The sequence below is a fragment of the Chiloscyllium plagiosum genome, unplaced genomic scaffold (assembly GCF_037043375.1).
Source record: "Chiloscyllium plagiosum isolate Xiang-an unplaced genomic scaffold, Cpla_swu_hap1 HiC_scaffold_33, whole genome shotgun sequence".
Taxonomy (NCBI): Eukaryota; Metazoa; Chordata; class Chondrichthyes; order Orectolobiformes; family Hemiscylliidae; genus Chiloscyllium; species Chiloscyllium plagiosum.
In genome coordinates, this window is record NW_028270171.1 from 51,465,665 (window position 1) to 51,537,753 (window position 72,089).

Consider the following 72,089-nt stretch of genomic DNA (forward strand, 5'->3'; position numbering starts at 1 on the left):
TTGGGATATGAGGACATTACAGGGATAGGAACTGTTACAGTAGTTACAAATTATTGAAGACACTGGTGCACAATAAATGCCATAGATACAGTGTTGCAGAGTAGTGAGTCTTAGTACAACAGAACGTACATGAGGAGTGGTGATTGAGCCTGGGGTGCGTGTAAACTGTGCTTCCCCTCCAGCACTGTACCTGTGTCATGTCTTGTTAGCCATATTCGGAGCCCTCTAATTGCTCTCTGCTCTGTGCACTGTGAGTGATCTTACCTCACTACAGGATTTATTGAAGGCTGTAGATCTCCCTGCCCTTTGTCTCTCTGGCTGACCGACCATCTTCAATGTGGTTATGGACGAGACACCCAGCAGCTGGGAAGTTAATCGAGTCTGAACCTTTCTGAGTCCCTACAGGAGACAGAGGAATAGGCAGAATGGGAAATTAGACGGATGCAGTGAGGATTAAAAATGGCACTGATACCACTCTGTCAAAAACAGGCACGAAATTTCAGTGAACACAAGACTTTCAAAATGTATTTGACAGCCTAAATACTTTGTTAAGCATTGCCAAAGTATCAGGCACACTTAATTACACGAAGGCTTTCAAGGTGTCTATAGATTCCAGTGATGTGCGTGTCTCTCTTCTTCTGCCCCTCTAATTTCGAAATGTAAACATGATTCATTTTTATTCTGCGTTTATGGGGTTTAATTATCAGGACTGTTGTGTATTTTCGGAAATGCATAACTAAGTCTATTTTGGATACCTCAGTTCTGTGGGTATTCTATATTCTGTTCACTGTGTTTCATCCCTTTATATTGTGGATAATTTTCTCTCTGGTTTTAAAACTGGAAGTCAACCGAGCTAAAGTATTCCGAGTAAATTTTACTATATATTCACCAAAACAAATAACGACGTTACGCTCTGAATGTTTTGAGTGGCGTGGCCTCGGCAAAACGGGGGTTGTTTTTCTCAGAGCAGAAATAATGAGGAGCATGGAATGACAGATTGAAGGACACATTTGCTCTTGATCGATCACCAGGGTTTGTAGATTTCAGATAAGATGCAGAAAGCTTTGAATCGACTGGTAGGAAAACTTTATCATCAGCAGGTGGTAGACTCTGGAACTCACTCTCAAAAAGATCAGTTGGACAGTTAAGACTTCATTCTTCTCTGATTCCACAGGCCAAAGAGTTTCGAAAAATGCTCAAAGCCGAGCATCCCCGCGAGCAACAGTTATTCGATCGGTGGCTTTATGAAATGGAAAGGTGCCCATGAGTAACACGCGTGACTATTCGGCTTCCCTCCTGTGATGACGCTGGAACATTGACTCTCATGTTCTCAGGGACATTTAATGAAGGCATTCTCGTTCCCGCAGATGAGGAGCTCATACCTTATTTCGGCTTTAGATAAATCAGTTTTTATGCGTAATTAAAATGCGCACTGACTTCGAGCCAGGTAGGATTCGAAGCTATAGTCTCCTGATCTGTAGTCAAGCGTGTTATCCATTGCGCCACTCCCCGAATGCACGAGTGTGGTTTTAAGAGCCATGATGTTAACACGAACATGGTTAATAGCTGTCATGTTCACCAGTTGAACAAGCGATAAAGATAATCACTGTTATTGCTTCAGTCCAATATTCATCACCTTGCAAAGCAGCAAATTTTCCAAAAAAATACCACATATGTCCTCATGAAGCTTTCAGTCACACTCTGTCTGCTCAGTCATTCAATGGAATCACTGCTGATCTGATAAATTTCGAATCCACTTCTTCAGGATAACTGACGTGAACGTGAACCTAATCACCACGTTGTATATACCAGTTAACTTTCAGAGGCTTCGAGTACAGTAACGACCTTTGCGAGTATGCAGGAAAGTGAATACTGTGAACCGAGCAAAAAAAATCCCTTCATGGAAATTAATTCAGTTCAAAGTCAACCATATAGGGACGGGCAGATGACGTAAACATTCCTCTGCATCTCTGTGCACAGATGCTTCTCCAAGAATTGACTCTTTGCAGAATTCTTCTTTGTAATTTAGACTGTCCCAGTTGCAGATATTCTCTCAATCCACAAACAAGTGCCCTGCTGAAAACTACTTCACTTCAGATTAAAATAGGTGACTATCTTTTCGCCCAGCTGATGTCCCAATGTTCCCTGCTCCATGTCAATTCAAGTTCCTGCAGGTGAAATTGGAGTTCCCAGCCTGATGTCCCACTGCTTCTTGATGCGTGGGAATTGAAGTCGCTGTCGTTAAAGCGGGAGCTTTTAGCCTCGATATTTTACGCGCCTCTGTATCATCGGAGAATGGCATTCCGCTCACCGATTGCATTTTCGCAGTCACATGCTCGTGCTGAACGCCAACCCCATATCAAATTAGTTTTCGGTGCAGTGCGACTCAATTTCTCTGATTCCACGCCCTTGAACTGGGACTATATGACATGCCATTATATGATTACGTCAATGAGTGACGAAATTGGTAAAGTAACCGATGTTAAAATACAGTGGTATTGAGAAACACATTTCAGCAATACCCTGCAGTTTCCCATGACCCTTTGAGGTTTTGTAGCTATCTCGCAAACGTAATATCCTACAACCTCAGTGTTGCAAACTCTACAGTCTCTCGTGACATAGAATCTAAAGCTTCAACCGAATCTGAGTTCCCACATCTCAGTCACTGTTTGACAAGTATTCCTTTGTGCGTGTGGTTCTGTTCCTGCCATAACCTCTGTCACGATCCTTGTTGCTTTTTTTCTCGTGCTTTTCCATGTGGCGCCAGGATCATGAAATAGTTCTTCCTTGGCATTGTCAACACAGCAAGTTCTGCTCGAATCACTGTCACAGCAATCGGCATTTTTCACGTTTTACTCCATGTAATATGTGCTTAGCAAACGCTGAGAAAATTAATCTTTGTTTTACATAAATTACTCTACGTGGTGATAAGTTTGCTTCTTCAAACACCCACTGTCTCACATCTTTGCGTTTCCCATATCATAACCACCCTTTATCGGAGAAATCTCTCCCTCCCACATGAACTAATTCGCCTAAACGTCCACCCTCCCATTTCACTGAGGTATTGCACAATATAATACTCACATTTACACTATTCATTCTGTACTGCTGCGGTCACTGTTTTGGGTGAAAGTGCTTAATCCCATGGTCGGCATTTTCAAGCAGTTCAATCCATTTAGATGCAGCTGTTCTGTAATTAATTCTCCTGGGGCAGCTTTTACTGACACGGACAAGAGATTACTGGAGCATCGGGCTCAGGATAAGTGCACAGCGCAGGATTGAGCCAAAGATATTTTATTGGAAAAGACAAGTTTCTGTGGCTTTCTCCAGTCATTTATTTCATTTGTTCATTCGGTTCCCCCGAAAGATTGCGTGTAGTTCTGCAATTCACATTACAGTAGTCATGTGATCGCACTGGAAACCGTGCAGACATTTACCAATTTGAAAAGTTTAGGTTATGAAGACAGATTCTTTTGACTGGGGTTGTTTTCTTAAGGCAGAGGACACTGTGAGGATACATGTTTCATGTGCACTCAGGAATGAGCGACATGAACAATGCAGACTAAAAATAAATGTTTCCTCTTGACCGATCAACAGGGGCGTAGACTGAAGTTAAGAGGTGGAAAGGTTTGAGGAGATATGCAGAAAAATCTCATCAGCAATCGGATGGTTGAATCTGGATTCACTGTCTGAAGGGATGTGCAGAGGCGAACCCACATAACCTTCACAAAAACACGGATATGAACTTGAGATCTTAATGCATGCAAGGCCAAGTGATGAAAATGAATGAAGACAGTCAAGCGATTGCATCTGACGAAAGCATGTACAACGACCTTGTGGGCTGTCATTCTACACATACGTGGTATTCGTGTAGCTGTCCATGGTGGGCTAGCAGTTACATTTTTTTCGCTTTCTTCGCTGTGACCCGGCTTTGATTCTCAGTCCGGGAGTTGGGGTTTATTTTGATCCTGACAAGGACATCAGCAAAAGCAGACCACCAGCAAGGGGAGTGCTTTTATTACCTCGGATCAATTAATGACGTCGAGAAATGAGAGACGATGTCGCAGCCTCTTAAAGAATTGGGACGGTCACTCGGCAGTCTCTGCTCATTCAGACAGTTCACTCTCCATTCTCCTCTGCTTCTGATTCCTAAAGCTGAGATTTGACTCTGCGTCTTGTTTCCTTTACAATCGCAGGTGCCACAGTGAATTTCGGAAAGTTGACAGGTGTAAAGGGCAACGTGAGTGAAGAATTCACCTTCCCCTCCAGTGATGAATCTGGGATATTGACTCTGATGTTCGCAAGGATATTTAAGGAAGGGACTCTTGTCGCTGCAGTTCAAGGTGCAAAACTCATTTCGGCTTCAGAACAGTCAGTTTTAAGTGCAATAAAGTCAGCGCTGCCCGCAAGCCAGGTTGGAATCGAAACTCCACATAGCAGATCTGTAGTTAGGCATGTTATCCATTGTACCACTGGCCCATTGTATGTGCTACATTGTGCGGGAGATTAGCTTGTATGTGAATTTGAAGCCTGCCATTCTTGCTCTTGAACCAAGTCGAAACCTTCACTACAATCTCTGGACCCGAACCAAGCGCATTATCCATTGTGACACTGCGCTTGCGCGTGCTTGAGGTTGGTATTCTGTAGAGTTGTAATCTAAACACGGACATGACCAATCGTACTATTGATCACAAGTTGAATAACCAGGAAAGATAACCACAGTTACAGCTTCATTTCAATGATCCATTGTTTGTGCAGCGGGAGGTTTTGTAACGAAAAGACATTCATCCTCATGAAGCTTCCATTCACTTTGTGTCTACTCAGCCACTCAATGGGATCTCCGCTCATCTGATGAATTTCAAATTCACTTCACTGATTTTGCTCCATCACTTTTGATAAACTAATGCCTAATCACAACATCGTATTCAAGCTAATTTTCGAAGCCTGAATGTGTTTTAACGACCTGTGCGAGTTTACAAGAAATTGAATAAAATGAAACTTGCAAACAAATTCCCTTTCTGCCCAGAGCAGAGTTAGCCATATGAGATAGCTCAGAGAGCGAAAACATTACCTCCGTTTCTCTCAGTGCAGATGTCAATAGAAGCTGCTCCAGATACAGTTGGACCTTCCAGCTTGATATCCCAATACTCCCTGCTCGTGTCAATGGAAAGCTGCTGCAGTTGAGGTTGGAGCTCCCAGCCTGATGCGACGTAGACCACGTCAATAGAAACTGCTCCAGGCAATTGTGGAACTCCCAGTCCCCGGCATCTCAATTCACTCTGTACTTTCAGTGAAATACTTCACAGTCAATGATTTCATTACTGAACTCATATCCGATGGCTCAGCCTCATCCGCATTTCCAGTTTGATCTTCGCTGCTGCACCACACAGTTTTTCGTATTCCAGGCCTGAAATCTGGCACTATATGATATTCCACAGCAGTTGTCACTTCCTTGTATGACGAAATTGGTAAAGTAACCGATGGTAAACTACATTTATTTTGCAGAAATACATTCCAGCAATTCCCTGCGCTATTCCCTGACGCTATCATATTCTGGAGGAAAACATCAATCTTCGCCTTCAACAAACTAAGTGATTAAATATCCATTGCCTCTGGAGATACCGAAGTTAACCATTCAGCCAACCATGAGTTTGCATGTCTCAGTCACTGTTTGTCAAGTATTCCTACTGGTCCTAATATATCCTCTGCCACTATCTTTACTGCTTTTTGCATCATGCTATTCCATGCGGTGCCGGTATCGTGCAGTAGTTAGCTCTTTGCGTTGTGGCAGCAGAAAGATCATCTGCAATTTGACATCCAGTATTGTCACTTGTTACCGTTTTATGCAGAGTAAGTCATGCTTAACAAAAGCAGGAGCGAATCAATCTTTTTGGACATGAAAATATTCGTCGAGGTGATGATTTTGCTCCTTCAAACCCTCGCCATTTCTGCTGTCTATGTATCTTGATTCAAACCCACCAATTCTCGGAGATTTCTCCCCATCACACGATCAGTAACTCTACTTTCGGTTCATCCTCCAATTTCACTGAGGCATTTGGCAATCAAGCACTCGCATTGACATTGTTCAGTCTGTGCAGCTGCAGTTAATTTTGTTGGGCGAACGTGACCCAATCCCACAATTAGGACCTTAAAACTAGTCGATCAATTGCCACACTGCTGTTGTGAGATCTGTGCTCATGTAGCAATTTTTGCTGACATGTTCCGGAGATCACTGGAACATCAGGCTCAGGAAAATGACACAATGTATATTCAGCAAATGGTGTATTTTTTTTGGAAACGATCAGTTTCTCTGTTCTAATTTCAATGGGGAAGAGGATATTGTGAGGAAACATGACTGAAATGTGCAAAACAATGAGAGATAAAGGCATGTTCGGCTGAAAGAAATGGTTCCTGTCGGTCAAACGCCAAGTGGTGTAGACTAAATGTAAGAGGCAGAAAGTTTTCAGGAGATAAGCAGTAAAAACTTTATCCACCAGTGGTGGTGGATAAATCTGCAACTCATTGTGCTGAAATCAACACAACCTTCAGAGGTATTGAATCTGTATTTGTGATGCTAAGGCATACAAGGCAAAGGGATGGAAAATGGAATGAGGATAGTCAAGCGGTTGTTTCTGCCAAGAACGCGTTCAACACATTTGAGGGCTGTCACTCTACGTATGTCCGACCGCTGTATATGTCCCTGGTCATGTCGTGGTTCTGAATTGACACTTTTACCACTGCGGCATGGGGTAAATTCCCAGTAAGGGCTGTTTTGTTCAGCATCAACAGCGAGGGTTTCTGTGATAGGATTCCTTTCAATGCTTCGAATGAATCTATGTCTCCACGAACATCAGAGTCAATGTCCCAGCCTCTTAAACAAGGAGAAGGTGCCTCGGCACTCCATGAACCAACATTAGACAGATAATTATTTAGTTTCCTTGCCATTTTGAGGAACCACAGCGATTGGATCGTTGGCTCTGTGAAATTGAAAAGTGCCGATTCACAGTGTGTAGGACTATTTGGTCTTCCTGACTTGTGATGACGCTGCGACATTGACTGTGATGTTCTCCGGGACGTGTACTGAAAGAGATTGTCGTGTCTGCATATCAGGAGCTCAAACTTCATCTCGGCTTCAGAACAATGAGGAAAATTAGGTTGTAAGTGTAATATGTACGTGCGTTAACCTCGAGCGAGAGAGGAGTGAAACCTGCAATGTTCTGTTCTGGAGTCAGGCACGTTAGACTTTGCGCCACTTGCCCCATATGTTCTTCATACTTTCATGCTTCAGAGTTGTGATGTGAACATGGACAGGAGAAATAGCAGTCATATTCAAAAATTTAACCAGGAAAGAACATCACCACCACTGCTTCAGTCCAATCCTCCCCACTTTGTGTTTCAGCGCGATTCATAATAAAAACATATCTGTCATGATGAAGCTTCAATTCAGCATCTTGTATGTTCAGCCATTGAATGGGATCATCGTTAATCCTATAAATTTCAACATTAGTTTCCTGCTTTTCCTCCATAAATCAAGGTAAACTCGAGCATAATGTCAACATCAAATAGAGTCATAGAGTCAGAGAGATGCACGGCATGGAAACAGACCCTTTGGTCCTACTTGTTCATGCTGACCAGATATCCCAACACAATCCAGTCCCACCTGCCATCACCCCGTCCATATCCCTCCAAACCCTTTCTATTCGTATATCCATCCAAATGCCTCTTAAATGTTGCAATTGGACCAGCCTCCACCACGTCCTCTGGCAGGACATTGCATACACTTATCACTCTCTGTGTGAAAACGTTGCCCAGTCGGTCTCATGTATATCTTTCCCCTTTCACCCTAAAACTATGCCCTGTAATTTTGGACTCACAGACCACAGGGAAAAGACTTTTTCTATTTACCATATCTTTGACCCTCATAATTTTGAAAACTTCGAAACAGTCACGCCTCAGCCTCCGACGCTCCAGGGAAAACAGCCCCCGTCTGTTCTGGTTCTCCCTATATCACAACTTCTCCAACCCTGGCAAAATCCTCATTTTTTTTTTCTGAACCCTTTCAAATTTCGTAACTTCTTTCCGATACGAAGGAGACCAGATATGCACGCAATATTCCAACAGTGGCCTAACCAATGTCTTGTACAGCCGCAACATGACCTCCCAACTCATGTCCTCAATACTCTGACCAATAAAGGAAAGCATACCAAACGCATTCTTCCCTATCCTATCTACCTGCGACTCCACTTTTAAGTTAAATTACAAATATCAGAATTCTATGAACCTGCACTCCAAGGTCTCTTTGTTCAGCAACACTCCCTCGGACATTACCATTAAGTGTGGGATTCCTGTTATGATTTGCTTTTCCCAAAATGCAGCACCTCACATTTATCTAATTTAAACTCCATCTGCCACTTCTCAGCCAATTAGTCGAACTGGTCAAGATCTTGTTCTAATCTGTGGTAACTCTCTTCGCTGTCCACTACACCTCCAATTCAATGACGAAAGGTAGAGGACCCTGCACAGATCCTTGTAGCACCCAACTGGTCTCGGGATTCCAGTCTGAAAAACAACCGTCCAGCACCACCCTCTGTCATCTCCCTTTGATCTAGTAATATACCCTTAATTTTTGGAAGTTTAGTTTGCTTTAATGACTTGCGTGGGTTTTCAGGAAATTTAATAACATGACACGAACTGATAATCGCTTGCTGCAATTTAACCAAATACGCAGTCAGTCTTATGATAAAAGGCAGAAAAAGAAAATATTACCTGCATTTTTTTCTGCACAGATTCTCCTCCGCGAGCTGAATCTTTGCCACATTTTTCCTTATTTTTGCGCGATTTCCCTGAGACAGATATTCACTCAATCTACAAACATGTGTCCTGCTAAATACTACTTTAATTCAGATTAAAATAACTGAGTATCCATTCTCCCAACTTGATGTCTCATTGCTCCGTGCTCCTTATCAATACAATCTGCTCCAGGTGAGGTTGGAACGTCCAGCCTGCTGCCACAATGTCCACTGCTTTATGCCAACAGAAACTGCTCTATATAAGTTGGAGGTCCCAAACTGACATCACACAGCTCCTTGCTCCATGTCAACAGAATGTACTACAGGTGAGTGCGGAGTCGCAGCCCCGGCATTTCATGCACCTTTATACCGTCACAGCGGGCTCATCCTCATGCCCATTTCCAGTTTGATCTTCGCTGCTGCACCACTCAGTCTCGCTTAGTTCAGCCCTGGGAACATGAGATTATATGATATTCCGCAACACTGGTTACTTATGTGGAATATCACAATTCTCCGTTTCATAAATCAGAATTCAAACCCACGCACTTTCAGAGATTTCCCTCTCTTCCATGGTCACTAACCTTCCTTTACATCGCTCCTGCCATTTCACTGAGGCATTTCATAATCTAACGCACACATCGGCACCATTCTGCCTGTGCTGCTGCTGTCACTCTTGTAGGGTAAACGTGTCCCATCCCATCATCGGGAACTTGAAACCAGTCGATCCATTTCAATCCCGGTGGTTATGAAATCAATCATCATATCGAAGTCTTTACTGGCATGGACCAGAGATTACCTGTTAACAATTCGTCTTGATTTCCTGCCACGAAGCCAGTATGGCACCTCACTTGCTACGTTTCCATTAATGCCACAGACGTTTATTTTTTAACCAGATTGACATTGTAAAATAAACACACACTTTGTCAACCATACTAGTCTAATTCTTGTGCTAGGTGGCTTTCAGTCTAATGTTAAGCTGACTGGTTTGTGATCTCTACTACCAAGATGCTCTTCCAACGCCATTCCTCCTTATTGTGCTGCTCTTGTTTGTCTTGCCATGACTGATCAAAACAGTGCTCTTGAAATCACTTCAAAAATCATTTCGCATTACAATGACACACTACAGTGTAGTTGTGAAAATAAACCCATTATTCCTACCCTTTTATTTGATCATTATTGAGAGATTAACTGCCTTTAGCTCCACTGTACAACGAGGTTCTTCGGGGCTCTGTGGCACTCTTCCAGCAGTGTCACTGCATTTTTTGTTCCTTCGCTGAATTTTTACACTCGCGTTTGATATTCATTTTAAAGCATCTTTCCTCAGAACCACAATTTGTCATTCGGCCAAAATCGCCAGACTTTTCATTTAAAGTCTCCTCCAGTGATATCAAAAGGGGAGAAAGTGATAGTTTTAGCAGCAGATGAAGTGAGATTCGGCCGAGTTATCATTTGTCAGCGTGTGGGGCATATGTGATCGAGGTAATGATAAGATTCAACAGCGCAACCCAGCAGCTTTCATGCTAACATTTATTTGGTGTTAGCTGCACAAAATGCCAGCGTCATTCCACTTCATTTCACAATCTGTCTTTTTTGTTTTTGGCTTGTCTATTTTTCCTATCGTTCTCCCTGGATGACAGTAACTTTGACGTTCAAAATGCCTGCCTTTCTTATACCCCAAAACCGGATTATCTCATTGGTTCGATGTTTGTAGAATAATCAATTCGAAATCGATTGGCTTTTATTTTACTGAGACGTAATTGAAATTCGTTGGTTAAATTTGAATTATTGTCAAAATAGCAACCACTTCAGGTACCTATTACACAGTCAAATGTTATATATTTGCAATATTCCAGTAAACTCTGACACTGCTCTCAGACGTTCTCAGTGCAGAACAACATTCTACATCTCTTAAAGGTACAGTATACACTTTCAACTTCATAACAATCTGGAATTCCACATCAGGCTGTCACTGGCCCACCACACACAAAACTAGAAATAAAGACGTCAAATAAAGGTCAGTTATAAGTGAATGAGTGAGCAGTTAAATGTAGAGAAAGTGAGGACTGCAGATGCTGGAGATCAGAGCTGAAAATGTGTTGCTGGAAAAGCGCAGCATGTCAGGCAGCATCCAAGGAGCAGGAGAATCGACGTTTCGGGCATGAGCCATTCCTGAAAAAAGGTCTATTTGACTCAAAGTTTAGTCCAGTTAACTTTTGAAGTACGACCACTTTCCTGTTCTTTTTGTGCCCCTTCTTTCATATGTTGGGACATTTAATCTCTTAATGAAGGACTCATGATTGGATGTTTACTCACGGGCTGTATTTTTCCAGTACCACATTCTTCGACACTGATTGCAAGCATTTGCAATCCTCACTTTCTCCTTTTCCACAATCCTGACATTTGCAAAGTTTCTCACTGTGCTGATTCGCTTTGCGTCTTGCCAGGCCAGATGATCTTCTGAAGCCTCGCCCACACACACGTGCTCTGTTTATCCTAACTTTGAACGAAGTTTGTACCTTTCTGTTCAGAATTCCATATTATTCAGGTTAGGATAAATGATGTGACTCCGTCAGACTCTGCTGTGATCTTTGATCCAAATTTGCTGATTGCAAATCAATCCTTCTAATACCGTGTAAAATTGATTTGAAGCATATACTTGTGACAGAACCCATTCAAACATGCTCGGTGAAGTGCCTAAACAACTCTTTATGTGGCTCAGTGTCAAGTGTTGCCTTTTCACATTCCTGTGAATCATCTTGTACAGTTTGATAGATGGAAGACGGGAAGGAATTACAATGTAATGTTGCTGATTTGGATATCCATTGCAATTCCTTCATCATTTCCAGGTGTTTAATCTGTGACTCCTCACCTGCCAATGATCAGGGACCACGTGCACTACTGGACTGCAGCAATTCAAGAAGATAATTCATCGACTTCTACATAGGCAATTGGAGATTGACAATATCTGCCAGTCTTGCTCAAGAAAGCGCTGGAAAGTGGGGTGAACTAATCTGCTCAGGGAACTAGCATGGGCACGATCCGCCAAATTACATTCTGTTGTAATCATTCGGTAATTGTGACTCAAATTAAAGAAACAAATACTCACACTTTAGTCCATGGATCTGTTTCTGTATCCACCACTCAGTCAGAAAGCAGCTAATCGTTGGAGCATCTATACTTTCAGACTCAGTGTTGCGAGAAACACTTGCAAGAAAATAATAGCAAAATACTGCAGCAGCTGAAATATTTTTGAAAAAACAGGATATGCTGGATTAAATTAGTTGGTCGGTTTGTATGTGCAGTGAAAGAAGGAAGATAAAGGTTTTAGCGTGTGCAGACAGACATTAGGAAATAAAAATGAAGCAGATTTTCTGGATCCTTATGATCTGAGAAGCAGAAGGAAAATGGAGTTGAGTTGTGACAATCACAGACTCCAGGGATGGTAATTGGTGGAAAACTCATGAAGACACAGTCGACAAGACTTATGGTAAAATAACAAACAGGGGTGTCTAAAATTCATCACTGTCAATCAGTTGAGAAATTCAGAAGACACAAATATACCTTGCTGAAAATGTGTTGCTGAAAAAGCGCAACAGGTAAGGCAGCATCCAAGGAGCAGGAGAATCGACGTTTCGGAAACTGCCAGACCTGCTGCGCGTTTCCAGCAACACATTTTCAGCTCTGATCTCCAGCATCTGCAGTCCTCACTTTCTTAACAAATATACCTTGGTTTGGGTTTGGTGTGTGTAAATGCTCTCCTCTGAACTCACTCTAAACCCATCGTAAACCCATCTCTACCAGTCCAGGAGCGAAACCCACAATCATTGTATCCTCGTCAAAGTCTTGTTCCATGTACTCTGCTATCCTGTAAAGTTGGCAGACGTTATCCCAAGTCCAAATGGCACTCCGTCAGCGCCTAATAACACCGGGTCCAATCCTCGCGCCACCTAAACATGCTTAAGAGAGGATAAAGCAAACATGACTGATAAGAGAAGTCAGGGAGAGCACAGAAACAAAAGCAAAAAAAAAAATCGATGTAGATTAGTGAAACCGAGAGCATTGGGAAGACTTTAATAACGAGCACAGAACAACTGAAATGGCAGGATGAGTTATTAAGATTTAGCACGTAAGTGAGTGAACTTGAAATATAAAGAATGTTGCAAGAGTTTGTTCACATATTTAAAAGTTTACAGAGCGAACAGTAAAGTAAAAACAATGACTGCAGATGCTGGAAACCAGATTCTGGAGTAGTGTGGTGCTGGAAAAGGACAGCAGTTCAGGCAGCATCCAAGAAGCAGGAAAATGCGACGTTTCGGGCAAAAGCCCTTCATCAGGAATACAGGCAGAGCGCCTGAAGGGTGGAGAGATAACAGAGAGAAGGGTGCAAATTGGAGCACTGGAGAAGACGTAATGGGGAACAACGAAATGTTGCAGGTGAGCACGTACATTGCATCAGTTTTCACAGTGGAAGACAACAACAAAATGCGTGAATTAAGAGGCACGTAGGGAAGAAGTGAATGAAATGCCAACACTAATGAGAAGATGCCGGGGAAGCTACAAGGTCTGAAGGAATTAAGTCACTGAGACCAGATGTACTGCATACCCGATTTCTGAAGGAGATTGCTGAGGAGATTGTCGAGAGAATGGTGGTGATCAATCAGGAGTCACTGGCGTCAGAGTGGGTCCCAGATGACTGGAAATTTTTAAATGCAACACCCCTGCTGAAAGAAAGGGGAGAGGCAGACACAGACTACTGTCGGCCATGCGAACGATAGTGTTGCACAGTACTTGGAAGTGGATGGTAAACTAGAGCAAAGTCTGCATGTCTTCATCAATTGGACGTCATGTCTGACAGCAATGCTCGATCTCTTTCAGGAAGTACAAAGCAAGTAAGACAAAGCAGAGCCAGTGACGTGATCTAATTCAATACTCATAAGTCCTGTGATAAGGTGCCATACAGCATACTGCTAAATAAGATAAGAGCGTGCTGTTAGTGACAAGGAGGGGATTGGCTGATAGGCTGAGTGAGAACAGAGGGGTCCTTTACAGGACGGTAGCCATTGACTTCGAAGACGTGCACAGCGATCGGTGTTGAGAGCAAAACTGTTCACGTTATGCATTAAACATCTGGACAAAGGAGCAGGGTGCATTGTCTCTGCATTTGCAGTTGACACAAACGAAGTTGGAGAGACAGGTCGTGTCAAGAAAGCTGGGAGACTTCGTAATGACCTGGGCAGATGCAGAGAGTAGTCAAAGAATTGTCAAATGGAATACAATATGGCATGTGTCAGGTTATGCAGTATGAGAGGAAGAAGGCAGGCTTCGACTAATTTCTGTTCATGAAAGCCTTTAGAAATCCGAAGCGCAAAGTGATTTGGGAGCCCTAGATCAGGCAGGTTCAGTTGGAATTAAAGAAGAAAATTCAATTTTATAATTTAGATCAAGGCGCCTCGAATGCAAGAACAGAGATGTCCAGTTGGGGATTTATATAGTTGTGGCAGACCGCATTTGGAATATTGCAAGAAGTTAGGCCCAAAATCGAAGGGTAGAGTCAGAGCTTAACAGTTTAACAGACCATTCACTCCATATATACCATGCGGAACACATTGCCAAATTAAAATAGATCCGCCTGCCGGCATTTGGTCCATATACCTCCAATATATTCCTAATCAGTTACTTATCCAAATGACTTTTAAATAATTTAACTGTACCTGCATCCATCACTTCCTCTAGAGGTTTATTGCACACAGTCACCAAAGTGCGGAAAACAAAAGTTGCCCATCATGTCCTTTATAAATCTTCCTTCTCGTACTTTAAAAATATGCCCCTTGATTCGAACTCCCTCACCTTTGATAGTAATCTTATTTATGCTCCTCGTGATTTTACAAATCTCTATAAGGACATACGCCGAAATCCTCTGCTCCAGTGAAAAAAAAACGCAGCCTATTTTAATAACAGAAGACTTCCATTCATGACATCATCCTGGTAAATACTTTCTGAACCCTCTCCAATTTAATAAAATCCTTCTCATAACGAGGAAACCACAACTGTACACAATACTCCAGAAGATGTGTTGACATTGGAAAGGGTCCGAAGAAGATTTAAAAGAATGATCCTGGGGGGCGGAAATGCTTGTCATGAAATGTTGAAAACTCGGGGGCTGTACTGGATGCAGTTTAGAAGTTTGAGGAGGATCTGATTGAAACTTATACAATAAGGAGAAGTGTAAGTAAAGTGGCTGTGAAGAAGTTTTTCAACTAACACGAGAGACCAGGAGCCGACTGTACAGTCTCGGAGAGAAAGGATTACCATTTGAAGTGAGATGCGGAGGATTTTCTTCAGCAAGAGGGTAGTCATTCTTTGGAACTCTTTGCCAAGTCATTGCGAATATTCAAGATAGACATAGATAGGCCCCTGATTGATGAGGGGATCAACATTTACAGGAGATGGTTTAAAGCAGAAGAATGAGGTTGAGAAACATATCAACCATGACCAAATAATGGAGAGGTCTCGATGGGTTGAATGGCCTAATTATGCTCCTTTATCTGGTGGCCTTCTCGCTATTGCGTGTGACTTCAATCTGCCCATAGACTGAGCAAGTCAGATCAGTAACAATACTATAGAGGAGACGTACCTGGTGTATTTATGAGATGGTTTTCTGAGTCGCTATATTAAGCGCACAAATGGAGGACAGAACACCCTCGATTACGTACTGTTTACTGGCCATTGGTGGATTAATGTATTTGGCTGATCGACGAGATTACGATGGTGAATGACAGCATCAGCATGTGCACAGTTCTCGTACTGGCCTCATGAAGTACCCACATTCTCAATCCTGCGCCTTGCCTGAGGCACAACGACTCTCAAGTTAAAGCACCATCAGTCAACTCGTGCGATCTCTCTTTCTCTCTCTAATGAGACAGCAGGCCTGGGAATATGTCAACCTTGATTTCAAAGATTTATTTGCATATATGACAAGGAATAATTGACAATCTATCTCTATGCTGTCCCAAATGGAAGAGTGAAGTCAGTGAGAGAACTCTTCATTAAGGTGGAGAGTGATAGAGCTGACTGAGATTATGAGCCGAAATCTAAATAGAAGAAATGACACTGATATGAAGCGTGAGCAGGGTAAAACGAATTGGGGAACAGAAATTAAAGTGAGGACAAGCAATTAAAAAGCATTTGCAGGAACTGCAACTGCTTCTAATTCCTGTCTGACAATAAGAAAACGGGAAACATGGCCATGCCATGGCGAACAAGGGATATTAGAGCATTGCAGTGCACTCAAGGAGGAGGCTTACAAATCGGCTGAAAATATCAGCAGACATGAAGACTGGGAGCCGTTCAGATATCAGCACAAGATGAAGAAGAATTAATGCAGAGGGAAAATTTCGTTTAACAGTAAGCTTGAGAGAAGCATATAATGAATTGTTAAAAATTCCTGAAGGTATTTGAAGGGAGAAAAAAACGATTATTGAAAACAAATCCCTTCCAATGAGAAACAGAGGATGTTATAATGTGGGATAAATATATGGCATACCAAATAAATATGTATGTTGATTATGTCAACACAAATGATGACACAAGTAATATTCCTAAAATGCTGGGAAGAAAAGGAGAGCGAGGAATTGGAGAAAATCAGTATTATCAGGGAGTTGGTGTTGTGGAAATTGATAAGATTAAAAGACAATAAATTCCACCAACTGCGAATCAAACACCAGTGTAATTAAAGCCACCCTAAATGCAGTGAATGCTTTCTGTAACTTGAGTGCGGAGTCTAACTAGAGTACATTAATTGTCATTTTTCAATATTCTATCGAATCTGAAACGATATCTATGGATTGGAGGTCAGTTAATGTGACCCCAATATTTATAAGAGGAAGTAGCGAGAAAACATGGAATGACAGAAAAGTTAGCCAAACACTAGAAAACAGTAACTGGATTGGACAGAACCAGCATAAATTTACGAAAGTAAACTAGGAAAGGAGATCTCGTCTTCTTGTACACAAATCCCTGAACATAAGCATGCAGGCGCAGCAGCAGGTGAGGAAGGCAAACGGTGTGTTAGCCTTTGTACTGAGAGGATTTGAACAAAGGAGCATTCAAGACTTGCTGAAATTGTGCAGGGTCTTGTTGACACCACGAGAGTGTTGTGTGCACTTATCTGAGAAAGAATATTCTCCATGCAGAGAATGCACAACAAAGGTTTACCAGACTGATTCATGGGGTGGCAGGACTGATGTGTGAGGATTCGTTAGGATGAAAATCACTCAAGTTTAGAATGATGAAGTAGGATGTCACAGAAAAGAATAAAATTCTAAATGGTACGAATAAGTTAAATGCAGGAAGGATGCTTTCAATGACCAGGGCGTCCAAACCATAGAGGGTGGGGAGGTGGCGTCACTTCTAATAATATAGGGTAGTCCATTTAAGACTGAGATGAGGGTTTTATTTTTTTTAATCAAATACTGGTTACTCAGTGAAATTTGCTGCCACAGAAAGTAATTAAAGACAGAACGTGGAATGTTGACAAGATGAAGATATCTGTAATTTTGAGTGCAAGAGGGATCAAAAAGTGTCGGCCTAAAGAGTTTGCAGGTTACTCCGCGGAATGATCAGCCAAGATCAGACTGAATTAGGGAGAAGGATCAAACATCACAACAAGCCAGTCCTGTTCTAATTTTTCATCCCTCCATTCTGTTAAAGGTGGGATATAAAAACCAATTGTTTTTAACTGACACAAATATCAGTAACACATTATCTAGATTTTAAAAATAATCCTGTAAATACTTAACAAACAGCAATCGGGGCGTAATTTTAGCATACAAACTTCAGCAGTTCGAGGAGGTGCAAAGTAATTGTTGAGGTTCGTACACTGGCTGTTCTGTATCTCAATTTCATTCCAGTTCCCAAATTACTGAATGTTCTGACAAAAGCGACATAGTATGTATGAAATAAGTAAACGTCTTTAAAATGTTGCTGATACTGGGTGGAAGGAGTAGTAGGAAAGGGTGGGGAAGGGGATCCGTGAGAAAAACAATGGGTCGGGTTTTTGTTGAGCGATTGGCAACGAATGACTCCACATTCCAAAACTCCCGCGACCCACTATCCTGCTCAGGAGTCCGGTCCCTCCACTTCCTGTTCCATTCTTTCCGTCTCTGACAAATTTACAGTAAGGTAAGGGACAGAGGTGTTCATGGGGTACACTTTCCCATCAATCCCAGTCACGAATACACATCCAAGCATCTCCCAACAACACCACATCCTCATGGACCACAGCAATGATTTCAAACAGTATCATTTATTTTCAGCTCTATTTACACTAAAGATAGATAAACCAGCAGTGGCCTGATAAATTAAAATAAATAAAACTGAAACAGGAATAGCGATCGCTGACTGGGGCCTGTTTCTGGGAAGAAGACTCAGGCTCTCTGTGGCTTAATTCTCGACCCCAGATACACCAAACATGAAACCTCTAACTGGGCTATAGAACCTGGCGCTTTGCTCCCCTTTAGACCTCACTCACCGACTGTCGATTGGAGACGACAAAATTTCGTTCCAATGATCGCTCGCCACAAGCATGCTCACAGTTCATGTTAACCCTATGCATGCTGCAGGACCCATCCCAACTGATGACATATAATGTCCAACAGCGATAAGGCGGACCTATAGGACCAAGCTGGAGGCACTGGTCCTCCAACCAATCAGAGAAACCCATGGGCGCGCTGCGGGCTCTCATAAATCAGAGAATATTGTTGGGTTAAACTAATCTATCCAGAATGTCCACACCCGAACGCTCAAAATTTGCTTGAAAAATTCTTCCAGTTCAAAACACAATTGTTAATGATAACCCTGTTCCCTTTCCCCCAGGCGAAAGTGAGGACTGCACATGCAGGAGATCAGAGTCAGCGTTAGAGTAGTTCTCAAAAAGCACAGCAGGTCACGCAGCATCCGAGGAGCATGAAAATCGAAGTTTCAGGCAGGCACCCTTCATCAGTAACCTTTCACGCAGCAAATTTATGATCAATATTGCTACTATCCCTTATATTCCTTCATGCCCGGTTTTCATGCACAGCGGTCTCACAGAACTTTGGTCTTTTATTTCGCCAATCCACATTTATCTGATCGTTTTGGATTAGCATCATCAAGACTTCTTCTTAACTCAACAAAAAAATAGGCAGCCAGATCCCCACAATTTTCTATGAACAGTTCTATTTTAGCTTTCCTGAATAAAACACATATTTCTTCACGTGACCCCTCACTTTGTCTGATATGACCGTTTGCAACATGTTGCATACAACTTTAAACGGTTATCCTGTCAGTACTGAATTAATTGACAAAACGTTTATCATGGTAAACTGAAAGCGTGCATACCTTTTAAAGATGAGAAAATGTGTCTGAATGAGTAGTGACTTGGAAATTCGTTATCGTGAATTTTGGGGGGGGGGTAGGTATAGGACAGATGTTAGGGGTAGGTTCTTTACTCAGCGAGTCGTGAGTTCATGGAATGCCCTGCCAGCAGCAGTGGTGGACTCTCCCACATTATGGGCATTTAAGCGGGCATTGGATAGGGATATGGAGGATAGTCGGCTAGTGTAGGTTAGATGGGCTTGGATCGGCGCAACATCGAGGGATGAAGGGCCTGTACTGCGCTGTATTCTTCTATGTTCTATAATACAAAGTAAAGACAATCAGTTTGTGATGGTGTTGATATCTACCACACTTTCAGAAGCTGCCAGGCCAGCTGAATACTTCCAGCGTTTTCTTATTTGTAATATATATCAGATTGCCAGTATTTGGCTTCTGCACTTGTTGTTGGGACGAACGGGATGAAACGTTCTGGGTCGAAAGCAGGAGCAGTCACCTCCTTCAGTCATGCAACCCCCAGCTTTCCTCTGGTTTTTTGTTTTGTGAACACACTATCTGGCTTTAAAATTGGAATTTAATGATAATCTAACTGTTTACATGTCACTCTTTCTGCTCAAATATGAAATTTAAAAAAAAAACATCAATTTATATCAATTTCATAATTTATGTGTGCATGTCCCGGTCAGGATTCTACTTCTAAGGAGAAGGCAGAATTTCATATTGGTAACAGTAAATGCTAACGATTTGCAGGTCATGGCTGTGAGAGCACGGAATCCAAATTACTCGCCTTACAGGGATAGTTTCTGTTTCTTTCACCCTGGACACTGTCTGATGCGGCATTACATTCTCCCATCCTTCTGCACATGATGCCTTCAGTTCTGTCTTGGTTTTGTTACGACTGGTTTCTAATACACAGGCTATCCAATCATCTATTATGTTGCAGTTTCTAAAGAGTGAGAATCCTTCTCTCAGAGCACACTGCCTCCGGAGCTCAAAGCTTAGATAGGGGAGGAACATGGACAGGGGAATGGCTGAATGCTTTCTTTCTTTGCTGTAACCTGACTCTGGTGTTGAAATCTGAAATGAGACAAAATAAGCCAATTGAGTGAAATCCTACTTTCTGGCTGATCTCTCCTGAGGCCTCAGTCACTTCACCAGATCGTGTCTGTGTGTTTGCCTCTCTAAATGAAATGGGGTTCAGATCACCGAGGGGGTGTGAACACAGGTTGTCCATCTTAAACCTCAGTCGCATACATTGTAAAACGTGACTGGATAATAGCATTGCGACGAGTGCTTGAAACATTTGAAAATACACGGGGCAGGCCAAGTGCTGAAAACTTGGATGATGCGTCTCTTTCCATTCTGCAAACAGTCGATGACTTGCTCAAACTTATGTCCTGATAAATAAAACGCCATATGCTTTGGAATTAAGAAGCAGTCCAACAGCTTGGGAGGCTGCGCTGGGGGTGTAATGGTAAAGAGTCAGTGTTTTCTTCACCGCGGCCAGAGTTGGGTGCCTGGTCAGTGAGAGTGACAACAGCGAGAGTGGAACAGCTCTGATGGGAATGCTTTCAACATCTCAGATCAGCTCGTGCCAAGAGAACATCAGAGGTCATGTCCCTGCTCCTTCAAGAAGGGGAAGGTACCTTGACAGTCTCTGCTCAGTCGGTCAGTTCACCCTTCATTCTCCTCCCACAGAGTTTCTAAAGATTCACAGATTTGAAGCGGGTCTCTGTTTAATTCTTTCCTTTGCACTCCCACGGGATGTAGGTATTGGTTTGGTTTGAAATTGATCATGTGCACAAGAACAGTGTGCGAGACGATTCTATCTTCCCCTGCACTGACAGCGCTGTGAGGTTGACTCTGAAGTTCTCGGTTGCATTCATCGATCGGAGACATTAATCGGTATATTAAGAAGTGCCACAAATAATTCCAAACAGAATGAAATTCTTTCAAATGTTCTGGCTACAAAGGACTCAGAAACTGCTAATTTTTGAGAGGTAATTTGGAAAACCAAGGTTAAGAAGATAAACAACTTGCGTTGCAAGATGCTTCTAATGAAGTCATCAATTCGTTTGAACGATTTGGTGGAATTGGGTTGATCATTTTTGTACTTTCTATTACCCCACCGAACTACTCTTTAAAAACGAAACTGATAAACAAAGAATTGTGGTGTAATCGACGATACTTACAAGTGGACAATAGATTGAACGTGGGCATGCTCTCATTTCAATAGTTCATACATCCCAGCATTTCCAAGATTCTTCTTCCTGCAGATAAGGAATTCAAAGTACATCTCGGCTTTGGGACAATGAGTTTGTAAGTGTAATAAAAATCGGCAGCGTTTTTGAGACAGTGAAGAGTCGAACGAACAACCCCCTGAATTGCAAACAAACAAATCATTAAGCCACTGATTCAAGTGCGCTTGCTGCAGATCTGTGATGATATCATGGACAGGAGAAACAATTGTAACCGTTCACAGGGTGAATAACTAGTAAAAATAATCAACTTCACCACTTCACTCCAATAGACCCCACATTGTCAAGTGGACAATTTCGCAAAGAAAACACACTTGTTCTCATGAAGCTTTCATTCCCCCTGTGTCTGCGCAGCCATTCAATGGGATTACCGCTAATCTGGTAAAATTTATCTCTACTTTCGTGCTTTTCCTCGATAGCTCGAGGTAAACTTGAGCTGAATAAAAAAGTCGTGTATTCTTATTAATTTGGGATTTTCGCGGCCGTTCCACTCAGTTTCTCTGAATGGTAACTGAGAACATGTGATCGTTGTCAGCAGTGGTTACTTCCACATGTGAGGTAACTGGTGAAGTAAATGATGTTAAACTACATGACTATTGAAACATGCATTTCAACAATATCCCAGACTATCCTCTCACCCGATCATATTCTGTGGAAAACAGTTCATCTCAGTCGTCAACATACTCAATGATGGAAACTACACAGCATCTAGAAATATCGAAGTTAAAGCTTCAGCCCATTCTGAGTTCCGACATCTCCATCGGAACTTCGCCAAGTGGTCTTCTTCTGTTTGTGTTGCTTTTCTGACTTATCCTCTGCCACGGTAGGTATTTTTAAGTGCATTGGTTTGCGTGATGCCGCGTTAGTATTCAGTGGTCAATACTTTGCTTTATGGCTGAATCAGTACGTTTCGAATTCGAGTCATGGTGCGTAATATATTCCCCATTTTACGCTGGGTGACATGTACTCAATCCACACAGCATGGAATCAGTTGTTTTCACATGCAAACATTCTCCAAGGTGATGGTTTTCTTCCTTCAAAACCTGCTCTCTCACATTTCAGCGTGTTTTATATATAAGGATTCGAAACCACCCATTGTCGAATATTTTTGTTTTTTCTCACGCACTTTCTGACCCTCCTATTGATCTCCTCTCCAAGTTGCCTCAGGCACTGCGCAATCTAACACTTAATTTCACATTGACACCATTCAATCTGTGACTCTGCAGTCATTGTGGCTGAGTGCACGTGCTCCAATCTCAGCATTGGCAACTTCAAACTAAACGATCGTGTTCGATGACGCGGTTGCGTGATCAAAGCTCACGGAGCAACTTTAACTGACATGAACCAGAGATTCTTGGAGCACCAGTATCAGGAATCGAGAAGAGTTTGGTGAATTGGCCATGCTAAATTTCGCGTCGTGTTCAGGAATGTGTAAGTTAGGCGCTTGAGTTAGGGGTAAATACAAAATAAAATGTCAGGAGAATAGGTCTAAGTTGAGTTATTCTTAGTAGGGTCAGTGTGGACTTGTTGAACTGAGCGGCCTATTTCTACACTGGAGGAGTTCCATGGTTCGATGAAAAGAACACAGGATAGTACTGAGCAAAATAGAGTTTGTTGGAAAAGTGTTGTGACTTTTGATCATTTATTTAATTTGCTCATACGGCTCCAAATGGACTATTGTGCGCAGTCTGCAAGTCACTTTACAAAGGAGATGTGAACGCACTGGAAACGGTTTAGAAGAGATTTTTCAGGATATTGTCTGGGCTGAGGAGTTTCAGTAATAAAGAGAGTTTGGTCTGATATTTTTCTGAAAGCGGAGGGAATTGAAAGGAGACACGATTGAGATGTAAAAGTAACGGGGGATATGGAAAGGGTAAACTAAAAGAAACGTTTCTGCTTGCTGAAGAGATCAATCATCATGGAGGCAGAAATTGAAGAGGCAGAAAGGTTTGAGTATGTGTTTTGGAAAAAAATACCTTCTCAGCAATCGGTTGTACGGAATATTGAACTCACAGTAAGGGTCAGAAACACTCATCAGATTAGATTCCTTACAGTGTGGAAACAGGCCCTTCGGCCCAACAAGTCCACACCGAAGCGCAACCCACCCATACCCCCTTTTACCTAACACTACGGACAATTTACCATGGCCAATTCACCTGACCTGTGCATCGTTGGACTGTGGGAGGAAACCGGAGCACCCGGAGGAAACCCACGCAGACACGGGGAGAATATGCAAACTCCACACAGTCAGTCGCCTTAGTCGGGAATTGAACCGAGGTCTCTGGCGCTGTGAGGCAGCAGTGCTAACCACTGTGCCACCGTGCCGCCCATCACTTGACGAACTATTCAGATGTGATTTTTTTGATGCCACCACATAGCTGCAGGGTCAGTGGTTTTAAATGAATTAGGATAGTGAAATTGTTGTTATTGTCCAGTCCCGGCATAGAGGCTGAGGGGCTTCTTTTTTTTCCACAGTTGCCCTGGGTATTACGTCTGCCTGTCATTGCGTCAATAAGAGGCTCAGTTACACATTGATAAAAGTGCTTGCCTTTTCAGGCAACTCTGTGGTTAACACTGCTGTCTCTCTGCGCCAGGAAACGAGTTTTTATTTCAACCTGCAGTGATTGATAATGTGGAGTTTGCACGTTCTCCCGCACAGGTTTCCTTTGGCTGATTTAGGTTACTTCAAAGTGTCCAGTGATGAGCATGTGAGGGAGACGTTAAATAATTGCTCACCTTCTCAAAGTGCTTAATAAGGTTTGTGAAGCACAAACTACTCTTCACAAAATCGAATTGACTATCCCGAATCAACGTTTTCCTTATTAGATGATCATAAATCCTATCTCTCGTAACTTTTTCCAAAAACTTTAGCTACATCGAAACTAAGGCTCATTGTTTCACAATTATCAAAGTTTTCTCTGCTCCTCTTCTTGGAGAAGCGTTCAATATTTGCTAAGTTTGAGTCTTCTCGCACTAATCACACAGACACAGACGGCACAAAGTTCAGAGTTAAAAGTTCAGCAATCTCCACCCACGATTCCCAGAGAATCCTTGGATACATCCCATCAAGCCCAAAGGACAGATCTATTTTCACACTTTCAAGAATTCCCAACACAAATTCCTTCCGAGCGTCAATTTCGTGTACTCTAATAGATTGTATCTGAGTATTCTTCTCGACAGAATTGTCTTTTTTCATTTCTGACACAGATGAAAAATATTCATTCAGCGCCTTTCCTTTCCTCGGACACCACGGACAACGTCCCACGACGGTTCTTGACAGTTTTAATCGTATCCTAGTCATTTATTTCTTCCTGAACTACCAATAAAAGCTTCAGGGTTTTCCTTCATCCTGCCAGCCATAGACATCGCATGTCCCCTTTTCGCTCGACGTAGCTCTTTTTCGGCCCTTCCTGGCTAGTTTTTAATTCTCAAGCACCCGCCCTGAGCATGAACATCTCATCTTTACATCAGCCTCCTTCTCCCTCTTGACAACAGATTCAAGTTCTTCAGTAGACACGGTTCCCTGGCTCGACCACATATTCCTTGCATGAGGCAAACATACTTTTCAAGGACACGCAGTAGCTCCTCCCTGAAAACGCTCCAGATTTCAGTTGTACCGAACCGCTGCAGATAATTTCTCCAGCCTATGCATCCTAACTGACGCCTAATCACCTTTTTTCCCAGCAATACCTCTTGCCCTGCAATATATCCATATTCCTATCACCAAAGTGCTCACTTCTCTCCAAATCGAACAGATGGCTTGGTTCATAACCCAGTACCAATTCCAATGTGGCTTTGCTTCTTGTCGGCCTGTCTATATGCTGTGTCAGGAAACCCTCCTGCACACATTGGACAAAAACTCACCGATCAGATTTACTCAAAGTATAACCTTTCCAATCAATATTTGGAAAGTTAAAGTTCCCCATGACAGCTACCCCGTTATTTTCGCTTCTATCCAGAATCATCTTTGCAATCTTTTCCTCTCTATCTCTGGAACGTTTCACTGAGCTATTGAAAACTCCATTCACAGTGACCTCTCCTTTCCTGAGTCTAATATCAGACCATTCTAGTTCAGTAGACTCCGCAGAGTGATCATCAAATAACCTTTTCGCCCCCGTAATTCTGTTCCTGGCGAATCATGCCACACCTCGCCCTCCTTAACCACCTTCTTTGTTCTTACTGAAAAATCGAAACTGTGGCACCAGGAACACCCAGTCCTTTCACTGCTCCATTCATGTCTCTGTAATGGCCACAACTTCGAAGTCCCAGTTAATAGCGCATTTTGTAAGTAAACCGACCTTATTCCAGATGCTCCTGGCGATGAAGTAAACGCACTTCAAACGATCTTCATCCTTGCCAGTACACTCTTGCAAACCTGAAAACCTATTTATGTCCTCACTACTCAAAACCTCCTGTTAGCTTGAGCTGCTGAATTCGTTTAAACCCTCATGAAGTGCATTAGCAAATTATCCCTCCCACCACAGGATATTGGTTCTCCTTTGGTTCAGGTGAAAACCAAACTATTTGTAGAAGTACCTCCTACTCCAGAATAAGACCCAATTGTCCATGTATTCGAATCCTCCCCTCCCCCGTACCATCCCGGTAGCCACATGTTCAAAAGCTCTCTCCCTATTCTTCATCTCTCTACGACGTGTCATGGGTAACAAATCAGAGTGAACATCTCTGTTTGATCGAGATCGAAGATGTCACTTTAGCTCACTGAATTTCTGCCTTATATCTACATGCTTTTTCTTGACTATGTTGTTGTTGCATGTGTGAACCATGACTTGGGAGTACTCCCCCTCCCCCTTAAGAATCGCAAAACCACGATGTGAGACATCACAAACCCTGGGAGCTGGGAGGCAACACACCAGTCATAAGTGTGTCCCCGATCCAATGAATCTGCAATCTGTTTCCCTCACTATGAAGTCTCCAAAAATAATGATCTCTTCCTCTGAGCAACAGGAACAAACTCTGTGCGAGAGACCTGTACACCATAATTTACCCCTCCTAAGTCATTCCACCTCAAAAGTACCAATAACGGTATGCTGTGCTTGTAACCGAAGAGCACGGCCACAGTGGATGCATGCACTGTCTGCCAGTTCCCTCTTCGTTTACCGACTGAAACCCATTGATCATTTTCTTGTCCCTGAGGTGTTACAGCCTGCCTATAACTACTCTCAATTATCTCCCCAGTCTCCCGAATGATCCAACGTCCAGTTCCAGTTTCCTTCGACACTTCCCAAGAAACTAGAGTCGGGCGCACTTCCCACTGATGCATTATATAAATAAAAATGCGTCTGTGCATGCATGCATGCATGTACGTGTGTGCATATATATTTAAAAGTTGCAAAAGAACGTTGAATAAAACAGAATTTACTTTAAAGATCTACGTTCTGATTTTGTGGAGTGCTCTGTCCTTGGGAAATGCCTCCGTTACTTATGACCACCCAGAAATACTCCCAGGAGAATATCCAACTCTCAATAGAGTTACAGAGGTGACGTTTGAGATGGATTCGCTTTCTCATAACGCTGATCCTACACTGTGTTAAACTGTGAAAAGGACTCTTATCTCGTTTCATGTTATTGCAATTGCTGCAAACTCATGCGGGTTATTAAAACAATACATAAAGAAAGATATTTATCTCGTTGGACATTTTCAATGTTGTTGGAAAAACTCGAATCGAAATGATAAAGTTTTTTTTCAATAACTGCTGTGAAGCTTCGTGAATTGATTCACGAATATGTTTCGAGACATGTCACTGGATATTTTGGGGGGAGCTAGTGAGCAGCAAATTCACTCAATCCCTTAACTGTGATTGCAGCCAACTGTCCAATGCAACAGATAGAGAAAAAGGTGCGTTCCTCAGCAGGTCAGTTCCAACTCACTATGGTATAATTTCCCTTTGATTCTCCCCATCGTCTAATAGATTAGGTGAGTGGGGATGTCAGGATCCTAATGGAAAACTGAGACGCTGTTAGAATTAATTCCACACTTTTGGTATCACTTTGTATCGTAAAACAATTATGCAGTGGTCTGAGCAAGGCAGCTTCCCTTAAATGCTGAGCTAACACAAACAGCTCAGTTCTTCTAAAATTTATAGAAGTTCACTTAAATCGAGCTGCTAAACAGTTCATCATATTTTTTCACACTTAGTTGTATTCAATTGTAGGTGTTATACAATTTCTTTCCAATTAACGTTAACCAATTAGACAGTGTGCACTTAACACAATCCCATCCGTACAGCGCAGACTCTCTGTCCCGGTTAAATTCATTCCTTGTGTGTCTGTACGCGCCTTTACAAATATTTTAGAGTTAGCTTCTGAAATTACTTTTCTCTGAAAAATATCATTCCCGATTTCAATAACTGCAGAATGAAAAAAAATCATGCCGTGCTCCAAACTTTTCTTTATCATTCATCACTGGTTTCGAAGTTCTAAACTCCAGTTATAGATCTATCTGTCTGAGGGAAATTCCTTCATGTTTCCTCTCACCAAATTCAGATCATCTGGCAAACTTCCATATGGACACCACTCAGTTTTACCTGGTTTCACGCCACGTGATCTATTGGTCTGTTCCACCTCCCCATGAACGCCCGCCTTGTCTTTACTAATGGATTTATCCCCCAGGATCTCAGTGGCTTCCTTTGCAATGTTTTTGTTTGCACGTAAACGCTGTTTATTCTTCCAGACGTCTTCTGATTCCAGGCATTTCACTCCATGTCTTTTGTCAGGTCTTCATATCCCAGTAAAGTCCATCTTCAGAAAGGATGCTGTATCCAATTCAACACTGACAAACCCACTCGAATACTGTATAATGCCATTACCAGTGTAGGGAGGATGGGAGCTATTTCAGTCACAGGAGATTCGGTTGGTTGTTGCATAGTACATCAATCCCTGACGGCGAAATGACTGTTATTCCTTACTTTTCTCCCTTCTCTGAAAATTATGAGGGTCATGGATAGGGTAAATAAGCAAAGTCTTTTCCCTGAGATGGGGGAGTCCAGAACTAGAGGGCATAGGTTTAGGGTGAGAGGGGAAGGATATAAAAGAGGTTTAAGGAGAACCTTTTTCACACAGATGGCGGTAGTGTATGGAATGAGCAGCCAGAGGAAGTGGTGGAAGCTGGTACAATTGCAACAGTTAACATTTAAGTCACCTTACCTGCATTCGATGCAGTCAAAGTAGGTCTCTGGCGCTGTAAGGCAGCAGCACTAACCAGTGAGGTATCATGCGGCCCTGCAGTAAAATTGCAAGTCACATGCAAACGCGTGTGAAATGTGATTCCTATCAGAGATGCTCTGCTTCTGTTGTTTTCCCTGTCAGGAACAATAAATCCTGATTTCCTGCCCAGGAAATGAACCCAAACCACAACGGTGGAAGTTTTGAATCATAACCTCTAATCGACCAGGTTGCACGGCTTGTGCAATTGCATCTTTTGTTTACATAAGAGCTTTGTTTTCCTGTCATGAGAAGTTTCTTCCAAAAAAAAGATGTTCGTGACACACGTGGTTTTACAGCATAGAATAATGCACGATGTCAGTTCCAGTCATCAAACATCCATACGTTCTCACTTCCAGTTTGCAGTGCTTGGCCCACAGTCCGGCGTCTGAAGTATTCAGCTCAATGAGACTTTCCCTGCAAACCATTAACCTCAAATGAAACGACTTATGGGAGTGAAGTCAGATTCTGTTAATTTTATTCGTGACCCGAAAAAGAACTGAACTTCATTTTTACCCAGAGAGGGAAATATACAGACACATCTCGCGAGAGTGACAAAGGCTTCAAGAGAGACTGAATTATGAGAAATTTCATCATTTGGCTTCTTCTTCCTTCACTTTAGACTTTAAAACCCGAGCCTGCTTACGTAATCAAAGGGGTAAACAGGCAGCAGGCCGCCATTCGAGGACAGGCCTTGCCATGAACAATTGATACATGCTGACAGTATGCCGCCTGAGGCTGCCTCCTGCCTGTTTTCTCTGGATTCCCGAAGTCGTTTTATGAAACAGAAACACTAAGCCGCTTCCCTGTCCGTTTCCTCCCCAACTGTTTTCCCCGTTTCTGTATGGCATCTGCAGTTTCACGGTGTTCTTCCTGCCAAACTGGAGCATTCTTCGCGTCAGCTGCTTGTTATTCTCATGTTCATCGAAGTGGAACACAGAAGTGGAATTGCAAACTCAAACAGATTAGCCCTGGAGAGAATGGCTTCACGATTTTTCATCAGAAAGAATTCCGAACAACAGTGAGAAAGCACTTTCGGATGTTTGCTGCAGTATCTGTGAGAAATGCAGCAAAGACCCAGTGGGACTCGAGCTCATGGCCATTGGCAAACAAGACTAGACCTCTAATCACTGAGCTGCAGAGCCACGAGCGAAAGTGGTGCTTTTATGCTGACATAACAATGACGATCTCTAGCAGAATAAATTCCATCAACCGAGGTTTGTGATGCAACCGAAGTTTTGTGGTATAAAATACTACTTTAAACCGACTTGTTTGATCACTTATTTGATATAGCAATTTGTCAGCTTTCCAATATCTCGTGAAGCGACTGCAATCAAAATTTGCTTAAACTCCCTTCAGAGGAAAAGCGTTCAAGTTTCCATATATGAAAGGCACGATGCAGTGTTGACACACACTACTGGCGTTGACTTGAACACGTATCACAGGTTTTGTTCATCACTTGGTGAGTAACACCTTTCGTAACGGCATTATGAGATCTCCTTAATGAAGGAATCTCATGCTTTATGGCCTTGATGCATGAAATTTCGGGCGCCAGACATAAAACAGTTAAAATCGAGCATGATCAAAAATATGGAATTCGAGGGAATGCAGATATTTGAGACAGCTGTATTTATAAAAGAAATCTTGAAAATCGGATTCGCTGGCTGGGTTGGCATTTAGTAACCTTTTCTCATAGTTCTTGAGTGGGCTTTAGGACATTACAACGATAGATATAGCGGAGACAGTGAAAAGATTTGAATAAAATGCCAAAAAAAGTTAAGAATTCGCTGAGCTGTGATGGGTGAACAACCACTGTTGTGAATACTCCCACGTGCATCATATTTGTTCGAAGACCTCAGGATTGCATCATTGGGTGAACAACACGCAACTCCTTCCCTTCCACCATGTGGGAGCTCGTGTGGGAAGGTAAATCTGCGAACGTTGGGAAAAAAGGCGCTGCGAATAACGTCATTCAAATAAGTCACAATAAAACACTGTACAGAGATCAAGTACACGCATGCAGAGAGGCAGAGGACATTTGACCAGAGGAGAGAGGAATATGAGAGGACGGATGGAAGTGCATTCAGATAGTTTAGTCGAAAGGAATGGAAGGGAAGTTGAGCTGCTGAAGAGCAGAGACGTTGAAGAGACGTATGATGTTAATGCGGTGCAAGTGTGCAGACTTGGTGAATTATCTCACCATGGTTATGACGTGACTGGTTCAGACTCATACAACTGTCAAAGAGATATTGAGCCAGTGGTGAGGCAATTTCTCCACCAACGTGGTCAATGTTGGCTTCCTGTGCATCCCATCCAATTCCAGCAACTCCGCACTCAAGGCCCACCCCTCCAACTATGACGATGCAGAATTCCCGTGCTCATCACCTTCCAAACCACCAACCTCCGTTGACATCATATCATCCTCCGCCATTTCTGCCACGTGCAAACGGACGCCAACAACAGACATGTATTTCCCTCCCCACCACCAGCCGCTTTCTGTTAAGATCATTCCCTCCGTGATTCCCTTGTAACCCACGCCACCCACCAAACCAGCCTCCCCTCCAGGCACCTTGCAATTCCATCACAGGATTTGCAAAATACACAACACACCTTCCCCTTCAACTCCATCCAAAGACTGAAAGGATTCTTCCACATCCATCAGAGTTTTATCTGCATTTCCACACATGACATTTATTTTACCGTTGCTTCCAATGCAGTCTACTTTACATTGGAGAGACAGGATGCCTAATTGCAGTGCCCTTCAGAGAACATCGCCGGGACACCAACACCAAACGACATCACTGCCCTGTGGACGAGCACGTCAACTCCCCCTCCCACTCAGCCAAGTACATGCAGTTCCGAGGCATCCAACATCGCTATACTTTTACCACCAGACGCCAGGAGGAAGAGGGCCTCATCTTTCTCATTAGGGACCCTCCAACCACACGGCATCAATGTGGACTTCAATATATTTCTCATTTCCTCTCCGCCATTTTATCCCAGTTCGATTTTTCCAAGTTGGCACGGCTCTTATGAACTTTCCTATCTGTCGATCTTCCTTCTCGCTGATCCGCTCCACCCTGCATTCCGACCAATCACCGTCTCCCCCACCTCAACCCACCTATTACACTCACAGATATCTTACCTCCACCTATTTGTCTCTCTACCGCCTCAACGCTCAAGCCTCATTCCAAATGAAGGGCTCTTGCCTGAAACGTCGATTCTCCTGCTCCTCGGAAGCTGGCAGCCCTGCTGTGCTTTTCCAAGACAAGACTGTCTACTCAGTGGCGAGGCACTGGATTTGTGTTGGGGACTGAAGGCAGAGGACTCAGTTTTGCATGATTCAATTGTAGGAAATGTCTGCCCCAACAGGACAGGATGTCGGACAATTTCGGACAGTGTTTGAGCTCAAGCGAACAGGGAGTTGATGGGATTAACATCCAACTGTTGACCTGCTCCTTCTCAGTCGTGGAGGCTGTCTGTATGAAAGATTCTTGCAAACGTCCGGTCAAATTGTTGTTGACTACATCTCTTAACTTCAATCCCTATCTTCAGGGACAATCCAGAATCTGTAATAGACTCTTTCTCATTCTCTTGATTCTTAAAAATATACATAATTAATTTCACAGCATAATAGAAGGGAAAGATTTTTTTAAAAAAATCACTCCACCATGATCAGATGAAGTTGTGCATTTTCTCCCAAATTGAACTTTGATCAGAGTTTGAACATGGAAGGAAAAGGTTCCGTTTATATGGGAGAGAATCGTTCACTTGTTGTGTGTGTGGACATGGCTTCTGCTATCATCAGAACTCACAAACTACAGTTGCAGTCATATTTAGGTGAGAATGTAGACATGTGAGGATTCATTTCTCCATCAGAGCTGGAACGCCATGAAAGCAATGACCCCTGGAACAAGCTCAGTGTGTGGGAAGGGATACACTCCTTCTCGGACCTTCTGTGAAACCTGCCCTGTCACAATGAGGAGAAATCATTTCAATGTCGAGAATGCGGAAAATGCTTTAAAACGTCCAATGATTGGATTATCCAACACTGTGCTCATACTAATGAGGAATCTTTTATCTGTCCAGACTTTGGAAAATATTATCATTCCACTGTGTAGTTGATGCATGGGAAATGTGCTCACAAGAATCAGAGTCCTTGAAAACTTCTGGGGACCTGACGTCCGATCCACGTGCTCACCCGGAGAACAGACATCTTCAATTCCATAACTCACGGACGTGTTGCAAATGTCCGAGCGATATAAAGTCCCAACAACATTATGAACACATCTTTTCAACGCCCAGACCGATGGAAGTGCTGTAAATGTTTTTGTGGACTGACATGGCATCAACGTGTTCACAAAGAAGACACCATTAAAATGCTCAGACTGTGGGCATCACTTCACAAGTTCCTTGTGATCGTTTTATCATGAACGCCTTCACATTGAAGAAAGACCTGTCAAATATCTAATGTGTGGGATGTACTCTCCAGTCTCTGCAGGACTGATGTTCCATCGACATTTTCACAGGATGAGAGACATTTCAATTGTTTGCATTGTGGGACGGGGGTTAGGCGATCATCTCAACTCTCAGTACACCAGAGAGTTTGCAGTGTGCAGAACGTATTTACCTGGTTCATTTGAAAAAATAACAGTCAGCTCACTCATCTACCCTGCTGAGACGGCAGAGAGATCCACTGGGGGAAAGAATTCACTCACTCATCAAGCCTGCTGAGACAGCGCAGATTTTACATTTCTCAACTGCGATTGTACTTTGTTGTTCATGACATTCAGGACTGAAAGCAAATTTTTAATATTTGAAATAAATGTCAAACAAATCAATTTCGTATTAAGTACCATAGAGAAGTTAGTGTAAGGGTGGGATTACATATTACTTGAAGCATCAGCACAGTTTCTCAAGGACAAATGTGTTAGAATTCTATGAGGAGGTAATGAGAAAATGAGAAAAGGTCTATTCTGTGAATATGGTCAGCATGAATTTCCAGCAGGCATTTGTCAAGGTTCTATATCAGAAGCTGCAAAATGATAGGCTATGGTGTTAGGGACAACGTACTGGCATGGCTTGAGTTCTGGCTGACTGGCGGAAGGCAGACAGTTGGGTGAAAGGGTCTTTTCCAGGATGGCAGCGCATGACGTGTGGAGTTCAGCAGGGGTCAGTTTTGGCACCACAACTATTCCCGTTATGCATGAATGATCGGGTCAAAGGAACTGAGAGAGTTGTTGCTCCTTTTGCAGAATACACAATGACAGGTGGAAGGACAGACCGTATTGAGGAAGCGAGCAGGCTGCAGATTGACGTGAACGGGCTGAGAGCTTGGATAAAAAAGGTTGCAGTTAGAACACTGTGTGGATAACTGTGAGGTCATCGAGTGATGGAATGATTAGGGGCATAGACTACTTTGTGATGGGCACCCGCATGGGCCCCAGCTATGCCTGCCTCTTCGTAGGATATGTGGAACAATCCATTTTCCGCAACTACACTGGTCCCACCCCCCACCTTTTCCTCCGTTACATCGATGACTGTATCGGCGCCGCCTCGTGCTCCCACGAGGCGGTTGAACAGTTCATCCATTTCACCAACACCTTCCACCCCGACCTCAAATTCACCTGGACAGTCTCAGATTCCTCCCTCCCCTTCCTCGAACTTTCTATTTCTATCTCAGGCGACCGACTCAACACGGACATCTACTACAAACCGACCGACTCCCACAGCTACCTGGGCTACACCTCCTCCCAAACTGCCCCCTGTAAAAACGCCATCCCATTCTCCTAATTCCTTCGACTCCGCCGCATCTGCTCCCAGGAGGACCAGTTCCAAAAACACACAACCCAGATGGCCTCCTTCTTCAAGGACCGCAATTTCCCCCCCGACGTGGTCGACGATGCCCTCCACCGCAGCTCTTCCACTTCCCGCTCCTCCGCCCTTGAACCCCGCCCCTCCAACCGCCACCAGGACAGAACCACACTTTTCCTCACCTACCACCCCACCAATCTCCATGTACAGCGCATCATTTCCGCCACCTCCAAACGGACCCCACCACCAAGGATATATTTCCCTCCCCTTCCCTATCACCAGTTTCCTCATTTCTCCTCCCCCCACCCTGTCTCAGTCAAATCCATCGAATTCAGCACCGCCTTCCTAACCTGCAATCTGCTTCCCGACCTCTCTGCGCCCCACCCCACTCTGACCTATCACTCTCACCTTGACCTCTTTCCACCTATCACATTTCCGACGCCCCTCCCCCAGTCCCTCCTCCCTACCTTTTATCTTAGCCTGCTGGACAAACTTTCCTCATTCCTGAAGAAGGGCTTATGCCCGAAACGTCGATTCTCCTGTTCGCTGGATGCTGCCTGACCTGCTGCGCTTTTCCAGCAACACATTTTCAGCTACTTTGTGACGGGAAAAGGCTTCAGAGATCTATAGTTGAAAGGCACTTGAGAGATCTAGTTAATGTTTCTCTTATGTTTAATATGCAGGTTTTGTTGTCTGTTCGGAAGGTAATTGTAATGCCGGCATTCGTTCAAGCGAGTTCAAAACCAACCGCAATGGTTTGCAACTGACGCGATAAGAGGGTGTCATCACACGCATTTGTATAATCGGGAATAGCTTTTAGCCACATGTCTAAGGGAAGATATGTTATGAGTGGTTGATAGGAGGTTTAAAATAGCTGACTCAGTGAAGAGTACTGCTGTCTTCCAGCCTCAGCGACGCTGGTTTATTTTCTTCTCAGGCTACCGTCTGCAGTTTGCACTTTCTTTCCGTGTCTGCCTGGGTTGCCTCCGCAGAGGAAAGATGTGTAGTTGACGAAATTTGGCTGTGGGAAATGCAGAGTTCCAGGAATCGAGTCGAGGTGTGAGTTTGAGTGAAATGATCTTCGCATGTTTCATGGGTTCTTCTTCGGCTGAATTGCCTGTTCCCACTTTGTCGGCATTCTACTAGAACACGTTGATTGCAGGGGTGAAGGACTCGTCGTCTTCGCATTTATTTTTTTAAAAATCACGTTTTCTATGTAAACATGCGGTCTCAAGTCAATCTCTTGATCACTATAAGGCTTGAAGGGGCATTCTTCAAAGAAAATCATGAAGGCAAAGCGAGCATATTGGATAGCCTTAGCACATAAAGTTAAAGATAGTCTAAAGAGCTTTTATAAGTACATTCAGAGCTCGACACCAAGTAGGATCCCTGAAAGACTTAAGAGCTCACATTTGTCTTGAACCTCAGAGGATGGGAGAGATATTGAATGTTCATTTCGCAATAGTTTATACCGTGGAAAACGAAATGGTGGCAACAAACATTGATGTTCTGAAAGTAGTTCATATTGAATACTACAGGTTCCAGATGAATTGGATAATATAAAGTTGGATATTTCTCTGGGATCTGATCTCGTGCACCCAGGGGTTCGTGGGAAATTCGGGAAGTAGAGGGCGGCACGATGGCACAGTGGTGAGCACTGCTGCCTCACAGCACCAGAGACCCAGGTTCAATTCCCGCCTCAGGCGACTGACTGTGTGGAGTTTGCACGTTCTCCCCGTGTCGGCGTGGGTTTCCTCCGGGTGCTCCGGTTTTCTCCCACAGTCCAAAGATGTGCAGGTCAGGTGAATTGGCCATGCTAAATTGCCCGTAGTGTTAGGTAAGGGGTAAATGTATGGGTGGGTTGTGCTTCAGCGGGTCGGTGTGGACTTGTTGGGCCGAAGGGCCTGTTTACACACTGTAATGTAATCTAACCTAAACTGTTGCGCCCTTGGTGGAAATATTTGCATCATCTATTACTTCGACTGATGTGTCGAATAAATGGGGAGTGGTTTTGTTGAGGAAGGAATGAATGAAGAAAACCATATGCCTGTGAGGCTGGCTCAGGTCGTGGGTAAGTTGTTGGAAGTCATACTGAACGATAGGATTTATAAGCATTTTGAGACAGGTTTAATGAATTGGGATTATCGGTATAGTTTTGTGCGACGTCATTTGTGTCTCGCAAACATGGTTGGGTATTTTGAGGATGTAACCAAGAATGTTGATGTGGACTAAGTGGTCGACATTGTTCATTTGGACTTTAATTATTCCTTTCAAAAGTTTCCACTTGGTCGATTATTTTTTTAAAGTTAGATCACATAGAATTCAAGGTGAACTTTCCAATTAGATATAAAATTAGTTTAATAGTAGGAGGCTGGGAACGGTGGTGGACGGTAGTTTCCAGACTGGAGGACTGTTACAAGCTGTGTTCCACAGGGATCAATGCTGAGCCCATTTCATTTTTCATTCATACAAATGATTTAGATTGAAACATGGAAAGCATAGTCAGTGAGTATGCAGATGACATCAAGATTGGTAGTAGAGTGGACAGTACAAAAGTTTATGTCAGATTGTAAATAGGTTGTCTCGTCAGATCAGTTTCTCTCTGTCCTCGACATTTAATAGCGTGGGAGAAAAGCATCATTCGTCCACCGTGCAGCGCAGGTCATCAGACGTCCACGTATTCTAGTCCGAGTTTGCCGCATTTGGCCCATAAGCTGACGCGTTTTGATGTTTCCAGGGCAAATGTCAATGATAATCTCTCTGTAATTTTAAATGGCACATCAATGGGACTGAAATTTAACATGGTCATACTACGTTGTAACCCCGTTGAGGAAATGTATTCTCATGTTCACTCACAAAGGCAGATACACTAGCACATCCCCGACAGTGACTGAGGCCTCAGCGTTATGTGCTTCACATCTGCAAGTTTCTCTGGAAAAAGGAAGCTTCACGCGGAACACGAGCCAATTAGCCAGAAAATGTGAACCATTGCGGTGAGCTGGGGTATGAAATGGAAATTGAGTTGAAATAGCCCAACACGCTGCTCGTGTGTAACTTTAAATTTACAAATTCCACGCAAATAGTCTCTGCTACTCCGGAGATCTGACAGGATAGCGGTCAGCATTCATTCAATACTAAAAAACAAAAGACACACGCAAACTCGAAGCACTTTCAAGTCTCGTCTCTTTCTGTTTCTGTCCTTGTCATAATTACAGCTTCCTCAGAACATCCAACTCCATGCTCAATGAGCTGCTTGATACAAACAGGCGACAGATAATGCAGGCGATCTTTATTTCGAAAGCAGAGCCAGGAAATGTTACATACAAGGGCTTACACACGGCTGGGTAATGTGACAGCACGATATTATCTTCCTAATTATCCTGTAGATTGATAACAGGAATGTGCACCATACTAGTTATTAACTATTGAATTTTCCCAATGGATGCAGGTCAGGAGAGAGTAGTTCAAACCCTTCATCGCTCTGGGATATTTTGCAAAAAAATTCCTGTTACTTCACAAACTAAGCTCCCGACTGCTGAACATGAGGATCACTAGCACAGAAAATGCGCTTTGGCCCACCAGGTCTGCACCAGTTTCAGGTAATCCCCTAACTGTTCTTATCTCATTTTGCAGCACTTGGCTCAGAGGTGCAAATGAAGTCAGTAATGAATGTGTAAATTAAATGGGTCTCACCTCTTATGGAGGTTTCTGCTTGTTCAACCCTGACCTGCGATGGGTTCCAGATTCCCAACATTCCTAATCTGGGTTGTGTGCGTTTTTCCTGAAGAAGGACTTATGCCCGAAACGTCGATTCTCCTGTTCCTTGGATGCTGCCTGACCTGCTGCGCTTTTCCAGCAACACATTTTCAGCTATGTGCGTTTTTCCCTATTGAGTGACTTGAATCCCAAACAAGAAAGCAGAGAACAAGCTCTTTTCCAGTTTACTCTCGGTTCTCAATTACAGTCAGCAAGATGTGAAACTGTACGACAAAAACGTAGTGGATTTAAAGCCCATCACCTTACCCACTTGGCAGCCACTGCAGAAGCATTGCAGAAGAACTGGTTTGCCAGTCCTCTCTCTGTGTGCAGCTGACGAACCGTGCATTATTCGTAGCTTTGTTTCATTTCAATCACTACAGCTTCGACACTGTTAAACGTCGGGGAATGTATGGTCTGTGTGATCAATCCCGATAGTTGGAATGGATACTCAGTAAAAATCAAAAGCAGATATATCAGGAGAAACGAAACACGTCTGGCAGCCTCTGTGGAAAGAGAAACCGAGACAACGATTCAGAGCTTCTTCAGAAAGTTGTTAGAACTCTGTTTTCCCCCACAGATACAGAAAACCTGCTGAGTTTCTGCAGCAGTTTCTGTTTTTATTTCTGATGCACGGCATCCACAGTCCATTGTTAGTCACAAAAGCAAGACAGAAACGCTGTTATGGTTTCTCACTGGGTAAGTTTTCCGTTTGGGAAATATATCCCTGACCTGATTAAAAACCTAAAACGACGCAGCAAAGGAAACAGATGGAGTAAGTACAGCGACTACTCCATCCATGAGTGGGTGCGACCCACCACCCTCTCGATTAACAGCCGACCGCGCTCACCCAAAGCACTGAGAGTGGGAACAATCTTCGTATAGCATCTCATAAAGCAGGCGGTTTGTGGATCCAAGCTGTTGCATGTCCTTCACAGAATAATAAATACCGTTTATCAGTTTTACTTATCCATTCTAACGTCTGGAACATTCATTGTGGAAATTAGAGAACAGTCTGATCCCACTCTCTGCAGGCGCCTCCATATCACTGGGAACTAGCTCTCCTACAACTGGGAACGACTCCCTCAGAAAATTTCAGTGCGTTTTCTGTTCCCATGTTTTCTCATGGTGCCGGAGCTGAGATGAGATTTGAATTCCTGACGTGCAAGAACGGGAGTCCTTTCAATGTTTCACATTGTTTCTTTTCCCAAGAACATCAGACTCAACGTATCAGCCTCTAAAAGCATGGGAAAGTGTCAGGCCTGTCTCTGCTCAGTTGGACAGTTCACCCTTCATTCTACTCTGAATCCACTTCCCGAGTAATGTCTAAAGATTCACAAATCTGGAGACTGGAATTTCTGTTTTGCTTCTTGATAATTTTTGCCTAGCAACATTTTCCCAGCATCTTTTTCACAATCTTTTGCTTTGCACCAGGTCCAGAGGTGAGGAAATAATCTTTTGTGGAGAAATTCCCGACTCTGGGAACGTTCTCTTCGAAGCAAAGAAGGTTAACGGGGGATTTCCTGGGGAAATTTACAATGATGTTGGAGGGAGCAGTGGGGATGGGAGGGTTGAAGTTCAGGAGGAAGTTTTGCCTCTGACCAGTGCAACTCACCAGAGGACTGGAATTGAGGACATTTAATGGAAAGCAGGATTTGTGTTGAATAAACTTTGCGAATTCTAAATAAACCCCACAGGTCTGATATTGTCTGTGGTTGGAGGAACAGTGCGATGTTATTGAGTCAGGTCCGTTTCTGCTTCAGAACCCAAGATTCCTACATGTTTTTAAATAATGAGCTGACCTGACAAAATGTGGGGTTCTTGAGACGGACTTTCGGTAGTTTGAGGGAGGCCTCATCCACGAAAGCATTTTAAAAGCAACAGTCAAGGAAACGTAGTTGTTTGATTAAAACCTGCGCGGGGAACCACTAATGGATATCTAATACATCGCCTTAACCACTCAGCCACAACTATAACCCAGAGACACTGCTTAATATTTCTCGTGAAATTGGGGCTTCCAGCAGAAAACGTGAGGACACGATTCGCTTTGTTCTGTCTGCGCAATGATTCCAAAATGTTGGGTCCCCTGTAATTGATTAGAATGGAGGAGGCTGATAGGAAATTGGTTTGAACGACACATGTTGATGAGAGACAGAGTGCTTGGGAAGGATGCATTTTCATGAGCAGAGAGATTAGTAATAATGTAATGGATCGAGAAATGAAGATGTCATCGTATTTTTATAGCGCCTTTCAGCACTACCTGCGTCACAGGCACTCAAGGAAATTTGAAGCAGATGTGGCGTTGTCAAATCTAATGTGCAAATCAGGGCAGTTTGTTCAACCAGAGGTCAAAAAGAAAATGCCACAAATACTCAGAACTGACGCGGGAGACGCCAGTGAGTTAATGCCTTTTGGCGTTTGTTCAGCTCTGATTGCTCTCCGGGATAGTATCGGACTGGTGGTACAAATATCGGGAGAAGGCTTTAACCAATTAAGACAGAGATGAGGAGACTGTTCTCACATCCTGATGGTAGCAAATACTTGTACTTATTTATAACAGAGAGATCTGCCAAGACGGGGTATAGTCAAGTCTTCAGTTCTTTATCTCTCAGCTCATAGCATGCAGAAAGTGGCATTGTGAATATGTCCAAGTTTGCTGACGATAGACAATAATGGGAGAGCATGTTGTGATGAGGACGTGGGAATTTGCGAATGCATTTATATAGTTTGAGTGAATGAGGGGAAAACTTTGCAGATTAAGTTTCATGTCGGAAGTGTCAGGTTGGAGGAGTCAAAAAGCAGAGCATATGTAAATAGTGGGAAAGTAGATAAAACATGTAGGACAGAGGAATCTGGGAGTTCTTGTGCCTCACACAAACAAAGTTTTGTGTCATTTTTTTCTGACCAACCGTATGGCCTCCATTCCGAAAGCTTGCAAGTAAAGAGATGGTTTCCTGAAAAAGGAACTATAAGTCGAAACTATAAAACTAAGACCAAGAAAATACTGTGCCGTTCTATTGGACAACCTTGATGAGTATTGTTCTGTAAAATTTGTTTACAATCGAACGGGAGTTGGAATGGTGGGAGCTCGGGAGTGGAAGTCAGGAGATCCATGTTTACTGCCAATATTTATCTGTCTTCCTCACTTTTTGTACGTTTAATTTCGTATTGTGGTCCCTATGAGGAAAATCAGGTGACGTATTTCCCTCACTGTTCCTCGTCACTCCCCAAAAGAATTCAACGTTCTTATCTACTGCTTCTAGGTAATCGCTAAACGTTGTACAAATGTCACTAAAACCTCGACATTTCCCATGTCTGTCTGCCTTCTTACAATGCCAATTGATTGATTACTGTGTTAGTAATGCACACATGGAGAGCAACGCAAAACAGCAGCAATCGACACTGGGTTGCAAACGCAGATGACTGCAGCCACATCTCAGAGTAGTGACAACTGTACGATCACAAACGCACATACCGAACCGCCAGGAAACTCCATATAAGTACACTGCCAGAAGCCGTGCAAGGCATAGAACCTGTAAAACAACAGAAATGCTCTTTTTGGCAATGGACCTTGCTGTAGTTCTCAATCAGCAATCGAAGTTTACACTGGTGACATCAGCAGTTCCATCAAACAAAGAACTAACTACTGCTGCAGACGGAGGAGAAAGTGAGGACTCTATGTGCTGGAGATCAGAGAAGAGAGTGTGGTATTGGAAAGAATAGCCGGTCAGGCAGTATCTGAGGAGCAGGGAAATCGTGGTTTTGGGTATAAGCCTGATGAAGTATTCATGCCGAAACGTCGATACTCCTGCTTCTTGCATCCTGCCTTACATGCTGTCCTTTTCCAGCAACAAACTCTCCACTGCCACAGACTGCCATATAATCCGAGCTCCCAGGCGCGGAATCAGAGAAACTCAATGCCCTGAGTACACCTACTGGGGACTCCTCGCGTTGGCGTTTAGGGGCAAGTTGTTCTTCATGAATGCGGTTCTCGATTTGCCTGCCTCTTGGTCCTTTACAATGTTTTCTGCACTCCTTGCTTGGAGCATTGTTTGTCTACATGTGCACTGCACATGCAGGGTAGTGGTCATTTGTTCTGGTGAGTTGTTGGCTGAACCTGGCTTTGGGTTTATGCTCTCTCATAAATCTGAATGGACAGAAGAGAGTGGCTGTCAGTTCTGAGATTTTTTTCATATATAAGGTAGAGTGCTTCGTGTGTCGGTTCATGGCATGTTACCCGAGCGTTGTTTGTGTGCAAGGATTCTGCGGGAATATCTTTTGTTGGCAAGGCATTTCTGGAGGAGCCAGTGAACAACACAGCTAGATTCCTTTGTCGCAATACGCACAGTCGACGAGAAAAAAAAGTTCGACTGGGGCAACACAAAAATAATAGGACAAGCCAAATAGAGGGCAGCCAGAAAATTTCTAGAAGGAAAACACTCATCCATGGACTCCATCAACAAGCTCGTTGAGCTAAACCCAACATACCGTGACCTGCAACGAACTACCAGTACTGACAAACGGAAGCAGTGGGAATGAACTCAAATCAATTCCAAACGCCACAGGACAGCCACGCTTCACAGGACTTTCAGCAGCCCTGAAGATATCGCCGAGAATGGGGAGGAAACGGCTGCAAACCAACTGCCCAAACCCACCAAAAATCCCCAAAACCACAACCTGCACTTGAATTATAAATCTTTAAACAAAACATGAAACTCCAACTCAGGCCGGGCTACGCCAGCAAGGAAATGAACTCTGGAATCCTACGTAACATGGGAAGATTAGAAGTAACACACGACAGAGGAGGTCAGAGCTTCCAAGCTCCCACGTCTTTGTGCGTGTTCTTGTTAAAAATAACTGCTTGACTCTCCTCATCCCATTTTCCATCCTTTGGCCCTGTATGCATTACAAATTCACACATGAACATCTCAGACGGTTATTAGGGTTTCTGCTACTTCGACACTGGGAGGCAGTGAGTTCGAGATTCCAAACACTCGCTGTCTGATGAAGTTTTCATTTGCATCCACTCAAACATTCTTGCCTCTTAACATAAATCTACGGTTCCCTGGTGATTGACGCCTCCATCAAAGGGGAACGTTTCCATCAATCTGCCAAATTCTAACCCCTCATTATTTTCGACTTCTCAATCATGTTTCCTCTCAATCTTCCCTGCTCTCAAGAAAACAACTCCAGTCTGTCGAAACTCTTTAATAGCTGCACTTCTTCAATCCTGACAACATCTCGACAAATTTCTTCTACACCGTTTTGATTACTGTCATATCGTTTCTATAATGTGAATTGCAGAATTGTATACAATACCCTCGCGAGAGCCGAATGATGATATGAAACAAATGTGTAGAAACCACCGAAATTGGTCTTTTCTAATAAATCTCTTCCCTTCGATACTGTTCAGTGCCTTTTTCGTGAACCTGATGCTCCAATAATCTCTGGTCCATGCAAATACAAAACCATACAGGAGGATTGGTCATGCGGCCACCTTATCTGATTAAATTGAGTGTTCGAAGAACCTAATGGTGATATTGGGGCACGTTCACCGAGCAACAGTGAGAGCTGCAGCACAGACTTAATGGGGTCAACGTTAAAGTGAGTGTTAAACAGTGCAATGCATCTGTGACATGGGAGGAGTGACGGAAATGGGGAAAAGTGATTGTGAAAGGGAGAGAAATATCCGATATTGGGTTAATTTGAATCCTGACATATGACACGCAATGATGTCAGAGAGCAGACTGAAAAGTACTTTCCCGTTAAAAATGGGTGTTTGTTTCGCACAGGTGATGTGTCATAAAATGGAACAAATGTGCATTGCCATGACTCGGAAATGAGCGGAATTTGTTGCGGCCACAACGCAGAGTACGAATCACGATATGATCTCGTGAAATAGCAGGATGTAAAAAGCAAAAAATTCAATGGCATAGATAGGTGAGAAAACACAGGACATGCACAACAAGAAAAGTTGCCATATACTGGATTGAGATTGGGTTGAATCTTCTTCTTCGATGTCCTCACAGACTGTGGAGCTTCCATCATTGAGAATGTTGAAGACTGAATCCGATAACTTCCTACAAAAGATTAAATGTACAGGCGATAGTGCACGGTATTGTCGAAATGCAGTGTTCAGTAACACCGCAGTTTCACATTGTTACTTTACCAGAACCAGGAGACAAGGAAGTAAATATTGTTGAACGCTCTCATCACACCGGTTCCCAGGTCTGGAATCAGAGAAACTGAGTGGCGCAGAGGCGAAGATCTAATCGGAAATGGGGAGTGGAATGAATGCTTATATCTACTCTGTTGTCTTGTGACGAAATCCATGAGCACGCAGTCCTTCTATGAAAGCATAGACGCGCGTGAAACGCTGAGGCTAGAAGCTCCAACCACAGCTGGAGCAACTACTGTTCACACGGAGAAGGGAGCATTGGGATATCGGGCTGGGAGGTCGAACCTCACCTGGAGACGCTTCAATTGATGTGGCGCAGGGAGCACTGGTCTGGGGGAAAGATCTTAAGCTATGTTAATCACAATTGAAATAGTTCCCGGCAGCACACATGATTGTGAATTGAGGGAGGATCTGCCCGAGGGAATTGTCTCATTTGTAAATAAACATTTTGGTAAGATTGAGCTAGTTTAGGAGTGAGAAAATCAGTGAGAAAATGATTTAATTGTATCGCTTTCTGACATTTCTCGTATGTCTGACTCAACAGTCGGTTAACTTTCTGGAAGGGTTTTTAAAAATCTTTGTTTCATACTATTCAATTTGCTGCAAGCTTGTTCGGTCCATTAAATTAATCTAAAAGTCTGAACATTAAAGGAGATAAATGATGCTGGGATTCGGCTTGAGTTTCCCTCGAATTATGGAGGAAGAACAGGAGAGAGGAGGTGAAAATTATCTAGACAGACCGAGGGTGAAAGGAACCTTCATGAGGACAAATGTGTTTTCTTTGCCAATGAGACTGAGAGCGTCACAGTGTGGTGATGGCATCTGTGACAGGATTCCTTTCAAAGCCTCGGATCAATTAATCACCCCGGGAACATCAGTGTCAATGTTTCGGATTCTGACAGAAGGGGAAGATGCCTGGATAGTCCCTGATCTGTCCGTCATTTCAGCCTTTTTCCTCCTCTAATTCCGCTTCCCAAGGAGTTTCTGAGGATTTTGAAAATTGAGATTGGGTATTTGTGTCGTGTCCTTGCCAGTCCCTGGAGCCGCAGCAATTAAGCAGCTGGGTTTGGTAAATAGAAAGTAGTAAGAACAAATTATTTCAGCTTCCACTTCTGTAAATCGAGGTAAACTCGAGTGTAATCACGACAGTAGATGTTCCAGTTGATTTTCGGATCTTTAGATTACTTTAACGACCTATGCGAGTTCGCAGGAAAATCAATAATATGAAACAAGCTAAAACTCGCTTCTCTAAATTTAACTCAGTGCAGAGTCAGCCTATGAGAAAAGTCACAGAGCGTACAAATTGCTTCTGTTTCTCTCTGAACAGATTAGGTTCCTCACAAACGGGAAATAGGCCATTTGGCCAAACAACTGCACACTGACCGTTCAAAGAGTAACCCACAAGATACATTCCCATATGAGTCATGCACCTACCAGTACTGGCAATTTTGCATGGTCAATGCAACTGACCATTTTTATATTGTGAGAGGTGAACAGAGAACCCGGAAAAAGCACGCACATATTCATGGAGAATGTTCAAACTCCACAGAGACAGTCGTCCAATGCTGGAATCGAATCCGATCAATGGCGCTTCGAGGTTGCAGACATAACCACTGAATTCCTCCACGAGTTGAACCTTTGCAGGATTTCTCTTTATAATTGAGACATTTACCTTGGGAAACATATTCCCTCAATCCTCAAATATGTCCTGCTAAAAACTATTTCACTTCAGATTAAAATTGCTGAGCATCCTTTCCCTCAGATGTCCCAATGCTCCCTTCTAAATGTCAATAGAAGCTGCTTATGGTGTGTTTCAATCTCCAAGCCTGATGTTCAAATGGTCCTTGCTCCATGCCAATAAGAACTGCAGCTGGTGAGATTGGACCTTACATCCTGACGTCCCAGTGTTTCCTCCTCAATGTCAGTAAAAACGACAGCAAGTGAGATTGGAGCTCTCAGCCTGATATTCCCATAAGTCCTGCTGCTCCACGTCAAAACAAGTTGGTCCAAGTGAGGCTCAAACCCCCACCCTAATGTCAACTTGTTCCCTGCTCCACAACAATAGAAGGTGTTCCGGTTGAATTTGCAGATCCCAGTCTCGGCATTTCACGCACCTCTGTACCGCCAGAGAAGGATATCACTGTTGACTTCCTCCATCCCCATTTCTACCTGGACCTTCGGGGTTGCACGACTCACTATAGCCTCACCCACCCCCACTATTTATCTGGACGTAGGCTTGCTCGCTGATTTGGAATGTTCATTCACATTCGTTTCGTCAATCTATTAACATCTTCAGTGGGCCTTCGGGAGAAGCACTGCTGCTGATTCCTGCTTTGTATTTATACGTTTCTTCGTTCGAGGTGAAAAAACGTGTTTTTTTATTGTTCTTGGCTCTCTGTCTTCCGAGTCGTTTTAACGCCATTTGTTGATGACTGAATCAAAGAGGTGTTTCACTGGAACTGTATCTCCCTCCGTTTCCTATTCCTCCATGTTTAGACGTTTCTGAGATGAACGAAACGAAATTGATACGTAGTCATTCGTAAGAAAGACTAGCATTTCCTCAGTTTCAGTTCCAACGTGGCTTAGATTTCGGAGCGACCGCATGAGAGCGTGAGTCAAACAGTTCATCTGTGGAAGTAAATCTTTCATTCCTGTTGCTGACCGAATAAACGGTAAATGTGCCCTGTGCTTAAAATCGCGAAAATGTGAACTGCTGCCAATCATGACTAAGGATTTCTGGTTTTGTTTCACAAAGGTTGAGAAATGGCAGACAACGTCCATATCAGGCATTTCACACTCTAGATTTGGATACAGTTGACAGAGACCATACATCAGAATCCAATGTTCGTTGTGACCCCAGCAAATGAGATTTCCCCTTGACACTGAACCAGGCCATCTTCGCGTGTAAAACAAATGCTGTATGACTGGTGCAGAAGTGATCAATGCCCGGTAACTGGCTTTACACAGCACGGCCATCCAAGGTGTACAATTTGACTTCTATTTAGGAACAGGGAGGACAGAAAATTAGCAGAGAAAGTGATTTTGGAAAAGCACAGCAGGTCGGAGCAGCAGGAGAATCGACGATTCTGGCTGAAGCCCTTCATCATCTCCAATTATCTTTCCCCGAGGAGAATAAAATATAACAAAGTTTCACACAGTAATTAATCAGAATTAATTATATTCCTTTGCACCACGGCAGCAGATATGAGCGTGCAAATTCCAAGACAGTTTTGCTGATGAGAATATCAAACACGGATGCTCTGTTCACGTCAACCCAAAAGGCTATCGTGTGTAAAAATGGAACAAGGATGTTTCTGCCTCGTTTTGAACCGGGGATGTCCCGTATCTGATGCGAATTTCGGCTGCGAAAATTTTCTCTGGAGCACTGAGGCGAAATGGAGCTCGTACCTTCCCTCCTAAGCAGGATAGCCACAAGTACTGCAGACATCAATGCATATTCAGGATCGCTGCAGAGACAAATTTGGAAAAAAAGGAATTCATGCAGCAATTATTTGCAATTGTGTCCCTTTTCGCTATTAAAGTCATGATGGGCGACTAAATTCAATTCGTGGTTTGCTAAAGAGACTGCAATAAATCCTCATCCACCACAATCCGGAAGCCTGTCGCCCATAAGGAAGGAACAATAATATTTCTGCCCGTCTCTGAACACGGGCACTTTCGCAGAAGCTGACCCTTCTTCTCTACAGAAAGAATCAGGGCTCGCCGACTGCTCTTTTAAAAATAGTTCCCGTCCGTGGTGGAAACATCCGTGCATATTCAGAACAAAGAAGAATAGATGACGAAGAAAATCGTACACAACTATTAATTGGACTTGTATTCCCTTTCACCACAGCGACAGGAATGGGCTGGGACAACAAAAGGAAAGCAATAAGATCGACCCATGTTCAGAAACAAGCCTATCGTTCTTTGCGCAGGACAACTGGAAGCAGGGATACTTCATGTTGGAGGTTAACGTGATAACCACTCCCCCACAGAAACACAGCGGGGCCAGTGACTTGTCCCCAACCCCACCGCCCACCCCAACGTAAGTGGTGATTGCCTTGCTCACGGGAGATCGTGTTTGCCGTACTGGCATCATACCAAATTTGGTCACACGCAGAAAAATTGCAACAAGCTGCCAATATACACGGAGGGGGCCTGGTTCAGATCCACGTTGGAAAACGTAATGGATCCTAAAATCAGACAGAGTAAGCATTGCAGGAAGAATGCTGGACAATGGTGTTGAGACCCACATCTGCCATGATCACATGGCAGAGCATACGAGATGGACTGAAAGGCCTCTCCTTCTGGTCTCTGGCGATCAGTAAAGTAACGAGACAACCTCTCACCCTCACAACACGAAGCCCTCCAATCCCTCTGCTCTAATCCCAATCTCACCATCAAGCCAGCGGATAAAGGGGGTGCAGTGATAGTCTGGCACACTGACCTCTACACCGCTGTAGCCAACCGCCAACTCGAGGACAGCTCTTGCTACTGCCCCCTCGACGATGACCCCACCCCCATCACCAAACCATCATCTCCCAGACCATAGAGAACCTCATCACTTCAGGAGATCTCCCACCCACAGCTTCCAACCTCATAGTCCGGGAATTCCACACTGCCTGGTTCTACCTCCTTCCCAAGATCCACAAGCCTGACCACCCTGGCTGACCCATTGTCTTAGTATGCTCCTGCCCCACTGAACTCATCTCCCCCTACCTCGACACTGTCCTATACCCCCTAATCCTGGAACTCCCCATATACGTTCGAGACACCACCCACGCACTCTACCTCCTCCAACACTTCCATTTCCCCGGTCTCCAACGCCTCATCTTCACCATGGATATCCAATCCCTCTACACGTCCATCCGCCATGACCAGGGCCTCCAAGCCTTCCGTTTCTTCCTCTCCAGACGTCCCCAAAAGTACCCTTCCACCGACACTCTCATTCGTTTGGCAGAACTGGTCCTCACCCTTCACGATTTCTCCTTTGAATCCTCCCACTTCCTCCAGAACAAAGGGGTAGCCACGGGCACACGTATGGGCTAAAGCTATGCCTGTCTCTTTGTTGGCTCAATAGAGCAGTTGATCTTCCGTAATTACGCCAGCACCACTCCCCACCTCTTCCTCCCCTCTATTGATGACTGCATTGTCGCCACCTCGTGCTCCCGCGAGGAAGTTGAGCAATTCATCAACTTCACCAACACATTCCACCCTGACCTTAAATTTACCTGGACCATCTCTGACACCTCCCTCCCCTTCCTGGACCTCTCCATCTCTATTAATGACGATCGACTTGACACTGACATTTTTTACAAACCCACCGACTCCCACATCTAACTGGATTACACCTCTTCCCACCATACCTTTTGCAAAAATGCCATCCCCTATTCCCAATTCCTCTGCCTCTGTCGGATCTGTTCCCAGGAGGACCAGTTCCACCACAGAACACAACAGATGGCCTCCTTGTTGAGAGACCGCAATTTCCATTCCCACGTGGTTAAAGATGCTCTCCAACGCATCTCGTCCACATCCCGCAGCTCCGCCCTCAGACCCCAGCCCCTCAACCATAAGAAGGACAGAACGCTCCTGGTGCTCACCTTCCACCCTACCAACCTTCGCATAAACCAAATCATCCGCCGACATTTCCGCCACCTCCAAAAAGACCCTACCAACAGGGATATATTTCCCTCCCCACCCCTTTCGGCCTTCCGCAAAGACCTTTCCCTCTATGACTACCTGGTCAGGTCCACGCCCCCCTACAACCCACCCTCCCATCCTGGCACTTTCCCCTGCCACCACAGGAACTGTAAAACCTGCGCCCACACCTCCTCCCTCACCTTTATCAAAGGCCCTAAAGGAGCCTTCCACATCCAACAAAGTTTTATGTCCACATCCACTAATATAATTTATTGTATCCATTGTTACCGATGCGGTCTCCTCTACACTGGGGAGACTGGGTGTCTCCTAGCAGAGAGCTTTAGGGAACATCTCTGGGACACCCGCACCAATCAACCACACCACCCCGTGGCCCAACATTTCAACTCCACCTCCCACTTTGCCAAGGACATGGAGGTCCTGGGCCTCCTTCACCGCCGCTCCATCACCACCAGACGCCTGGAGGAAGAACGCCTCATCTTCTGCCTCTGAACACTTCAACCCCAGGGCATCAATGTGGACTTCAACAGTTTCCACGTTTCCCCTTCCCCCACCTCACTCTAGTTCCAAACTTCCTGCTCAGCACTGGACCCATGAATTGTCTGGACTTGTCCTACCTGTCTATCTCCTTTTCCACCTATCCACTCCACCCTCTCTTCCATGACCTATCACCTTCATCCCCTCCCCCACTCACCCATTGTACTCTATGCTACTTTCTATTCAAACCCCAACCTCCTCTAGTTTAACTCTCCACGCTTCAGGCTCACTGCCTTGATTCCGGATGAAGGGCTTTTGCCTGAAACGTCGATTTCGCTGCTTCTTGGATGCTGCCTGAACTGCTGAGCTCTTCCAGCACCACTAACCCAGAAACAGAGTTATTTATTCAGTTCGAGGACCTCCCGTCAGAGCTGAAAAAAATGTTGAGATGGGATATGGCTGAAACAAATCTTGTGACTGTTAAAATGGCCGCAGAGGAAATAATAAAAGAGAAGCTCAGGATAAAGGTGGACGTCAGGACATCGTCAATTGACAGGGAGGGTGCGGAAAGGCAGAGGGAGATGGACATGAAAAAAGAAGCGTCACTGGCCCTGCAATGTTAAATCTGCTTTCCATTTTCAAGATTCTGCCGTACCTGCTGATATTTTCAGGCAAATTCTATCTTTGTTTCTGAAACAGAACATGGGAAAGTTATCTTCGGCCAATCAGCTCTAACTGCTCTTTGAATGATTGACTGCCTCATTCCCACAGATCACATTCGTCCAGCACTGAAAACTCACAACCCTGCCCAACCCCACCACATGCCAGTTGCCGAGAATAAGGTGTTTGTTGCGTCAACCCGCATGCACACACAAGAAGATCATTATCCATGTGAATTGTTTGACATTCAGGGGGACTTCCCTAAGGTTTCCATCAGAACCTTCTGAATCAGTTAATTTCGGTTCAGCAATATTTGGAATGGAACCGTCACTTACAGTCTCCCTCATCAAGTGGCCATTTTAATGCACCGTTCGAGTGGAAACTGCACCTTTGAAAGGGATATCATGCATCGTACATTCGCCGACATTGATCGACTTGTCTCAGCGACTTGCAGTGAAGTGAAGAGACTTTTCTCTCGGAAACAGACACATCAATGAAAGAGTGAGGCTGCCCACAGTGGAAGTGGAATGCAGAGCTGGGACTCAGTAAGAACATGAAAGCACCGATGTCCATGACCCAGAGATCAACAGTCGCAAATACTCAAATCAAAACCGTCAGAACACACGTAGCCGTTTCGTATACAAGTGCTGACAACAGTGGAGTTGTGATGTCGGCAGCAACAACTCGATAGAGACTTGCGCTTAAATTCAGCACCACAGTCCGCTTTGCCACGCCACCCCAGTAAAGAAGCATGCCAAATCGGTCATGACTAGTATTTCAGCATCTCTTAACTTACGGCACTTCCTGCTCCCCAACAGACTCCTCCGCGCAGTAATGCATATTGTTTGGAAATGAGTTAGCTCAACTTTGTGGACGGTTGATTTGTGATTCAGAATACCATAAACACCACTCATTCTGTCCCCGTGTCAGCTAAATTCGCCCGAAAGTTCTCACCTTCTTAACCTGGTCCCTTTCTTGAGGCTCAGTGACCTTTAGGGTAAAGCACCATCAGTCATTTCTCTCTCTGAAAAGTGAGGAAGTGGTCCTATAGTCTCTGGGGCAACGCCAACTTTAATTACATAATTTTATTTGTGTAATGAGAAGGGAATAATTGGCAATCTAGCTGTGTGAGGTCCCTTGTGGGAGCTTGAAGAATGCAATGATAGTAATATTCATTATGATGGAGATGGACAGAGTTGATTCTGAGTCGAGGCGATAAAATCCGAATACAGGAAATCACGGTGGTACAAGGAGGAGAAGGTTACAATAAATCGGGGAACATAACTGCATGACAAACATCTATGATCCCTTGGAGGAATTGCAGCAGTTCGTCTTTCCCATCTGTAACAAAATATGACAGGAAAGGCGACTCTACCATGTCGAAGAAGGGAGATTAGGGATTGTACTTGATCCAAGGGAGAAGCGTAGAAAGTGTCTAAAAAGAACAAAATATCTAAAAACTGAGTGAAGTTCAGACTTCAGCACGATTAAGGCAGTGATTAAGAGAGAAAATAACGTATATAAGTAAGCCAGTGAAATACAAGCTAATTATAAATTCTCCTGACATTAGATGAAGACAAAAAATAAAAGATTAATGGAAACAAATCCCTTAAATTCAGAAACAGGAGAAGTTATAATGTGGGTTCAAGTCATGGCAGATCAATTAACTATATGCTGTATTTTGCCTCTGTCATCACAAATAATGTCAAATAATATCCCTAATTTGCTGTGGAGCACATTAGAGGGAGAACTGAAACAAAACATCAGTATTTGTTGGGGAATGGTGTTGGGGAAGTTTATAGGATTAAAAGCAAAGATATCACAGGAACGGTACTCTCCACCGAAGCATACTTAACAAAGTGGCCCAAGAGTTAGTGGATCTAATATGAACCAAGGTGCCTGAACCTAAATAGAGAAATCTGAATTTTCAAGATTCTGTAGAATCTGGAACAATTTCCAATGGATTGGAAGATAGCTGATGTAACTACACATTTTTTTTTAAAAAAGGTAAGTATGAAACATGGAATGAAAGTGCAGTTAGCATAAAACTGGAAACCAATCAATGGATTGGACAGTCAGTCAGCATGGATTTACTAAAGGGAAATGAGAAACTACTCATGGCGCCTGTGTATGCAAATTACTGAAAGTATGCATGCAGATGCAGCAGGAGGTAAAGGAGGCAAATGGCATGTTGACCTTTGTAGCAAGAGGATTTGAGTGCAGGAACAGAGATGTCATGTTGAAATTGTACAGTGTCTTGGTGAGGCCATACGTGGAGTGTTATTTGCACGTTTGGCTTGTGGAGACTGCACAACAAATATTTAACAAAACGATTCTTCAGATGGCAGGACTGAACTTTGGGAACAATTCGAATTGGTTCGACTGAAATCCACTGATCTTTAGAAGAAAGAAGTAGGACGTCACAGCAACTAATGCAATTCTAACATGATTAGCATGTTAAATATAGGAAGGATTCCCTCATGACCACGGAGTCCAGACCCAGAGTAATGGGGTTCCCAGTTTTAAGATATCGGGCAGGCCATTTAGTTCTCTCAGGCGGATGATCCTGTGGAATGTTCTGCCACAGGATGGTGTATAAGTCAAACCACGGAATGTTTCCATGAAGAAAATATATTTCTGTTTTCTTAATGGATCAAATACTACGGGTCCACAGTAATAACAGTCTACTGCATGCAATGACCAGACTTGATTACAGTGAACATTGCAGCAGGATCAACACAACAACAATCTCCTCCTGTTTCAATTTTCTATGGTTATATCCCATTAAAGGTGATAGGTAAAAATAGTTGACACATGTATCAGCACAGATATCAGATATCATTGGATGAAAATCCCATAACTCCTTAATGAATGGCATTCTGTGATAAGCTTCACCACACGGACTGCATCAATTCATGATGGGACAAGAAAATGCAGAATCATTTTCAAAGCTTTTGGACTAACTGCTCTGTCTCTTGTTTTCGATTCAGTTCTAAAACTGTTGAATATTCTTAGAAATAAACGGAGTAAGTCGGAAATAAGTAAACATCTTTGAAAATGTTGTAAGGCAAAGGTGGTTGGGATAGGATGGAGCAAGTGTGTGAAGAGGAGCAATGAGAAAAACAATGAGCTGAGGTTTGCAGGAGTTGGTGTGTGAAGAACAAAATCAATTTCCACACCCAACACCCCATCTTTCTCAGCCCTATTCCTGCTCCATTCTCTCAGCTTCTTTCATACTGACAGCCAACTCAGATGTACATAAATTGGCGGAGAGACTTTCCCATCAATTCCAGTCATTGCCTTTCACTGTGGCGAACAGAGATTGCAGAAACCAGGCTTAAATACAGCATGGCACAGAAAGAAGTAATTCAGAAAATTTTATCATTTCCAATTTTCTGCACAGGAGTGCAGACTCTTCAAATAATCTGTTTCATTGCAGGCAGGCTCAGATAGAGCTATGCAGTTATGTAACATTGAAAGAGACCTTTACACCCAACTAGTCTATGCCAACCAGAATCGAAAATTTAACAAGTCCCATCTGTCTTTGCTTTGTCCTTATCACTACGAAAAAATCTTATTCATGTACCTTAATAAAGGCCATATGAAAGTTTTTTTTCTATTGGTCAACCAGTTTTCAAATGCTGTAACCGTACTCGCATCCACCACACCCTCAGGAAGTTCATTCCACACACGAAACACTCTTTATAAAGTAGTCTTTTTTTAAAATTCTCTGATGTCTTTTTAAATCTTCCTCCTCTCACCTTAAAAATCTGTTCACTAATTTTGAAATCCCTCATCCAAGGTAAAAATGAACCTGCCATTCACGTTATGTCTCCCGTTTAAAACTTTATAACCTGCTGTAAGGTCACCGCTTCATCTCCTACATTCCACTGAAAACGAGCCACAGACTGTCCAGCTTCTCCATCAAAGACAAAATCTCTATTCCTAACAAACGCCTGACATATCTTTACTGCACCTTCCCCAGCTTAACAGTATTCTTCCTAAATCACGACTGTGCACACGACTCCTGGCAATGCCTCACCAACGTCATGTGCTCCCAAAAGATGACGTCCCAACTCCTATACTTAACGAAATGAGCATCATAAACATCTCCTTTAACACCTGATCTATATTTCATGCAAACTTCAAATAATTATGCGCTGGAACTCCTTGGTCTTCTATTCTACAACGTCACCCAAACGCACACAATTAATTGTCGAAGTATTGATCCTCTCATTTATCCTAATTAAACACAGCCTGCAAATATTTCGTCGAGTCACATATTGATCTTTGTAATCTTAGATAACTTACTTCACAATCGACTCTGCCACCAATTTTGCTGGCACCTACAAATTTACTTCCCATGCTTTGCATATTTTCATTTAAATAGCTTATATGAAAATGCGAAACAGAAGTGGACCTAGCACCGATCCCTGTCATAGACTGTTGCGAACAGTCCTTCATTTTGAAAAAGAAGCAACCGTCAAATTTTGTGTCTGTCTCATACTATCAGAACAATTTTATATCCAAATGGAAAGTTCACCCTGATTCACATGTGGCCTAACTGTAAGAATAAATCGACCATGTGGAACCTTGTTAAAGGAATTACCAATGTCCAAGTGAACACTGTCAACTGCTTTGCTCTCATCAATCTTCTCAGGTATTTTCTCATAAATACAATCATATTTGTGAGACACAATTTCCCGCACTCAAAACCATGCTGAATATAACTAATTATACTTTAACTCAGAATGCGTACAAGTCCTATCTTTTAGAATCGCTTCCAATAACTTACCCACCACCAAAGCCAGACTCACAGTCCAAAGGTTCGCAGGTTTCTAGGTGCATCATTTCTTAAATAAATGCACAACATTCGGTAATCCTCGGGTATTTGGCACTTCACCTGTGGTTACAGGTAATAAAATTATTACTGAAAGGGGCCCCATAGTTTCCTCACAGCCAACCGCAGAGTCGTGGGATACACTAAATCTGATCCCAGAAATATATCCAAATTCATTTTCAAAGATCTCCAACACTTCCTCTTCAGAATTGTGAACTATTTTTAAACATCAATTTGAGTTCTCAAACATCGACAGTAAAACCTGCGAGACTGTCATGTAGTATCTCTCTCCTCTACTGCGATTCGACAGAAAGATAAATATTTTCATCTCTAAAAGGCACTAATTATTCTTTTGCTTGTAATGCCCTTGTAGAATCTCTTTCGATTATCGCGGTTGAGCAAATGTATCTCACATCAACTCTGAACTAATCTACATGTCAACATTAAGAGAGAACTGAACTAGATCTCCCAAATGTTTTTGCATTTCCCATTTCAGAAGCCTTTACCCTTTCAGAAAATAGTTATATCTCTACTCTTCTGCCCAATAATTCTGATCACACATTGTTTCATACAGTATTCCATCTGCCAAATCTTTATACACACTCCGAGATTGTCTAAGTCATTCTGCAGCCTCCCCGCTTCTAAATGCGACTCAACTGTCTCCTTATCACTGTCTCATCTGAAAACGTAATAATAACACACTCTATCCCTTTCAAAAGGTCATTCATGCATAACGTGAAAAATTATGGTTTCAACAAAAACACCTGATGAACTCCACGCGTCACCGCCTGCCATCCTGAAAAAAAAACCGCTATCCCAACTCCACGTTTTCTGCCACTCAGCCACTCTTCAATCCATGCCAGTACCTTGCCCATAACACAATGCATTCTTATTTAACACCTCCCCAAAATGCACATTGTCAAATGCCCTTTGGAAATGCAAACAAATCACATCGACTGGCTCTGCTTTGTCTCACATGCTCTTCGACTCCTCAAAGTATTCTACCAGATTTGATGAAGCCCTGCGGACTATTCCTTTACTCTGTGAATTTTATTTTGTGAAACTCACTGAGTCGCTGTGATGGGTTACGAGGCCGCCATTTTAGATACTCAATTTATTTGGTATTATACATACGACGAATCTTTCTGTGTACCTCCTACCAGCATAATTGATCTATATAATGCATGTAATAGAGAATAAAATGTCCCTTGTGCGCTCCAGGGCTGTGATATCACAAAGTGTGACAGTGAGCCACTTATTTAACGGTAAAGTCATCATCTTAAATCTGGACTGTTATTGGAGAAAGACAACTGGTGGTGGTTTACTCTGAGGGACAGTACACGGCAATTAAGCAGAGGGGATGCAAAGAAGAGTCATTAGTGGGAGCCTGGACGATATAATCCAAAACTGATGGCATCATGAGGAAAAGTGGAAAACTGCTCCGAGAAAGAGTTTGCTTTTCAGAAATGTCTTCATTCAGGAAAATGTAGCGTTCATGTTCCAACAAACAGCAATGTTTCCTGCCATTGATTAAAGACAGTTTGCAAACTTGCTCCTTTTTCCGGAGGCGCTCTGATGTTCTCGGCGACATTAACTGTTCTGAGATATTGATTCCCGTCAGACCTACTCAGATTTTGCAGTTGCGACAGTCAAGAATAATAAATATGAATTTTCGCATCTGGATTCGGAACCTGGGAAGTGGTTATAAAAGCGCCGAATCCTACACAGTGTATGACCAGGGATGGAGGCAAGACAGCCTCCATCGTTAGATGAGGAAACTGCGTTAGGTTATTACAATATTCAATGGCGATAAGCTTCTCCTCCAATATTTTAGAGTCAACGAGATATAAAATACTGACAGCAACCCTTTATCCCGGTTTCCAGCACTTGAGTGCTGTGCCGTTCCGAGTGGTCATCTCAATAATATTTTCTTGGAACATTTTATACTCAAACGACACACAAGTTGGACTGAAGTTTGAGTTGGAAACAAAGCAGAATTTGCTGACAAGTTCAGCAGTTCCGGCTGCATCTGTGAGGAGAAATCAGAGCTTACGTTATGGTTTCCGTGACCATTCCTCAGAACCAGGTCGTCCATCAACATCTGCTGTTGTCTGAGATTGAAAAATAAAAGTCCTCATGCGCCCTCGGGGAACTGAGCCTTATTTTTACTGACATAGAGAGTCATTCAAACACGTCCCCCCGTGAGTGACAGAGGCCTCAGTGGTGACCAAATTCTGAAAGTAGTATTTCACCTGCTTGGCTTTTTTGTTCCTATTTCAAGCTGCATCAGTAGAATCTGTTTGCAGCAAAGTTCACCTTTGGATGTTGGATGCGGCAGTTGCAAAGAAATTCACACGTGACTCAGGGAGGCGCAAATGCACAATCCCACGCTTACAAGAGCAATATTCTTCCGACTGTGCCACAGCAGGACACATGTAAGGTGGGGTTGTTATGAATGATATACTGCAGCGAATAGCCTATGTATTTGAAATAGGTTGCAACAGAGCTGAAGGAATCATGGATATAAAGATGGACGAATGCAATGCTGAGTCAGATCGTGCCCAGTGTGATATCAACAGAGAACGTCCCAGGTTTTTTGATCATTATGATTTCGTAACATGATCTGTTAATGGTTACGACTTACAGTAATCAATATGACATACTATCTGATCTTTAGAAGCAGAATGCAGCAGTGTATCAATCGTAAGTTTTGCACAACAGAAACGTATCCTTCGGACCTAATTGCCCATGCCAAGCAGATATCCTCAACTAATCTAGTCCCATTTGCCAGCACTTGGCCCATATTCCTCTGAACATTTCCTGTTCATATACCCATTCAGATGACTTTTTAAATGGTTTGGAGATGACAGTGTTGAACTGGATTGTACAAAGTTCAAAACCATTCAACAGCAGGTTATAGTCCAACAGGTGTATTTGGGTTCACGAGCTGCGCCTTACAATTTTACTTTCCACAACCACCTGATGAAGGCGCAGCGCTCCAAACGCTCATGCATCCAATGGACATGTTGGACTATAACCTGGTGTTGTGCGATTTGTAACTTTTTAAATGGAGTTATTGTACCTGCCAGCACCATTTCCTTTAACAGCTCATTGCACACAGATACTTTACTCTCGGCGTGAAATATTGCCATTTCGATCCTTTTTATTTTATTCCCTTCACATTCTGGATCTGTGGTCTCGAGTTCTGGACTAGGTCCACCCCAGGGGTAACTACTGATCTATTTACCCCATCCACGCTCCTCATGAATTTATAAACATCTAAAAGTTCATCCCGCAGTCTCCGATCCTCCAGGGAAAACAGTCACAGCCTCTTGTGTCTCTCCTTGAAGCTGATATTGATACTGTTCCTAGATATTGATTCCCGTCAGACCTACTCGGATTTTCCAGTTGTGAAAGTCAGGAACAATAAATAATTAATAACCCGGGAAGTCGTGGTAGAAGCGCCGAATCCTACGGACTGTATGACCAGGGATGGAGGCAAAACAGCCTCCATCGTTAGATAAGGAAACTGTGTTAGACTTTTATTATATTCAATGATGAATGTTTCTCCTCCAATGTCTTAGAGTCATCGAGGTTATAACATACTGACAGCAACCCATCATCCCGGTTTCCAACACTTGGCCTGTATACTTGAGTTCTCTGCAGTTCCGAGTGGTAATTTCAATACTATTTTCCCTGGAACATTTTAAACTCACATGACACAACAATTGGACGGAATTCTGAGTTGGGAAACAAAGCAGAAGTTGATGAAAAACTCACTAGTTCTGGTTGCCTCTGTGTGGAGAAATCAGAGCTAACGTTATCGGTTCGGTGACCCTTCCTCAGAACCAGGTCGTCCATCAACATCTGCTTTTGTCTGAGATTGAACAAAAAGGGCTCATGCGCCCTCGGGGAACTGTGCCTTGTTTTCAGCGACAGCGAGAGAAGTAAATATTGGCCTCAAGTTCTGGACTAGATCCAAACCGGGGATAAGAACCTATCAATTTACCCTATCCACGCTCCTCATGACTTTATAAACATCTATAATTTCATCCCTCAGCCCCTGACGCTCCAGGGAAAACAGTGACTTTCTCTTCGGTCTCACCCGGCAGCTCGAATTCTCTAATTCTGTCAACATCCTTGTTATCTTTTCTGAACATTTTCCTGTTTTACAGCATCCATTCCAGACGAGGGAGACCAGAATTGCACACAAAATTCCAATAACTGACTGAACCTATTTCCTGCACAGCCGCAACATTCCCTCCCAAATCCGATACTCAATGGTGTGACCAGTAAATGAAAGCATCAGAATGGTCTTCCCTGCATGTTAAAGTCCCACATCAGCATTGTCAGATGCAATTTTCTGATGTGAAATTAGGGTGAAACGAGAACAGGTGGGACATCAGGGAACAAGAAAGACATTCATTGTTTGTGAGAGATGACGGTGAGCCCGTTGGTGCCAGGCTCCATGTTGGTGCTGAAGACGTGCCTTCCTGTTCATTTTGGTATACACATCACTCCAGATGTATCGAACACAATGGCTGCCTATTCTCTGTTGACCTTTTCAAACCTCAGGGGAAAGTAAGGATCACAGATCCTGGAGATCAGAGTCAAGAGTGTGGCGCTAGAAAATCACAGCAGGCCAGGCAACATCCGAGGAGCAGGAGCATTGACGTTTCGGACGTAAGCCCTTCACCAGAAATGAAGCTGGTGGGCTGGGGAGCTGAGAGATAAATAGCAGGCAGTTGGGGCTGGGGGCAAGGTTGCTGAGAATACAAAAGGTAGTTAAAAAAGGGGAGAAGTTGTTAGATTGGAGAGGAGGGTTGAGCTGACAGATGCGAAAGATTTTGAGCAGGGAAAGAGTGCGGTCTCCACCTGAGGCTTGGGACTGGCATGAGGTGGGTCAAGGGATTTTTGGCCAAAGGTGAAATCCACGTTAATCCCGTGGGTTTGCAGGGTGCCAAGGCGGATGATGAGGCTTCACTCCTCCAGGAATCAGCCGGCTGGGTTTTGGCGACGGAGGACCATTGGAGTGGATAGGGGACTTCAAGTGTTCAGCTAACCGGCAGTGGGATTGGTTTGGTGGCCCAGGTATTTTCCCTCACATGATTCGCAAGTTGGCCTCCTATGTGCCGATATGGAGGAAACATCATCAGATGTAACGGACACAGTGGATGACTTTTGCAAAGGTGCAAAGGATGGACAAATATAATCACAGCATCCGTTGGATCGATTGTGGTCTCCCAACCCTGATCCACTTGCAGGCACGTCTCCGTGATACCCACAATAAACTACCTGCCAATTTCAAGCTCGTTTTCCTTTTTTCGTACACTGCTTCTATTTAGGTGCAACACTCTCACTTCAGAAGAGACTTCACCTCTTCTCAGAGTAGTCCCCTTCCCTGCTGTGCCTGAAGTAGATTCATTTTCCTTCACAAACGTTCTGTTCAATTACTTGTTGCGGACATTTAAAACTGTGCAGAGCCTTCTACTTCTTTGACATTTTCCAAAATTTTCTATGCAACTAAAACAAACACACATTATTTACTTTAAAGTTCTACCGACAGACCAAAGCTTTCAGCTTTTCCAAGGACTTTGGCTCCAGCATCATTCAGGTGGAGACTGTCCCACGGGACAGTTCAATCCTTCGCCAGTTCTGACCCCAAAATCCAAAGAAATAGCACTCATTTCTCCCACACCAGTCTTTCAACCACACAGTTACCTCGTTAGTTTTGCTGATCTTGTGCCGAATTGCTTCTGGACCAGGTAGTAATCAAGAGATTATTACTTTTTGTGCATGTTTTCTAATTTAGCACCAACCTAAATTCCATCAACAGAAATTCTTTCATCTTTCCACCTACATCAACCTCTGGATCATTCCTCTTCCACTCCAAGTTCATCTACAGCCCAGATGAGTAATCTGAAAATGTGCACCAAGCAGACAATAGAGCTTTCAGGACCCTTGAGTCGGGTCATAGGGAACAGTCTCTATTTCCTGGCAGTTACTGTCCCCGATTATACCGATATTTTTCTTTTCTCCCTCCTCTTGTATTACCACCTAAACCATATTTCTGTCCTCTCTTTGCTCATTGTCCCTGCAGCCAGCATTTTCATCCACACAGGGAGGAAGTAACTCAAACCTGTTGGAGTGGCTGAAGGGCGGAGAGTCCTTCACTTCTACCTTCTGCTTCCCTCTACCTGCCTCATTCCCAGCCATCTCATTCTGTCACTGATCACTGACTGATATGAGGTAGTTAATCTAAGGAGTGTGACTGTCTCCTCTGCAATACCAAAATGGCTGTCTCAGATTTATAATTAACAACTAATCCTGGATCCGCTTCTGCTTGCACAAGTGTGTTCCAAACTTTTGACAAACACAGTGTGTTGCATGCTTTGGAAGATGCACCGCGAATGCTTCGAGAATGAGCCATAGTAACTCATTAATATTTTGGTGAACAGCCGAACGTGCTGACGAAATGCACCACAGAGTCTGAGGTGTAAAGAAATCGGCAAGGTTCTGAAACCTGGGTGTCAGCGAGTTCTACCTTCAGACTGCAGTTACTGAAACCGCAATTGTCCTCGACCAGTTTTACATTTCCAAAATGCAGGCTGAGACATTCAGTGTGCAGAGACGAGGACAGCCTGATCCCAGTCACTGCAAATTCATCCATGTCACCATGAAACGATTTTGCATGTGGATACACAAAACGTAGTTCAGCAGCCTGGACAATAACAGGCAAATCAGAATGGAACCCAGTCCGTGCTTTTTTGAACCCCATGCAGATTCTTTGTCTCTCGTTGTCTCTGTCCTGAATCCACCCTGTGATGTACAGACTTAAATCAGGCTCCCAGAGACAAGTTTAGAGCCGAATCTTTGAAGCAGGAGGGGAATTGCCAAGTTGAGCGGTGTTCAGACAATGAATTGTAGAAGGGAGGAATGGGGGAGGCAGAGTAAAAACCAAACAGACGTACAGAACGGCACGGTGCTTCGAGAGACAAAGGGACAGAGCATGAATGATATAGAACAGGTATTCGTTTTTGCCCTCTACTGCTGGTCATAATGTAAGATTATCACAGTACGATAAATTCCCTTAATCGAATGCAATAGCAAGAGTGTAGGGGTTGGCTTGTGGAGCGTCTGACTCCAGATCAGAAAGTTGCGTGTTCAAACCACCTCAGGCTCGCAAGTGCGTTTTGAGGATTAACCTCCGCGAGTTTTACCTGGCAACAAATTTTGCTGTATGCGATATTCACTTGGCCAAAATGTTTTTTTTGCCAGCTCCTTTCAATCAGACGAGATGTCTTCCTGGCATTTGTATCTGTGAACAATGGTTCAGGGAAGTGGATTTCCCATTGTTTGGCTAAATGCTCAGTTCCCCCAGTGTGATATGTAAAGCACAAAGTGTTCATCATTGGGTAACACGCAGCCACATCCCTCTGGGCAGCCGCCTCTTTCAGTTGGAGACAGCATGGTGTTAATAACATGGAATGATATTTTGTTACTTAATCTACCCGAATTTATGCTTCAACCCATCAGGAAATTCCACCTCCTCCCGTTACAGCAGAGTGACAGAGGTTTCGCAAAGAAATGTTTCGCAGCAACAGCAATTCTTTCCTCTCACTGGGCACACTTAAAGTGATGTTTATCTCAACAACAGGAGCGAAAACCGAAGTCTAACGGACCCTCTCCACATTAACGGTGATTCTGAAATTTACGCGGTGTTGGTAAAATCCAATTACGGACATTTACTTGGTTCAGTCCGCAATACGTTTAATTGGCCGCCAGGGCGTGGCTGTGTGAAACAGCATGGGGAATTACTGTGCGGAGAGCTGTGCATGAAACACATCACAACTGATAATGTTTTTACAAATTCACGAGCTTATTCTAATCTCACAGAAGAGAGACGGTATGACGTAGATCATAGCAGACCGACTGAGAACAGGATAAGGCCATTCAGACCTTCACAAACGTATCAACTCCTCTGTGTCAACTTCACCAATGTTTTATGTAATATATGTTTGTATCTATTACTGGAAGCACAGCAAATTACAGTGCTCGTGGACCTGCCACACAGGAGGAGACGGCGTTGATTCAATGATCACTGGGTTTCACACCTTTAGCTCCGAATGCGCCATGCCACATACCTGAGGCCAATATCTGTAAAGACAAATCTCAATGATGGAAGAAATACTCAGTTTTCCATCTGGCATGTAGCATATAACGTTGATAATGATGTTATAACTCCTTCATTGCTGTTGTGTAATGTGCTGTTGGGCAAATATTCACATTGTCAAATGTCCCACATTCTGTTGTACTAAAGCTGATTTCACTCAGAATCACAACGTGTGTCATAGTGCAGTTGGAGGCCAGAGAGCCCATCTTCTCTCTCCTGGCTCTCCAGTGCTACTCATTTGCTCTCTCCATGTAATTCTGAACATTGTTTCTTTTCATGTAAACACCGAGTTCCCCTTTTTGTCCATCGAATCTGAATCTTTGTCACTGTCAGACAGTGAATTGCGGACGTGTCACTCCCTGTGCAAACGTATTATTCCTCATGTCAGTTGTATTTCTTTTCCTGATGACCTTCAGTCTCTGCCGAGACATTCTAATTATATTCTTGCGTTGTAGAATTTTCACTCCCTTATTTCTCCTGACTAGAACCTTCATGACTTTGGAAAGTCAAGCAGATGCTAAATGTTTGGGTCTGGAAAAGCATAGCTGGTAAGGCAACATCAGGAGCAGGAAAATCTACGTTGCAGACGTTCGCTCTTCATTAGGAATGTGTGGAGGATTAAAGTGCTGAGAGATAAATAGGTGTGTGGGGGACAGGAGTGGGACTGGAGCTGGGAAGTTAATCAGTCGATGCAGGCTGCAGGTTGATGGTGATAGGTCAGAGGGGTGTTTGGAGCTGCTGGTGGGCTGGAAGATGGGCAGATAGGACAGTCAAGGGGTAGATACCGAGTTGGAACGTTAGACCTGCGATGAGGGTTCAGGGAGGGCAGATGATGAAACTGGTAAAGTTAACGTTGATGCCGTGTGCTTGGGCGGTCCCATACAGGATGACGAGGTGTTCTTCTCACACTCATCGATTAGCTTGTATTTGAAGGTGGAGGAGACCCAGGACTTGCATGTCTTTGGGAGGGGGAGATGAAGTAGTCAGCAACAGTACTATGGGATTGTTCAGTGCGTGTATCCCAGAGATGTTCTCTGCAAGGCTCTAGGTATTAGTGTCCTGTCTCACCAGTGTCAAGGAGACCACGTCAAGAACAACGGACACTGTATATAAGGTGTTTGCATTTGCAATAAAATGTCTTCTGGATATGGAAGGATCCTTCGGTGCGACAGACAGAGGTGAGGTGAGTGCTGAGGGCGCAGATTTTTCACCCGCTGCAGTGGCAAGGGAAGACCAGCTTTCAGATTTCTGTTCTCTAAGGAAAACTGCCCCAACTTCCCAATCTACCTTCACAGCTGAAATTGCACATACGCTGCACCATTCACATCAACCCGTTCATTGCTTTCGTGAATCACGTAATTTCACCAATTCCTGAAGTTCACGAGCTGAATTTAAAAATAATGCAGCTGGTAGTTTCATTCAGAGTTGGATTGACTCAGTGAATATTCTGAAACACAGGTTTTCACTTTGACAAATAGTTTCTCTTTTTTGTGTTTGCTGCAATAGCAGCTCTTCTCCATCTCGACTTCAGGATGTTTAATGTCATTTACACAGACTATTTTTTGAGAAACTAGATCGAATATTTTTGTGTAAGTGCAGACGGGACATATGCACCTGTCCGGGATTTGAACGAGGTAACTAAACCCTTGACACTCGATGAGTAATGAGTGATAGCCTGGTGGCGTAGCTCACTGCGGGAGCAGCGGACCTTTTCGCCATCTGAAATCTCAGATTTCAACTTTGTGAACCTTTCAGAATTCTTTCTGTAGCGGAATCAGGAGAATGAATAGTGAACTGGACAACTGAACAGAGACAGTCTGGTATATTAGTCAGAAGGGAAATGGGTCTGGGTGGGTTGCGCTTAGGAGGGTCGTTGTGGACGTGTTGGGCCGAATGGCCTGTTTCCACGCTGTAGGGAATCTAATCGAATTTAATCTAAACTCCACCATTTTCTCTGACCGCTAGTCCCAAACAATTACCACCCTCTGCGTGAAAATGTTGCCCCTTAGATCCCTTTTAAATGTTTCCCTCAATCTCGGACGTCTAATTCTCGACTAGCCCTACCCGGGGATAAGAACTTATCTACTTACCCCATCCATGCACCTCATGATTTTATGAATATCTACAAGTGCATCCCTCAGCCTCTGACTCTCCAGGAAAAGCAGCCGCAGCATAGTCATCCTCTCCCTATCGTTCAAACCCTCCAACACTTGCAACATCCTTCCAAATCTTTTTGGAACTCTTTCAATGTTTGCTCATCATTTCTACAGGAGGCAGACTGGAGTTGCACACAATGTTACAATGCAGTCAACCCGACGTCCAAACTTTATTTATTTGTGGATCCCGAGGTTATACCGATTTGTATCTGTTTTCTAATTTAGCAAAAACTAAATTCCATCAGCAGAAACTCGTTACTCTTTCTACCAATGTCAACAACGGTATCGTTCCTCTCCCAAACCAAGTTCCTCTGCAGCCCAGAAGAATATCCTGAAACAGGACTTCAGGCAGGCAACACAGCCATCGGGACATTTGATTTAGGCAATGGGAAAGAGTTTCTGTTTCCTGGCATTTGCTATCCTCGATTGTATCGACATTTCTCTTTAATCCATCCTCTTAAATCGCCCACTCTACCACATTTGTGTCCTCAGTTTGTTCATCATCCCGACAGCCAACGTTCTCACAGCCACGAAGAAAGCTGGGTAATTGTTCGAAGGGCAGGAAACAGTCAGTGCATGGATCTCCTGTGGTCTTTCCCCTGAAAACAAAAACAAGAATACCGTTTTGGTTAGTGTTCGGGGACGACTTCTCAGGGGCATGCAGTAAGTCACAGGGCTCTGGACAGAGTCTGCCCCTATTGCATAGAACCGAAGGTGGAAAAGGAGGAGAGTTTTAGTAATTGGGGACACAATCGTGAGCGGGCCAGTGAGAAGGTTTGTTTGGGAGGAACGAGACTTATGCTTTGTGTATTGCGTCTGGTGTAATGGTCCCTGTTTTCTCAGATCGTGTATTTGCGGTCATCAGGGGTGAGAGTGACCAGCTCCAAATCGGTACCATGTAAGTACGAAATGCAGAGATTGAAAGAGGGATATGAATGTAATGCAGAATTTCAGGGAGCTCGGTTGGAAGCTCAGAGCTAGAACAAGCAGTGTTGTTATCTTTGGATTCTTACCGCGATCGTGAGGGAAGGAGTACGGAGACATATAAATTGAAAACGTTGCTAAAGGGATGGTGCAGCAGAGAATGCTTCAGGAACACGGATAATTGGGGTTCATTCTGCGGAAGGTGGGAACTCCACAAGCAGGACGGATATCACTTGAACCAGAGGGGTATGATTGTCCTGGGTGGGAAATTTGCTGGTGGTTTTCGGATAAACGAGCTCAGCAGGGGAATGGGCTCCTGAGGTGTCGTTCGAGTGCAAACGAGGATGAGAGTAGGCAGGGCATGGAGAGGAATTCACGGTGATTATAATGTGTTGACTGACAGCAAGCTGGTTAAAAGTGTGCCAGTTTCAAAGCCAGAACAATCCGAAATCAGGTGTGTAAACTTGCAGCATGGATAGGTAACTGGGACTTCGATGATGTGGCCATTTCGGGGACATGAATAGACAGGGTCAGGAATCGGAGTTACAGTTTCCAGGATTTGGAATCTTCATTGAGAACAAGCGAGGTGTTTAAATATGGGGAGGTGTGGCTTTGTTAAGTCAAGGACAGCATAACGGTAGCTGAAAGTAATCTTTACAAGGATAATCTACTGATGTGGTATGGGATAAGTTAAGGAACAGGACAGTCGAGGCCACACCGCTGGAAGTTTTCTTGAGACCTCCACAGACTTCCAGGGATGCGGAGGAGAGGTTCGGACAAACGATTCTGGGTAGGAGTGAAAGGAACAGTTTGGTCATTCTGGGGACTCTAACGTCCTCAGATTGAATGGAAACGCTATACCTCTGGTACGTCGGATGGATCGGTTTTCGTCTCATGTGTGGAGGAGGGTTTCCTGACACAATATGTCGAAGAACCGACAAGAGGGGCGGCTATACTGGATCTGGTGCTTAATAATGGAGCAGACTAGATGTCGGAGTTAGTCTTAGACGAGCACTTTGGAGCAACTGACCATAATTCAATTGCAGTTAGTTTAGCAATAGAAAGCCATAGGTACATAACACAGGGCAAGAGTAATAGATGAGGGAAGGGCAACTATAATGCGATTAGGTAGGACTTCGGATGCATAGAACGGGGTAGTAAAATTAAGGGGATGGGACAATCAAAATGTGGTGCTGGTTCAAGAAACATATATTGTGTGTCCTCGGTAGTTATGCCCCTATAAGGCAGGGAGAAAGTGATAATGTATGGGGAACCGTTGCTTACTAAATCAATTACATGTCTTGTTCAGAGGAAGAAGGAGGCTTAAGTGACGTTGAGAGGAGAGGGTTCATATGAGGCGATGGAGTGTTGCAGATTGGCTTTTAAGTGTTTAAAGACAGACATAAGAGGAACAATGAGATCAGGTGAGCAGTCTTTGCCAGGTACAATAACGGAGATCCTCAAAGCTTTCTATAGGTATTTGAGTAATAAAAGGATGGCTAGGGTAGGGATAGGGCCAGTCAAAGACAGAATTGAGAAGTTTTGTGTGTACACTTTGGAGACTGGAGACGTGCTAAACGAATAATCCCCAACTGTTTTCACTCAGGAAAAAAGAGAATATTGTAGTGGAGAAAAGTGTGATGTGGGATATTAGACTAAAAAGGATTGAGTTGAGTAAGGAGCAGGTGTTATCAATTCTAGAAGTAGTGGAAGTAGACAAGCCCCCTGGGCCAGATGGGATTGATCTGAGGATTCTGAGAGAAGCTGGGGGAGACGTTATAGACTTTAGTGTTGCACTTTGAGCAGTCATTGTTTATATTTTTAATACGAGATTAGTGGAGAATTGCTAACATTGTGCTCTTGTTCAAAAAGGCAGTAGAGATGACCCAGGTAATTATATACCAGCGAGCCTTACAACTGTTGTATTAAAAAAAGTTGGAAAGGATTGTAAGAGGCGGAATTTATAATCATCTTGCAAGCAATAAGTTGATTGCAGATAGTCAACATGGTATTTGGCAAGGGTAAGTCATTTCTCACAAAACACATGGAGAATTTGGAGAATGTGACGAAAAATGTGGATGAGGGTAGAGCAGTTGAAGTAGTGTACATGGACTTCAGTAAAGCTTTTGATAACGTTCCACGTTGTAGGCTGTTGCAGTAAATACAGGATCGCTTTTGGGACCACTGCTGTTTGTCATTTCTATAATGACTTTGACGCAGGCGTAAGTGGATGGGTTAGAAAGATTGAAGATGGAAATGTGTTGCTGGAAAAGCGCAGCAGGTCAGGCAGCATCTAGGGAACAGGAGAATCGACGTTTCGGGCATGAGCCCTTCTTCAGGAAGGCTAATGCCCGAAACGTCGATTCTCCTGTTCCCTAGATGCTGCCTGACCTGCTGCGCTTTTCCAGCAACACATTTCCATCTCTGATCTCCAGCATCTGCAGACCTCACTTTCTCCGAGAAAGATTGAAGATGACGGTAAAGTCCGTGGAGTAGTGAACAGTGTGGAAGATGTTTGCAAGTTGCGGGGGAACTTGGATAAACTGTAGAATTGGTCTTCGAGGTGCAATTCGAGTTCAATGCAGCTAAATTTAAGGTGATTCACTTTGGGAAAACTAAGAAGAAGGCTGAAAACTGGATCAATGGAAATATTCTTGGGAGTGTGAATGGGGACAGTGATCTTGAAGTCCATGTACATAGATTCCTGAAAGTTGCAACCCAGGTTGGTAGTACTGTTAAGATGGCATATATTGTGTTCGGTTTTATTACTAGAGGGATTGATTTCCAGAGCCATAATGTCGTGCTACAACTATACAAAACGCTAGTGCAGCTGCACTTGGACCATTGTGTACAATTATGTTCGCCCCATTACCAGAAGGATGTGGAAGCAATGCAAATATGCACAGGAGGTTTACCAGGGTGTTGCGTGGTTTGAAGGGAAGGTATCATGAGGAAAGGCTGAGTGATTGCGTTCTGTTCTCATAGGAAAGAAGAAGGCTAAAATGGATTTGATAGAGACATAAAAGATGATCAGAGGATGATATAGGATAGACAGTGAAAGTAGTTTTCCGAGGATGATAACGTCAGACTGCATGACGGTGAATAACTACAAACTGAGAGTTGATAGATTTAAGAAAGATGTCAGACACAGGCTCTTAACTCAGAGAATGAAGGACTTGGAATGCCCTGCCTGCAACTATAGTACTCAGCCACATTACGGAAATTTAAATAATACTTGGGTAAGCACACGGATGATGATGAGATTGTGTCTGGGGCTGAGGTTAGATTAGTTCAAAGGTCGACGCAACATTGAGGGCCAAAGCGCGTGTTCTGCGCTGCATTGTGTTTTATGTTCGATGACACGAATGTCGGTTGAGTCGCGTAGAGTATGGAAGGATGATGCAGGTTGCAGGGGGACTTGGATAAACTGCAGGTTTGGACTGAAGGGTGGCAAATGGAGTTCAATGCAGATAAACCTGTGTGACCCACTTTGTGAAGAATAACAGGAAGGCAGAATATTGGGTCAATGAAAATATTCTTGGTAGTGTTGGTGGACAGAGTAATTTTGGAGTCTTATGTACAAAGATTCCTGAAACTTGGCATACAGGTCGATAGTGCTGATAAGAAGGCATATAACGTGTTAAGTTTTATTGGTAGAAGGATTGAGTTCTGGAGGCATAATGTCATTCTTCAACTCTACAAAATGCTAATGCGGCCACACTTGGAATATTGTGTATACTTCTGAACCCGCATTACAGGAAGGATGTGGAAGCATTGGAAAATGTGCAGAGGAGATTTCCTAGGATGTTGCCTGATCTGGAGGGAAGATCTTAAGGGGAAAGGCTGAGAGACTTGATTGTGTTCTCACTGGAGAGAAGAAGGCTCAGAGGGAATTTGTCAGAGGCATACAAGATGATCTGAGGATAAAGTAGGAAAGAAAGTGATAAACTTTCTTACGAGGATGATGATGTTAGCTAGTACGAGAGGGCACAGTTGCAAGTTGACCGGTGAGAGACTTCAGGCACTTGTCAGCCGCAAGTTCATTACTCAGAGAATTGTAAGTGCGTGGAATGACCTGCCCTCTAATGTAGTCAACTCATCCAAATTTGGGGCATTTGGGTAATTCTTGGAGAAGCATATCGACGATGCTGGGATAGTGTAGGCAGATGAGCATGAATCAGTTCACAAGTCGGAGCAAAATTGTGGGCCGAAGGGCTTGTTCTGCACTGTATTATTCCATTTGCTATGTTAGTCACACAGGGAGCAAGTACCTCAAACCTATTAAGTTGAAGGGCTGAGACACCTTCAGTACTACCCACTGGTTCGCTATATCAGCCTCACTCACAGTCACACCCTTCTGTCCCTGACCACTGACTGATTTGTAATAGTTAATCTACGGAGTGTGACTGTCTCCTCTGCAATAAAAACTGTCTATCTCAGAATTAAAGATAACAAATCATTCACTTTACACTGCTGAATGTCCAAAAGAGCTCCAAACATCTGACAAACTCAGTGTGTTGAAGTCATTCTGAACATGCACCTTGAGTGATCTAATCCTAATTCTTAGATAAGGAATCATATTAAGACACTAATATTTTGGTGTACAGCTTAATATGCTGACGAAATGCACCATCGTGTCTGAGGTGTAAAAATGTTATGTAAGATTCTGAAGCCTGGGTGTCAGCAATTTTCAGCTTCAGACTGCAGTTACTGAAGTAGCAATTCACCTCTATCAGCTTTACTGTATCAAAATACAGGCTGAGACTTCCATTGTGGAGAGATGGCGACAGCTTGATCCCAGTCCCAGCAAACTC